Below are 72,089 nucleotides of genomic sequence, written 5' to 3'. Positions count from 1 at the left end.
GTGTCTTTACAAGATACAAACTGTTGTGAGGCTGTGTGCCCACAATGCATTTTTTAAGCATTTCCGCAGCAGCAAAAACGCTGTAGAAACACTTAAAAAACGCATGGTAGAAGGCCTGCCATGTCCCCCAATGATAATCCGCATGTGCTGTGCACACGCTGTGGAAATTTCGGCTGCGGATTATCATTCCGGAAAAAAACGCAGCACTACCAATTATTTTGCGGAAGTTTTCACCGCCATTGACTTGCATTAGAACGCATGTCATCCCCATCACTGCATCTGTACATGCGCATTCCATGCGTTTCAATGTGCGGATGGTACCCGGGTGTAGAGGAGAGGAGAGTCTCATCCACACCGACGTACCATTAAAAAAGCTGTAAAAAAAGAATAAAATAAAAAATAAATTTACACTTACCTTCTGGCGGCCAGCGGTGCGCTCCTCCTTGCTTCCCGGCACTTCGCGATGGAATGAAGGACCTGCGCTGACGTCAGAGTCATGTGACGAGTCACGCGACGCTGACGTCGACAGGTCCTTCAGTGTACCGCTGCCGGCAGCCGGACCGAGAGAAGCAAGACAGTGCGGGCCATCGGAGGGTAAGTATATATATATTTTTTTATTTTTTGACATTCTCTCGGGTCACACTATATAATTCCATGCTGTTTGCATGGATTTATATAGTGTGACCAAGTTGTCAAGCACTTTCCAAGTGATGCTAAAATCGCTTGGAAAGCACTTGTCAACCCGCATGCGGAAATGCACGTGAAGAACGCTTCACTTCCGCATGTCCCTGGCAGGAATACGCATGTACAATCCGCATGCGTTTTTTTTTGCCAGGGAGATGCAGAAACGCTCAGGAAAAAATCCTGAGCATTTCTGCATCGTGGACACATAGCCTGAAGCCAGAATAACACTATGTGAAATTTAAAGGTAACCTGTCAGGTCAGATAACTCTATTTACCTGCAGATATAGGGTTAATCTGCAAGTTAATAGCATTAGAAAAAATAGACAAAATAAACTTTATTTTTCCCAGGAGCCACTTTCAGTCATGCAGGCATGCCCGGAACAATTACAGTCACCACTCACAGCAGTGATGGCGGCAGCTGTAAGCACACCCCAGCACTTTGACTGACAGCCGGCTGTGCACTGATGCACAGCCGCTGTCAGTCAAGGGAGGAAAACAGCATGCACAAAAGTGACCTCACTATCTGGTATGTGACGCCTCGGACGGCCGCTGCTGTCTTTGTACTGGTGCACGGAGGTCCGAGTGCTGGTCTGGACCGACCGGAGGCGCGCGCCAATCTTTGTCAATTGTGAGGTTAATAATAAAATAAAAAAAAAGGTTTGTTATGCCAGTTGGGATGTTCAGCCTGGCATGGCCGGGCACTGATGAATGTCCCTGGGAGTTAGGCGGTGATGAACAGTACCAGATGATTAACCCTTTCCAACCAGGGCTGGCTCCCAGGGGAGATGGAGCAGGAATGGTGCAGCAGAGAATAATCAACACTAAACAGGGTAATAACCAATTTGTACCTTTTACTGAAGTAAGTTCCAGAAGATTCCATACAACTCACATACAGGGTTTTGGTCAGACCTGCATGGTGAGGGTTCAGTTTCTCTGCTGTGATGCCTTCCTGCTGCTAATCATATCTCTGGTAAAAGATTCCTTGGACCCCAGGGATCCAGGATAGATAGGTACTGGATCAGGGATCCCTTCCAGCAAGCAGGCAGCTTGAATCCTGTGGAAAACACTTACTTTTTCTTGCATCAGTGCTCCTGATTCTATGCGCTGCTGAGCTCCTGGGCAAAGCACTTTACTGCTGGTTATATGAAGACCGAGCAGTCTCTCAGTTTCACCACAAACTCTGGAAGTCTCTGTGGCTCTAGGGACTGATACCCTGCCTCATGCAGCTTACCCTTGAAGAGGGTCCTCTTCATCCGGACCTACATGTTGCTACTTCTCCTCGTATCTTCACTGCTCTACTCAAGCACCTCTTCCCCTCTGAGGGATAGTGCACTCTTCCTGGTTCAGGCAAAAGCACACAATCCTCCAGTAACAGATCAGGTACAATGTGTGGATGCAGTTTTCCCAGCAGAGAAACCAGCCGTCACCATAGCTGGCAATACATATAAAAGTATATCACACATGCAGGCATTTTGTGACACTACAGACACGGGTGCCACAGGTGCCTGGCTAGTCTCTGTCCCCCTATTCTCTCCTTACAACGCGCATAAACAGTACCCTCTCTTTTCAGCCCGTCACTTCTCATTAGAGCTGTGTCACTGTGTACTGTCACTCAGGGGTGGATTTAGAGTAGCCAGGGCCCCGGGCAGTTTAGAAGGCGTGGCCCCCCCCAGGTACCCGATGTATCATGTGACCTGTCACGCGATCCCCTTTGATAGATCATGTGATAGGTCATGTGAGTAATACACAGGTGATCTGGTGTACATCTGTAAATGGAAAAAGACAGGTATCACCGCGCTGTGAGCGCCTTGCACATTTTCCCTTGTGTACAGCACTATACATAATAGAGCGGGGAAGAGATTCATTTTCCCAAGGGGCCACATGAGAGACCGTGACTGTTGTGGAGACCAAACCAATAGACCAAAATTAATTCTGCTCAATATTAATATTCATGAGAGGTTGGAAGGATCCAGCTTCCGATCCTAGTATATTGGCAAAAAGTTAGAAATATTTGACAAAAGGATGAAGAAATGCATACCAACAATCTAAGATGTTAGGGGGGAAGTTTGGGGTCTCATCACCAGACACGTTTGAGCGCTACCTGCGCTCTTAGACTTGGTTTGAACAAATGAACAAAACATGTACAGGAGAAGTGGTACTGTGCAGTGTATATTGTAAGGCAGCGCTAGTCATCATACTGGGGGTTACTCGCTTCGCTGCGTCAATCAATGCACACGTGCAATGTCTTTACGTTTTTCTCACAAAGCTGCAGTTTATTACTTCATAAGCCACAGTTCACCGGGTCCAACTCCGTGGCACGCCGACACACATAAACACAATGTTCATGAGCCAAGTGGCACACAGGCCTACTTGCTCCAGGTTACAGCTTACGGCAAGGTAATAAAGTAGCAATGTTCATATCACAATGTCCATATAGCACAGGGTATTTACCTTTGCCGGGTTTAGCTGCTGCAGTCCATTACGCTTGCCACCACTGTGGCTTTGTGGCTTTCCAGGTAGGGGTCTCTAGCCGTCGTCCCCTCGTAGGCTACTGGTATGTCTTCCACACTTGACATCCAGCCTGCGCCTTTCAGGGTTCCTCAACAAGCCGGCTCTCCCTCAAAGGCCACTGGCATCCACACAGGACCCAGGCTCTGCCTTTCAGGTACCAGGCTTCACTCCAAAACCGCTGCCTTCCAAGGCCACTAGCATCCGCACAGGATCCAGTCTTTGCCTTTCAGGCTGCCAGGCTTCACTCGGCCTCACTAGGCCTCTCACAAACGGTGTCCCACACACACGGAGCACAGGCCTCACACCGAACACACCTGTCTCAAATTAAGCAGGGTTTATATATGCATCCCGTGCACACACACACATACACATGCTGACTGGACCTTAACTGTGTGCATCAGGACCTGTGTGATGTCACGGTCATGTGACCAGTCAGTTAAAGGGGAAGGTACATGGTCCGGTAAACACATCCTGGACCATTTACAGTAATGCTAGCAAGCTGCTGCATTACAATATATACAGGGCAGAAGAAGTGGTACTGTGCAGTGTATACATACAGGACAGGAGGAGTGGTACTGTGCAGTGTATATATACAGGACAGGAGAAGTGGTACTGTGCAGTGTATATATACAGGACAGGAGAAGTGGTACTGTGCAGTGTATATATAAAGAACATGAGGAGAAGTACTGTGCAGTGTACAGTACAGACCAAAAGTTTGGACACACCCTCTCATTTAAAGATTTTTCTGCATTTCCATGACTATGAAAATTGTACATTCACACTGAAGGCATCAAAACTATGAATTAACACATGTGGAATTATATACTTAACCAAAAAGTGTGAAACAACTGAAAATATGTCTTATATTCTAGGTTCTTCAAAGTAGCCACCTTTTGCTTTGATGACTGCTTTGCACACTCTTGGCATTCTCTTGATGAGCTTTAAGAGGTAGTTACCGGAAATGGTTTTCACTTCACAGGTGTGCCCTGTCAGGTTTATTAAGTGGGATTTCTTGCCTTATAAATGGGGTTGGGACCATCAGTTGTGTTGTGCAGAAGTCAGGTGGATACACAGCTGATAGTCCTACTGGAAAGACTGTTAGAATTTGTATTATGGCAAGAAAAAAGCAGCTAAGTAAAGAAAGACGAGTGGCCATCATTACTTTAAGAAATGAAGGTCAGTCAGTCCGAAAAATTGGACCACCCCAGGAAAGGAAGACCAAGAATCACCTCTGCTTCTGAGGATAAGTTTATCTGAGTCACCAGCCTCAGAAATCGCAGGTTAACAGGAGCTCAGATTAGAGACCAGGTCAATGCCACACAGAGTTCTAGCAGCAGACACATCTCTACAACAACTGTTAAGAGGAGACTTTGTGCAGCAGGCCTTCATGGTAAAATAGCTGCTAGGAAACCACTGCTAAGGACAGGCAACAAGCAGAAGAGACAAGTTTGGGCTAAGGAACACAAGGAATGGACATTAGACCAGTGGAAATCTGTGCTTTGGTCTGATGAGTCCAAATTTGAGATCTTTGGTTCCAACCACCGTGTCTTTGTGCGACGCAGTAAAGGTGAACGGATGGACTCTACATGCCTGGTTCCCAATGTGAAGCATGGAGGAGGAGGTGTGATGGTGTGGGGTGCTTTGCTGGTGACACTGTTGGGGATTTATTCAAAATTGAAGGCATACTGAACCGGCATGGCTACCACAGCATCTTGCAGCGGCATGCTATCCCATCCGGTTTGCGTTTAGTTGGACCATCATTTATTTTTCAACAGGTCAATGACCCCAAACACACCTCCAGGCTGTGTAAGGGCTATTTGACCAAGAAGGAGAGTGATGGGGTGCTATGCCAGATGACCTGGCCTCCACAGTCACCAGACCTGAACCCAATCGAGATGGTTTGGGGTGAGCTGGACCGCAGAGTGAAGGCAAAAGGGCCAACAAGTCCTAAGCATCTCTGGGTACTCCTTCAAGATTGTTGGTTAGACCATTTCCGGTGACTACCTCTTGAAGCTCATCAAGAGAATGCCAAGAGTGTGCAAAACAGTCATCAAAGCAAAAGGTGGCTACTTTGAAGAACCTAGAATATAAGACATATTTTCAGTCGTTTCACACTTTTTTGTTAAGTATATAATTCCACATGTGTTAATTCATAGTTTTGATGACTTCAGTGTGAATGTACAATTTTCATAGTCATGAAAATACAGAAAAATCTTTAAATGAGAGGGTGTGTCCAAACTTTTGGTCTGTACAGTATATAGCACAGGAGAAGTGGTACTGTGCAGTGTATATATATATAGGACCGAAGAAGTGGTACTGTGCAGTGTATATATATATATATATATATATATATATATATATATATATATATATAGGACAGGAGAAGTGGTACTCTGAGCAGAACCAAATCTTCAGCAGTTGACTCTATTAGTTAGCCCATGTGACTACATTTCAGTTCCATAACAGAGAAATGTTCTGTTGTGGATCCGAAACATTATCACATGGGCTAATAAGGAGTCCTCCACTTTTTTGACAATTAATTGGAGTGCTTATATATATATTTACATACATAAGAGCAGATGCTGAGAATTACCCCAAGTATACAGGACAGGAGAAGTATACACAGCTCCATAGTATATACTACAATAAATTATATACATATAAATATATACTGTACAAAAGAATATAGGGTGGAGCTGTGTGTATACTACATAGTATATAGTAAAAACCTGGGAGTCTGAACTGAAACGTAAATTGATGTGCATGCAAAATGTAAATGCATGTTCACATAAGGCCACTAGACAGAGAAAAACTATATACTACAGTATATACACAACATCATACTACATAAACATCTCTACACTATATATATACACACAACTCTTTGTATGTATATACTGTTGTATATACATTATATTAAGTGATACTGTGACTGCTGTGTATACACTGCAGTCTCACTATCACCTATATAATATGCAAATTATACTGTGTTTGCTGTGTATAATTGCAGCATCACCTATGTAACATATATACAGCAGTATCACATATATAATGTATACAAAGCAGTCACATTATCACCTATATATTGTATACAGACTGCTGTATATACATTATGTATGTGATAGTGCTACTGCCGTGAATACATTATATAGGTGATATTGCAATTAAACACAGCAATCACAGTATCACCTATGTAACATATATACAGCAGTATCAACTACGTAATATATATACAGCAATCACAGTATCACCAATATAATGTATATAGACTGCTGTACATACAATATATAGGTGATACTGCAACGGCTGTATATAATCACAGTATCTCATACATAATATATATAAAGCAGTATCATCTATATATTGAATATACAGCAACTGCTGTATATTCACATTAAAAAAGTTTCCATGTTGGGACTCACTCACCAGATCCCTGAGATGGAGGAGAATGAAGAGCTCCAGGTGTGCATTAGTGGATCCCTGGGATTGGTCAGGTGGGTAGAGTTTAATGCAAGGCCCGCCACAGCGCCGCAGACATGGCCCTCCACCGCCCGCCACAGCGCCGCAGACAGGGCCCTCCGCCGCCCGCTACAGCACCGCAGACAAGGCCCTCCGCCGCCTGCCACAGCGCCGCAGACAGGGCCCTCCGCCGCCCGCCACAGCGCCGCAGACAGGGCCCTCCGCCGCTCGCCACAGCGCCCCAGACAGGGCCCTCCACCGCCCGCCACAGCACCGCAGACAGGGCCCTCCGCTGCCCGCCACATCGCCGCAGACAGGGCCCTTCGCTGCCCTCCACATCACCGCAGACAGGGCCCTTCTTTGGTTCTCCCGCGCTCTGTGTCATGAAGGCTGGCGGCTGCCCATAGTGTGGTGCGTGATGTAGCAGCGGCTGCTATACAATGATGCCGCCGGCGGGGCACAGCAGCATGCAGGAGTACTGTGCCGGCCAGCGGCTGCGAAGACTGCAGACCCCTCAACAGCTGATCGGGGACCGGTGCAGGTGCAGCCCTCCTCTGGTCATGTTGACGCGATGTCGGTAGTAACAGGAGATCCGGGGCTGAGGTGTGACACCACTTGCACCAACAATGATGGCGCACAAAACATTATAGTGAGGGCAATCTGGTCATGGACCCCCCGTGGCCACGGGCCCCGTGCTGTAGCCCATATTGCCCTCATTATAATCCGCCTATGCTGTCACTGAACACTGACAAGATCCTACTGTGCAGATATATCGAAAATGACAACCTAAGCATGCTCAGTAGAGCAGGGGCTAGCCCAGCCGTGAAATGGACATCACTGATGACGATGACACTTTGTTTCAGGGTGGGGACACAGGTTGCGGCACTGACTGCAGCGTGTGACTCCTGATTATGTCTTGTTTGAGTATCCCAGCACGCAATGTGGATTCTCAAGTGGAACCTCATCAAAAAGGAAATAGGCAAAAAAATAACGAAAGCATGTATTGCACTCTTTCTACATTTTCATTAGCCCCTTTTTGCTGCTTAGTGATTGATGATTAATGTAAAACTAAAGGGGTTGTCCGCTACTCAGACAACCCCTTCTCAATCACTATAATTTTATCCCTCCCAGTAAAACAATAAGGCACCAGCCCCACTATCCGTATTTGTCAGTATTCGGTCAGTATTTTTCCTCAGTATTTGTAAGCCAAAACCAAGTGAGGAACAATCAGAGAAAAGGTATAATAGAAACAAGTCACTAATTCTGCATTTATCACCCACTCCTGGTTTTGGCTCCCACTCCTGAGAAAAAATACTGACTGAATACTGATAATGGGGTCGTGGCCCAATACTCCCCTCCAATGCCAGGGCCGTTCCAGGCGATCCCTGTGGCAATTCAGCAGCTGCTTCCCTCTCCCTTCCTTTGGACGTAACTGACATCCGAAGGAGGGGAGAGAGCAGCCGCAGCTCTTGCTTCCTATGGATGTCTGGATTTATCCAAAAGCGAGGAGAGTGAAGCCAGCAATGATTGGCCACAGGGATCGCGTGACGTAACAAAGTTAAGCAACCCCTGGAAGAGCCAGTGCTGACACCGCTGGAACTGCCCTCTGCCCCGGAGGTGAGTATAGGTGTTATTATTTTACAAGGGGGAACATAGGGATTTAGAAGGGGTTAAACATGTTATCAAGCTATGCAAATCAGTGGGTGACTAAATCAGGGCGCACTGATTTCCCTGGACTAATCCCCCTTCTTGAGTAAGCATAACCCTGTGGGTGTGGGTGACCTGATTTTTAAAAGTGACATTACCGCCAGCTCTTTGCAAACTTTGCAGCTGGCTGAGTCCGGCATCACTGCTTCCTCCCTGGCAGTGCGCCAATAAAGTAGGGCTACGTACACCCGACTTCATTGCACGTTCCCAGAGAAGTAGAAAAATGTCCACATGCGCAAAATTTACAAAGAGTCAATGGTGACGCTGGTTTAGGGGGCTAGGGTAGCAGTCAGGTTCCCTATAATGCGTATTGGGGGCTTTTGTGAGTAGGACTCTGTGGCACAGCTTCACAGACTGTTAGAAGGAACAGCACTGACCTCTTCACATCTTAACACTATCTTCAGTTTGTAAAAGCCATTTACATAGGCACAAGATTTAACCCTTTCACTACCTAGCTACAAACAGCTGAAGGAAGGCAACTAAACGGTTAAAAACACTATCTTGGGCAGACAGATTCTATAATCACAGGACAGTGATAAGAGGAGTGAGAGGGGAGCAGAAGATCAGAGAGACAGGAGCTGCCAGAGGACAACAGTTACACACTCAGAGAAGCTCTAATCATGGCCTGAATGTGGGGGGGCATGTAATCTGCAGAACTCACCTGAGCATGACTGTCACCATGCTGCACTACTGTCTATGTGTCAGCTTCTTTTGCTGGGCTGACTGAGTCACTAAATGAAGGAGCGGCCCACAGCTGGCACTGGCCCATCTGGCATTTGCCAGAAGTCCTCCCTATAGTATAACGCACCCCCCATAGTCCTCCATAATATACTGCACAGCCCTAAGTCCTCCCTATAGTATAACGCACAGCCCATAGTCCTCCATATAGTATAACGCACAGCCCATAGTCCTCCCTATAATATAATGCACCCCCTTAGTCCTCCATATAGTATAACGCACAGCCCATAGTGCTCCCTATAGTATAATGCACAGCCCATAGTCCTCCCTATAATATAATGTACCCCCTTAGTCCTCCATATAGTATAATGCATCCCATAGTCCTCAATATAGTATAGTGCACAGCCCATAGTCCTCCATATGGCATAATGCACAGTTCATAGTCCTCCATAAAGTATAATGCACCCCATAGTCCTCCATAATATACTGCACAGCCCTTAGTCCTTCCTATAGTATAACGCACAGCCTATAGTCCTCCCTATAATACAATGCACCCCCTTAGTCCTCCATATAGTACAGTGTATCCCATAGTCCTCCATATAGTACAGTGCACAGCCCATAGTCTTTGCTATAGAATAATGCACCCTCCATAGTCCTCCATATAGTATAATGCACCCCCATAGTCCTCCATATAGTATAATGCACTCCCCATAGTCCTCAATACAGTATAATGCACTCCCCATAATCCTCCATATAGTATAATGTGCTTCCCATATTATATCCATATTGTATAATGCACTCCGCATAGTCCTCCATAAAGTATAATGCACCCCATAGTCCTCCATAATATACTGCACAGCCCTTAGTCCTTCCTGTAGTATAACGCACAGCCCATAGTCCTCCCTATAATATAATGCACCCCCTTAGTCCTCCATATAGTACAGTGTATCCCATAGTCCTCCATATAGTACAGTGCACAGCCCATAGTCTTTGCTATAGTATAATGCACCCTCCATAGTCCTTCATATAGTATAATGCACCCCCATAGTCCTCCATATAGTATAATGCACTCCCCATAGTCCTCAATACAGTATAATGCACTCCGCATAATCCTCCATATAGTATAATGTGCTTCCCATATTATATCCATATTGTATAATGCACTCCGCAAAGTCCTCCATAAAGTATAATGCACCTCATAGTCCTCCATACAGTATAATGCATTACCCATAGTTCTCCATACAGTATATGCACTCCCCATGGTCCTCCATATAGTATAATGCACTCCACATAGTCCTCCATATAGTATAATGCACCTCCATAGTCCTCCATATAGTATAATGCACTCCCCATAGTCATCCACACAGTATAATACAATCCCCATAGTCCTCCACACAGTATAATGCACTCCCCATAGTCCTCCATATAGTATAATGCACCCCTATAGTCCTCCATATAGTATAATGCACTACCCATAGTCCTCCATATTGTATAATGCACTCCCCATAGTCCTCCATATAGTATAATGCACTCCCCATAGTCCTCCACATAGTATAATGCACTACCCATAGTCCTCCATATAGTATAATGCACTCCCCATAGTCCTCCATATAGTATAATGCACTCCCCATAGTCCTCCATATAGTATAATGCACTCCCCATAGTCCTCCATATAGTATAATGCACTCCCCATAGTCCTCCATATAGTATAATGCACTCCCCATAGTCCTCCAGATAGTATAATGCACTCCACAGTCCTCCATATAGTATAATGCACAGCCCATAGTCCTCCATATAGTATAATGCACTCCCCATAGTCCTCCATATAGTATAATGCACTCCCCACAGTCCTCCATATAGTATAATGCACTCCACATAGACCATACAGTATAATGCACTCCCCATAGTCCTCCATATAGTATAATGCACTCCCCATAGTCCTCCATATAGTATAATGCACTACCCATAGTCCTCCATAAAGTATAAGGCACAGCCCATAGTTATCCATAAAGTCTAATACTTCTGCGTGCGATGGGAGCTGCCATGCACACGCAACGTCAGCTGCTGGACTCTGATTGGCAGGCAGCGTATATTGCAATGCAGAGACCCGAGGACTTACATACAGTTGAAGTTTCTTCTGGCGTCGGAGGGCTCCTGCCGGGCCTGGTAGCAGCGGCGACCGCAGTCGTTGCGTTCCTGATTCTCAGTTTCGACTGGAAGTTCTCAGTTGTGAAGCTGCTCAGCACAGCTCTGTGAATGGCATAGTGGCCATGGCCTGGTACTGTACATCCACCACATGCGGTGTTTAATGGTTAGAGGGGGAATCTGCAATACCCAGCCAAGGCCACCATGACAGAGTTGGGCTGAGCAGCTCTGCATCTGAGCAGTTCCAGCCAGGGCCAGAGTCAGAACCTGGCGCACCCGGGCAAGTGCCGGGGCCATGAGCAGGCGGGGGACCCACTTGCGGTTGGCCACCCCGCCGGGCTATGGGCAGAGGAGAGCCCTTCTCCCCCGCTTGCTCAGGGCCCCGGCAGCCGGATACTTACCTCTCCTCGTGCCTCCGCAGATCCGCTGTCTTCCCGCTGTGCGCTCCCTGTGGCGTCTCAGGTCAGAGGGTGCGGTGACGTCTTTCCTCCGCGCCCTCGCCTGAGCCATCACAGGCAGCGCAGAGCAGGACAACACTGGCGACGCTGGATTCCAGACCTGAGCAGCGGCAGCAGGTGAGGAGGGGTGAGGTGAGTATTTGATTTTTTTTTTAATGTATGGAGGCATGGGGCATTATAAGGGAGGGAGGGGGGGGTGACATCCTGCATGGGGCATTATATGGGGGGGTGACATCCTGCATGGGGCATTATATGGGGGGTGACATCCTGCATGGGGCATTATATGAGAGGGTGACATTCTGCATGGGGCATTATATGGGGGGGAGTGACACCCTGCATGGGGCATTATATGGGGAGGTGACATCCTACATGGGGCATTATATGAGGGGTGACATCCCACATGGGGCATTATATGGGGGAGTGACATCCTGCATGGGGCATTATATGGGGGGTGACATCTTGCATGGGGCATTATATGGGGGTGACATCCTGCATGGGGCATTATATGGGGGGGTGACATCCTGCATGGGGCATTATAAGGGGGGAACAGCCTGCATGGGGCATTATAAGGGGGGAACAGCCTGCATAGGGCATTATGTGGGGGGAACAGCCTGCATGGAGCATTACATGGGGGCCAGTATCCTGTATGGAGCATTATAAGGGGACCAGTATCCTGTATGGAGCATTATATGGGGACCAGTATCCTGTACGGAGCGTTATATGGGGGCCAGTATCCTGTACGGAGCGTTTTATGGGGGCCAGTATTCTTTATGGAGCATTTTATGAGGGGCAGTATCCTGCATGGAGCATTTTATGGGGGCCAGTATACTGTGTGGATTGATTTGCCGGTTTCTGAGCTATTGTGAAATTTACAATAGATATCGCTCATGTAATGTAAGAAGTGAAATCTTTGGCCTTGTACTATATATCTATATTTCTCTGTGGTATCTGTGCATCATGAATCGTGCTTTGTGTTAAAGGGGCCCACTGAGACTCTTTCGCCCAGGGCCCACAAAAACCTGGAGCTGGTCCTGGTTCCAGCTGACACTGGGACCAGCTGATCAAGGGGTGTCGGTTGTGGCACCCCCATCCTAAGGATAGGACCTCAGCCTATAAGGATAGGACCTCAGCCTAAAAGTCCCAGACAACCCATTAATCTCCTCCATTGCTTCCGATCCTCCAATACAAATTCAGACCTGATACCCCAAATACCCACTCTAGTTGTGCCACTTACAATAAAAAAAGAATCAATTAGTGGCTTCCACTGGCCCCCTACAGATATTACTATCTCTTGTAAACAAGTGCTCAGCCATGTGTGTTTGTAGGCACAGGTGGCACAGCACATTCATATACCGCATGAGTGCTACCAGTCCCCACACGCGCCGCCCTGATCACTGACAGAACTATGTCATTCAGAGCTGCGCTCCTTGTCAGTCAACCCCTCTGCTACTACTACTATGCGCCGCAGGCTCCGCCCCTTCCTACACAGCGTGGTCACATGACGTCATGCCTGCTCTCAGCAGCTGCGTCCCATTCCAGTGTTTGTCTCCTGGGGGAATAGCGGCTGCAGCCGGCGGAGCAGAGACCGGAGGGAAGTGGGTGCGCTAGTTCTCACCCGGGCCGCGCACAGGTACCCTGCTCCGGGGAGGTCAGCAAGGCGTCCACGGGCCCCTAGATACATGTAGTACGGCCGTATGTATGGATTCTATATAGTACACAGGATGGCGAGGCGCTGCTGCTGTAAACATGGGGCGGGCTCTTCTCCGTGCACTGCAGACTCTTCTCGTGTGTGTATGTAGTGTATATATAATAAATGTATGTATGTATGTATGTATGTATGTGTGTGTGTGTATGTATGTAATATATATTATAGTAGTGTGTGTATAGTCTATATACATCATGTGTGACGTTAAGCTGCATGGGAGATGGATGGAAATCTTCCAGTGCTGTCTGGATGTGCAGTTGCTCCGGGCCGGTGACCCCGCTGGGTGGAGCCCATGTGATTCTGGATCCTTGGCTGACTCCATCCTTAATGGAGATCTGAATTACAAATCATTTATGCATTAAAAACCAGTTAGGTGACGAGCCTGGAATCTATAAAAGCCATCCACAAGCCGTCATTACCTCTGGATCAGTTACATCCCTTTATAGGACTCGTGACTTCTCTATGTGGAGTTTGTGACGTCTGATTTATCTTTGGATATTCTTTTTTTGGGAGGTTTGTTCTTAGTGCTTTTATTGTGCAATTTAAATAATTGTTTTGTGGAGCCGCTTTCTGAGCCTTCTATTTTATGGCTGACGGATCTGTGTGACGTGACATGTTTTATGGCAAGTTGTTTTTATCTGTGCTATTATGGTGGGCATGCAATTGAAATCGACCAAAGCACAGGGCCCGAGTAATCATTTGCGATTTTTGAACCAAAATGTGTGTTGTTTTTTTTTTTTTTTCCACTTGATAAAGATACCAGTACAGTGTTGAAACGCACTGTGAATTAAAAAAACAAAAAAACAAATTATCATCGTTGTTGAAGAATTAGAATATTCCAGCAGTGTAGAACACCGAACGTTTTTATCCACTAATGTGCTACTAATGTAAGTTCCCTGGTCCTAGGATCCGCTGTCTTCATCTGGTATCAGCACTGCTGCGGTCCCATGTCGCCATCTTGTCCCCCAACTTCTGGCTGACCGAAAGTCAGCGGTAACTGTCACAAGCTCTCAATATTAGTTTGAGAACCCCCGTTCTAGCTCTCACTTACATTGACTTGTGACTCAACTGTAAACTGGAGTGTTGCTTTAAAAAGCTGCAAAAATGCGCTAAATTGAAACTCCTCCAAAAACCTTTCTCCAACAGGTAACTAGAGTGCAATGTACCAAAAAAATGCAACATTTGGTTGAAGTCGCACTTCATGAATCTGTGTAAAACATCTGGATAAGTAAAGTTGTAGAAGAAAAATAACTTAGTGACACAACTTAGTGGGGCCGTGGCCTAAATCTCTATCAGTATTTGGTCAGTATTCGGTCAGTATTTTTCCTCAGGAGTGGGAGCCAAAACCAGCTGAAGAACAATCCGAGAAAAGGTAGAATAGAAACAAGTCACCAATTCTGCATTTATCACCCACTCCTGGTTTTGGCTGCCACTCCTGAGAAAAAATACTGATAGTGGGGCCGTGGCCTCAGAGGCAAATGAGAAAGCCACTTAACACTAAAAAGGAGCTAATTACTCCAGAAAAGTAGAGAGAGAGCAATGAAGAACTGAGGCCAATGTATTTTTTGGGGGAAGTGCAAAGACCAAAAATTAGCAATTTTGGCATTTTTTTTTCTCTTAAATCTATATTAAGCCACTATTTTTTTAAAATAATTTTTGTCTGAAGTTTACAGATGCGGGGATACCAAATATGCTTTTTGAATTGTGAACAGGAGGTGAATCAAACATTAATTTTTACAAATATATATATATATATATTTTAAATTGTCACTTTTTTAGTCTCCTAGGGAATGTGAACCTGTGATGGAACCTTCAGTATGGCAGTATATAGTAAAAACCACCATCCCCTATGAACGCCTGCCTGTGGCTTAGGGATTGACTGTGGCATTTTAGTGGTTGTTAGAGGCTTGTGCTGGCAGTATAAGACAGCCAGCACTTCACCTGCATGAAGCTAGCTCAGCTCCTGAACCCAGTTCATCCACAGGCACTCATTCCATGACACATTTATACTTTATAAAGAGGGAAGGGGTTAAATAAGTGTTAAAGCCCTTGAAAACACCACTGTAGCGTTTTTTTTTCCTTCTTTTACCACCGCAATGGTATCTGTTCCCTGCCCCTAGTAAAATACCAGCCACCATCTTCAGCTCTTCCTGCCGCCGTTCTAGTCCCATTCCGCCACCTTGTGATTGCAGCTCCTGACTGACCGGTCAGAAGTAACGGTCACAAGCTCTCAATGCAAGTCTATGAGCGCCTTGTTCTGGCCTCATAGACTTAAATTGAGAAGTGATTTCTAGTCCCCAGCAAACACTATAGTGATCCGGCAGCTCACAATTAGCAAAACAGAAAAAGATGGCTGCTAGTAAGTATTTTACTATGGGCAAGGAACATTCTTTAGTGATATCACTCCAGCAGTGAAATTATAATATAAAAAAACGCCGGACTGGTGCTTTAATATTAAAAGTAGGTTGTTACATTTTTTATCATTGGAATTGATTTTGAGCCAATTGTGTAGAAAAACTTCAATCACACCCAGCAGAAAATGTTTCTATGCCGTGTTTTTTTTTTTTTTTTTTGCCTGAAGTAAAAACGTCTGTCATGGAGACCATCAGAGGTGGATTATGGATTTGTGGTCCATCTTCACAGTGTAAAATTGATTTCAATATGAAAAAAATAAAATTTATTCTTGCATTGTATTCAATGAGCTAAATCAAAGGAACTTTCATGTCCTATGTACTATCTCAACTGCCCCCATTGCGTTGTTAGTGATGCAATGTGCATCACTAACACGCTTTTTTTCATTAAAATTGGCGCAAATATGTGTAAAATCCACTTTATATATTTAGATCTTACCTACTCGTTTAGTCATAGGGGTGTGATCCTCACATTTAGTCAGGGCTGGCACAGCCCATGCATTTGCATTCTGCTCCCGGCTTGCGCTGACGTAAGTATCCGGTACTTGCGCAGTATGTCATGGCCAGCCACGCTTGTAGCTCTGGGAGCCAGGGCTGTGGAGGTGGGATCGGTATAAAATGGACCGACTCCAACTCCTAAAATATATAATAAAATGGGTACAGTAGTTCAATGCAGTTTGTAGGGAATATTTTTTACCTAAGAATTTGGGAAAGTTATGAAATGTCCTATAAATGTCTGTCCTATTCCTGATCTAACATTATTTTTAATCACATCCAATGGTGAAATTATTATTAATCCAAGATGTATTGATTAAAACAACTTTAAAATTAACTTTGTTTGGGGGTGAAACCCCTTTAACGATAAACTTTATATACATTTATAATGTCAAATGCCCCATTAGTTTTTTTTTAATAATTTGCCATCAGTTCCTAAAGAACAAAACGAAACTGATGACAAATAGTAGGTGTGCTCACAGCTTTATGAATAGTAGTGTTGTGATTTTACATTGCATTGTTATATGATCACCATATGCTATTTAGGTCATGTTCAGATCGCTGTATAATGTATGCTTTATAGCAATCAGTATTACAGCAGCAAGATCCAGGCGCTACACAGTTCATCTGAACTTAAAAGGGTAACTATACATTCTAGTACCTTTTCACGATCAGCCATCTTGTTGTTAGAAGTAGCACTATTTTAGGTCATTATCTGACTTCTATCCTGTATTTTCCAACAGTTTCCCCTCTGTCTCTAAATTTAAATTGACTCTGAGCTGTTGGGTGTAGACTAGCTGCTATATTTCCCTTCAACTAAACACACAGAAACCATTGATTCCTGATCTTATTTCATTAGGTAGCACACGTGCACAAGCAGCAGGAATGGAGGAAACTACAATAGTACTGAGCAGTGTAACTGTATTTCCATCTCTTCCACAATTTATTATACATGATAGAATATTGCAACATATGTTTCTGTGGTTGTCTGGCTCTTCTTACTCCATAGACTTAAAGGGGTATTCCCATCTCCAAGATCCTATCCCAGTATGTAGTAGGTATAATAATATTATTATCCCACCAAGGACAACATCTGCAAGGAGTCTGTATGTTCTCAAATAATTTCAAAACTATAAAAAAAAACAAAAAACTATACTGGCAAACTTTTGGAGCACAGTCTGCTTCATCATGCAAGTTTACAAAGGAGTGACTGAGACAGTGCAGCATCTAAAACGGGTTACAAGACGTTTGTGCATGGGGTGATGCATCATTCTATGGACATATGTCCTGCTGTAACCTCTTCTAGATGTGCTCATCTCAGCCATTCAGTTGTAAACCTGCCTAATGTAGGAGCCTCTGTGCTTTGAAGATTTGCAATTGACTTTTATTGGCTAACCGAAAAAATATATCGCTTGTAGAATTATTTTTTTCTTGCATTAAAGTATTTACGTAATATATATTGTATTGTACATCCAAAGTTTATTGACAGTATGGAGCTGATTCCTTATAGATTACCATAGAACCTTAGTGCAGCAACATTATGGACGTCTGATTTTAGGCTACACAGAAATGTCACCACTCTTGTCCATGTACTGTCTGGTATTGCACAGCCTGATCCCGACGTGCCCATTTGTACTAGTAAACAAGGAGTTAGGCGAGTGTGTATATAACTTTTTTGTGTGTGGTGAAATCATTATGCTCTGGCACCCACCCAAAAACGTCCTAAGGTGTGATATCATACACCAACTTGTGCATCAGTTTAGTCTTAGTACCCTACAGAAATGAAGTAATTCCTATGTATTGTGAGACGGCTCTGTGTTGTATAATCTAACCTATATAGAGAACTCAGCTTGCAGCTATTTGGGGATATTTAAAAGGTACCTGTCATTAGGAATGTACCCGGGTGACACACTTTCAATGATACCTATTCAGTATCTGTGGCTCCTGTCTTAATCCTATTCAAATTAGCTTGGCAAGTGCATGGTTGGGCGTATCTGTGCACTTGCAGTCCTCTGCTTCCTCTTCGCTTCTCCCCTCTGACGCCGCCGTACTTTTTGATTGACAGTGGAGAAGAGACGTGATGTCGTGCATCAGAGCCTTTGTCTCCAGTGTCAATTAAGAAGCTGGAGCAGAGCTAACTGGGAGAACTGAAGAGGCGCCAAGGACCAGACGTGCATTAATGCACCCATCAGTCCACATGCAAGCCTAATTGGCATAGGTTTAACACATGAATTTCAGCACAACAGAGCCCCGGATAACAGCTGAATAAGTGATGAAGCTCAAAATATCTTTTATTCTGCTATACACAGGATAGGATGTTTTGACCTGTCGCAGGTCTTTTTTTCAAGCATGTGAAAGGTTGAAATGTCGCACCCTGTGTATGGCAGAAAAAAGATGTTTTGAGCTTCATCACATGGATTTTGGACCTTGCATACAGGAGAATGCCCTTATCTGCTCTTCTGTCTCTTGAAGAGTGTTGCAAGCTAATCCTATAGTTTAGCAGCTGAATAAGTGTCCTTAGATATGTGTCCTTGCCCTGTCTTGCAGTACCTCAGCTTTCCTAGGTACATTCTTGTTTTAAACATTTATTTGGTAGTCCATGGTACAGTCAGCATAAAGTCTTTTATAGTAAGGGCAATTTCCCAGATATGCAACCATTCTATGAATTCACATCCTCATTATGGAGAAACTCTGAGAAGGGGGGGGGGGGTGTTAAATGCGAGTTCATCACCTTAGACTTGTTTTGGAGACGGAGCGATGCAGGTCACTGTAATTGAGGGATAATATTACAATATAGCTTTCCACAACAGTAATTTAGCAATCCTAGGGCACATTCTGCCTGTTCTGAGATTTTCCACATTTTAATATATTGCATGTGATAATCCTGTAGATTACTGCTTCAGTGTCCCGTGGCTATTGAGACTTGTTGCCCCACATGCCAAGCAGTTGGTCTCTTCAGAAACAATTGTGCACCTATAAATGCATAAAATCAATATTAAAACCATCTATATAGAGCAGATAATGAAAAGCAGAAATTAAGACTTCAGCATTTACACACCAAACCATCCACTTTTGCTTAAAAAAACCCCCAATGTTACTAATATTACGATTTTGAGCTATAGAGGATTCCCTATATAGTTTTAAGAATCTTAAATGGTTCCAGATTCTAATCATAAAACGTCCATCTCTACTTCACATAGTCCATCAAGGATGAAGACCCCACTAAAACAAACTGCGTTGCCATCCATAAATATCAGAAGACAAGTGAATTGAGCAGGACGAACACGTCTAGTTGGAATGTGTCTGGAAGTATGTAAATCGCGGTCACGTGACCACCCTCTCTCGCTACCAACACCAGAGAATCCTGACAGTGTGTGGTGCGCACGCTGTAAAGATTCAAAAGTCTGCAGTCACATAGCGTGATTGCAGACTTTTAGCAAGAGTCTTGGCAACTGAACAATTCCAGAATAGTACAACCCCTGGCAAAAATTATGGAATCATCGGGTTCTGAGGATGTTCATTTAGTTGTTTAATGTTGTTGAAAAAAAGCAGATCACAGACATGGCACAAAACTAAAGTCATTTCAAATAGCATCTTTAGGGCTTTAAGAAACACTAAATGAAATCAAGATAAAAAATGTGGTACTCAGTAAGGGTAATTTTTTTTTCAGACCAAGTAGAGGGAAAAAATTATGGAATCACTCAATTCTGAGGAAAAAATTATGGAATCGCCCTGTAAATTTTCATTTCCAAAATTAACATCTTCATCAAATTAGATCTGCTCGTTAGTCTGCATCTAACAAGGCGTGATCACACCTTGGAGAGCTGTTGCACCAAGTGGACTGACGTAAATCATGGCTCATACAAGAGAGATGTCATTTGAAACAAAGGAGAGGATTATCAAACTCTTAAAAGAAGGTAAATCATCACGCAATGTTGCAAAAGATATTGGTGGTTCACAGTCAGCTGTGTCTAAAATCTGGACCAAATACAAACATGGGAAGGTTGTTAAAGGCAAACATACTGGTAGACCAAGGAAGACATCAAAGCGTCAAGACCGGAAACTTAAAGCAATATGTCTCCAAAACAGGAAGTGCACAACAAAACAAATGAGGAACGAATGGGAGGAAACTGGAGTCAATGTCTGTGACCGAACTGTAAGAAACCGCCTAAAGGAAATGGGATTTACATACAGAAAAGCTAAACCTAAGCCATTAACACCTAAACGGAAAAAAACAAGGTTACAATGGGCTAAGGAAAAGCAATCGTGGACTGTGGATGACTGGATGAAAGTCATATAGAGTGATGAATCGCGAATCTGCATTGGGCAAGATGATGATGCTGGAACTTTTGTTTGGTGCCGTTCCAATGAGATTTATAAAGATGACTGCATGAAGAGAACATGCAAATTTTCACAGTCATTGATGATAGGGGCTGCATGCCAGGTAAAGGCACTGGGGAGATGGCTGTCATTACATCTTCAATAAAGCCCAAGTTTACATTGATATTTTGGACTGTTTTCTTATCCCATCAATTGAAAGGATGTTTGGGGATGATGACATCATTTTTCAAGATGATAATGCATCCTGCCATAGAGCAAAAACTGTGAAAACATTCCTTGAAAGAAGGCACATAAGGTCAATGTCATGGCCTGCAAATAGTCCGGATCTCAATCCAATTGAAAATCTTTGGAAGTTGAAGAAAATGGTCCATGACAAGGCTCCAACCTGCAAAGCTGATCTGGCAACAGCAATCAGAAAGTTGGAGCCAGATTGATGAAGAGTACTGTTTCTCACTCATTAAGTTCATGCCTCAGAGACTGCAAGCTGTTATTACAGCCAGAAGTCGTGCAACAAAATACTAGTGATGTATTGGAGTATTCTTTTGTGTGATTTTTTTTTTTCATGATTCCATAATTTTTTCCTCAGAATTGAGTGATTCCATAATTTTTTCCCTCTGCTTGGTCTGAAAAAAATTACCCTTACGGAGTACCACATTTTTTTATCTTGATTTCTTTTAGTGTTTCTTAAAGCCCTAAAGTTGCCATTTGAAATGATTTTAGTTTTGTGCCATGTCTGTGATCTGCTTTTTTTCAACAACATTAAACAACTGAATGAACATCCTCCGAGCCCGGTGATTCCATAATTTTTGCCAGGAGTTGTATATCTAATTCAAAGTGGTATTTAAAACAGTCGTAGAGGTTTTATTCTCCTTTTTTTTTATTTCTCACCCCTCAGTGTCCTGGGTTTCAGTCCTTTACTTCTTGATGCAGCACTAGACAATGAACAACCTCCTCCATTAGCAGAGTTACGTAAGCCAGCTGCGATCACAAGGCTTCTCATTGTAGTTTGCCAGCAGTCATTTCCCCCTCTTTCTCTGGGACCTAAATGGTATCCTCCCTGGTTTTTCTGCCATGCTCTTGGAAGGTAGACTGAAGCATAATCAATAAAGGCCACAATCTACTGAATCTTGAAAACGAGTGCTCCCCTTCAATTTATTATGCTTACAAAACACACAATTAAAAACAGAATTTCAGGTTAAAGTGATCTTTACAAATGTGACAAGAGCCAGTTGTGGCGAAACCGGTCTGGTGGCGTACAAGGGTTTCAAAAAGCCAGATGGGGTGAAAGTCTATATTCATCCTGTAAGATCTGGATGATGTGAAATTTAGATAGGGGTTTTATGATTATGATCTGTAGTTTAAGATTTTTAATTTATACAAAGCATACTGTCTACAAGCTGTGATATTATGGATACAGGAATCATTACTGAAACCTGGATAGAGTCGGCCGTAAACTGGCAGTCAGTACCCATTTAAGAGCCATGTCACTTAGTCATATTTTCAGTAGACATTTTGGTCATATTAATGTGTGTTGCAATAACATCTGTCACATTTGAAAAGTGACTTGTAATATCTTCCAATATTGGTGGAACAGCCAAAACAGTGAGCAGGTGACCACAATACAGCCTGGCACTATATAGGGTCAAGTTGCCAGCAGAGCCACAGATTTGGCAAAAAATTGTGTGCACAATTCACTTTAGTCTTTATAGTCTAAAGATAGTTAAAATACTATAGTATGCTATTATACGGGGGTCTCTGTTTGAATTCGTTTTGACAATGGTGCTTGGGCGCTGTAAGGGCTCGTGCAGACATCCATATAACTCGGGTGAGTCGTTTATATGGATAGCACTCATCACCATGATATTCTATAGGCTGGGCACACGTCCAATTTTCTTCTTAATTTATTTTTGTTTCTTCCCCTCGGCCCAAGTCAATTCAATTCTATAGGTCAGTGGAAAAAAAACAGATCACACTTTTTTGTGATCATAGCAGTGCTGTATTAAAAGAATAAGTAGCAGAAGTGTATATAAAATATATAATATAAATTAATGAGGTTAGGAACCTAGTAAGAAATAGAAATAAATTACGATGATGAAAAAATGTTGCCACTCTTGAAATAGGCTACATTCCCACGATGAGCTTTTGGTGAGTTTTTTACGCTGCATGTTTTCGAAAAAATGGCAGTAACCTATTTTGCTTAATGGGTGCAGGAAATCTGAAACATCCAAAAACTATATAATCTGGCAGCAGCATGATGCAGGGACAGAGACCCTGAATCCAGCGATGTATCACTTAGTTTACTGGGTGCAGCAGTTATGATAGTCACAGTTTTCTCTGCTGCAGAGCTCAGTTGTTAACCCCACCCACTCCACAACTTTCTGTGCACGTTGTATAGTGACAGTGGTGGGGCATGGTTGGACTATGCTGCATGAGACAGCTTGCCCTCTAGTGATAATCTCCTTCTGATAAATCACTGATTGTATTGAAACAGCAAAACACATCCTAGTAAAGTTACAACACATTGTTGTAATCAGACTCTTCTACTAAATCGTGCTTCTCTCTGATTACATAGAAAAAACCTGCTGATTCCCTTTAATTCTGTACAGCTTAAGGTTTTTTTAGACTAGGTTCCATAGTCTTGTTAGTCTTTTCTGTGCGTGTGCGCATGTGGTTTAGCTGTGTTTTTGCTTTGGGGGTTGTGCACCCAACGTCTTTTTCAGGTGAGTCCGCTCTGAAACCACCCTGAAAAACCATCCAGATAACACTTAAAAGAATGGACACTTGCATTTCTATGTAAAAACGACTTGCTGATCATATGTTCAGACTTTGAGCGTCTTTTAACTGCTTCATGTTTGTAAAAGTGGCAAGCGGTTAAAGCTTTTTCTACTCTGAAGATGCTCTACTTTATTGTAGAAGTCAGTGGGTAGGCTAAAAGATGCACAGAAGACACCTGGGTGGTTTTCTAAGCGCTTTGTCAGCATATTTGCTTGAAAAAGTTCTAGCTGTTTTTTCATTGAATGGATTTTAAAAAGGTACAAAAAAACGCCAGCAGTAAGGCTATGTGCCCACGATGCAGAAATGCTCCGGATTTATATACTGTGACCCCCAAAGAATGGTTAAAAATAAAAAAAATAAATATATACATACCTTCCGATGGCCCCCGGAGTCTTGCTTCACCATCCCGGCTGCCGGCAGATCGCGGTACACTGAAGGACCTGCCGACGTCAGCGTCGCGTGACCCGTCACATGACTATGACGTCAGCGCAGGTCCTTCAGTCCATCGCGATCTGCCGCAATGAGACCAAGAGCGCACCGTGGGCCGCCAGAAGGTAAGTATATATTTATTTTTTATTTTATTCTTTTTTTTTTTTTACAGGTTCTATGGTACCCGGGTCCGGAGGAGAGTCTCCTCTCCTCTAGACCTGGATACCATCCGCACATTGAAACGCTTGGATTTCGCATCTACAGATGCAGTGATGCGGAATCCAGTGCAAGTCAATGGCGGCGAAAACGCAGCGCTTCCGCAAAATAATTGGTAGTGCTGCGTTTTTTTCCGCAATGATAATCCACAGCACATGCTTATTATCATTGGGGAACATGGCAGGCCTTCTACCAAGCGTTTTTTAAGCTTTTCTGCAGCGTTTTTGCCGCTGCAGAAACGCTTAAAAAACGCATCGTGGGCACACAGCCTTAATATTGAAAAAGTGCTTAAGGAACTACCAAAGTGCCATAAAACAAACATTCATTTTAAAATGCATGAAATGTGCGTGAATTCGGCCTCTCAAAACTCTAAATCTAAATCCCCCACTTCACTTCAAACAGCCTTATATTTCAAGTTACAGGAATGACTGGAGGAAATTGGCCTTTGCTCACATCACATTTTAGCAGTACATTTAATGTGTAATCTCGGATGTACGCAACGGACGAATGGATCAATCGTCATAGAAATTTGTTATGAAAAAAAAGCATTTCTTTAGCTTAAGTATTTCAGCTGGATAAATTTGTTTTGAAATGGCACAGTATGCATAATTTTGCAATTATAATTAATGTGCAATGAAGGGCTCAAACAATGTGCATAGAGCCTGCTAGAAATTTATTTTCTGAATTGTTGAACATAATGGATGCCTAACTAATAAATAATTTACATTTGCAGCCTAAGGCTATGTTCACACGTTGCGTTTTTATGCAAATTTTAAGCTGCGTTTTACAGTACCAGCAAAAACAGACATTTTAGAAATTTCATGCACACACCTACTGCTAAGAGATCAGGTTTTGGCTGCAGAAAAAAACGCAGCTATAAAGCAACGTGTGAACATAGCCTTAGGCTTTATCCACGCACCAGTATTTGTATGCCAAGGTGTCAATCTTCCAGTTATAGTTTTTCTCTAAGTTCTACTCCTGATTTTTGCATACAAACACTGGTGCAAAATACTAACATGTGAATAAGCCTCTAAAGGGAGTCTGTCACCCCCAAAATGCTAATAAACCGCTTATACAGATATGTAGGGGACTTAAACCATATAATCATTATGCATATAGCATACATTTTAGTTGTTTAGTGATCAGCAAAAAAATGTAATTTGTATACAAATGAAGGGAATTTGATGCACTCTTGTCATTGCACCCCCTTAATTTGCATACTAAGCACTTTGTCAATTCCTGATTTACAGCACTCAAGCAGCAGCTCCCAATCGGTACTGTGCTGAATACAAAAATCAGCTCACTTTTATCTAATGTGCATGGGAGCCTTTTGATTTTAAAGGGTATTCTCAAATTGGCTCTTGAGCAGCACACCGCTTTCCAGTCTTTCACTTCGCGGTTTCTGACAGGGCAGGCATTCCTCCTTGAGTAACAGTTGCAGTACTAATAGAGCTATTAAGGTCAGCGCGAGTTCTCCTATAACAAATTTAGCTATTAGTGGTTTGTTCGAAGTCTATACGGGTATCATTATATTTACACTCACACAGATAAATAGGGCATATGATAAGCAACTTGGTGAGAGCCATGGTTAGGAGAACTGCTCTGAAAGCTGCCACTGTTGTGGGCTGGTGATTTTACAAGATTTATAACAGCAGCTACCTGCTGTATAGAATCAACTGGTATGTTAGGAGTTAACTCCTAGAAACTACTGCGCACTCTTGGCTAGGCTCATGGAAACGTGCTGTCCATTATGTAAGATAAAAGCTCTCATTGCGGGAGAATAACAGAAGAAGCAAGTCAGTTGAAAACTCTTATTTTAATGACGTCTCACTAAAGCAATTTAAGATAAGAATACCCCTTTAAGCTAAAACAAGTAGTTGTTTTACTAGTTTTTCCCAATCCAAAGAGCTTGCTTGGCTAATTTATTAACTTTACTGTTATAAAAACAATAATCCTATTTTAGTTATAGTAGGTGGAGTAGTTCTAGGGAATAGGAGATGTTGCTGCGAACTTGACACCTGGAAGTATGAATACTGTTATGACGACAGATCTGCCCGTAGCTTTGTGACCTCTTAGCTGATGTGTTTTGAATGGGAAGGAAGTGGGGCTCAATTGAGGGAAACAACCGGTTTTGTCTTCACAATTTTGCCTACTTGTCAGTATGATACAATGCACAAAATAATTAACCATTGCAAACGTGATTTAAACAAATGATGAATGTAAGTATATACACCTGTATTATAACTTCTTTCAAAAACTAGAATGCAACTTTTTTTTTTTTTTCTTTTTAGGCTCTTAAGTTTCTTCTGTTGTGAATCGGCAGTATCATGGCCAGTGGTAAGTAATTGATGCGCATAGTATACTACACAATACATTTTTTTTTTTTTTTTTTTTTTTAAGTACAGCTGACACATTTATCACAGATTGCATGCATGTGTGTTTTTTTTTTCTAAAGCATCATTTTTAGAAGTAGTGAATTTTTATAAACTCAACAAAATTCACTTTTTTTCCAATGGTTATTTGGCAGGATTAAAGTATGTGTCCACTACTGGAGAACCTCCTCTAAAAGGAATATTTGCTGCTTTTTTAGTTAGTGTTGGCCCTTTATACTGCAAGCAGAACTTTAAATTAAGCTCTGTAAAAGATTGTTCCCATCAAAGAAAGTGGTGCGTGTTACGGCTGTGACATCTGCAGCCATTGCAAACAGTATAACGGCATTGAGCGGTCGGAGCGCTGGAACGGAGGGTGGGTATTTAGTTGTGTTAGCAATGCAGTTTCTTCAGTAGGTTTTCACATAACTTGGTCAATCCCTTTAGGGTACATGTGCAGAAAAATGTACTGACAAGTCTTGTGTTATTCTTCCCTTCTCATGTTATCTGAATTCTAAAAAACGTTTGAAGCTGCAGTGCATGCCAGATAATGTTCAAGTGACAAGGGGCAGATTCAGAGTCATGTACTTGTCAAAAAAAAAAAAAGGGGGTGGTTGGAAACATTGCCAAAGTCAATAAATAAAGGACCTGAAAACTAATAATTACTCCTCTGACAAACATCCATTTGTAACGACTTTTTTATATATATATATATATATATATATATATATATATATATATATATATATATATATATATATATATATATATATATATATATATATATATATAATTTTAGATCGATATTTGTGTGTACACGCACGCATGTATATTCCGAAACAGGAGAGCACCTTTTAACTTATTTTGTGCATTGAATCTGAATCCTCCAGCCTTTTAAATTAGTCAAAAATGCAGTTTTTATGCTTCCCTAGTAGTCTTGATGTGAATCTCCTAGGATTGTATAGAGACTGACTTAATATCCACACAGAAGACGCTGAAGCATTTGAAAAGTGAGTAGGGGACACATGATTATAAGAATGGCTGGGAATGGAGCCAATAATATGGCAATGTTACACGTTAAGTGAATTACTTGCAATACTTTTGTGGTATACAAATTAAGGCGAAGAAAAGAGAATTTTCTAGGTGCTTAAACTAAATAAGAAATCTGTTTTTGCACATATTTTGTACAAAATATTATATATACAACTAGAAAACAATATTTTTAGCTTTCAAATTTTATTTTGTAGTCCTCATTCTGTATGTGGAAACGCCATGCTTTATAGGGTGAGATAATGCTCCTTGCTCAAGGCCCCTTCAGTACACATTAGTATCTGTGCAGAGTAGCCGTCTGTTTTGCTGATATCATGAAGCTGCTGAACACTCAAAAGATGTATATTAATATATTTTTAAATCCACTTTTCCCTTTAGTGGGAGACTGATGACTGACAATTCTCAATTAAAGGGATTTTCAACAGCAGTGCGACTTATCGAATACTAAGTGTGTAATGTGAAAGCTGTTTCAGCCGTAGTAGCCTCTTCTATTATTTTCTTTTTATATTGCGCCATCATATTCCACAGCGCTTTACAGACATTATCATTGCTGTTTCCAGTGGGACTCACAATGTACATTCCCTATCAGTATGTCTTTGGAGTGTGGAAGGAAATCGAAGTACTCGGAGGAAACCCACACAGACATGGGGAGAACATACAAACTCCTTGCAGATGTTGTCCTTGGTGGGATTTGAACCCAGGACCCCAGCGCTGCAAAGCAACAGTGCTAACCACTGAGCCATTGTGCTGTCCGTGGCCGCAAGTATGCAAATCACACGCTCACGGTCACCTGATGACTGCTGGAAATGGCTAGCAGAGACTAATCCTAACAGTATGTACGTTACACACTGTTTGTATTTGACAAGCTGCAATGCTTGCAAAAAACTTGCCCTGGGGTGGAAAACCCCTTTACAGGGAATCTGTCAGTAGGGTCGACCCTCCTAAGCCGTCCATATGGACATGTAGGTCCCATGAAGCTGAATATGATACCTAGATATCTGCGATCTGATGTCTTATTAAAGGGAAATCCACATTTTTCTTATATGTAAATGAGCTGATCCAGGCTATGGTCCGTACACTGATTTGCATGAGAATCTGCCTCCGGGGCTTATTATAAATGAAAAGGGGAGTTTCCAGTGTCTTGTATAATGGCTGCTCTCCTGATCTCACTGCAGAGCTGTGTGTGATTATACCTGACACATCTGCAGGTTCATCTCCGCTTCAGCTTCCATCTCACAGGCAGACAAGGCTGCAATATTGTTGCAGTACAGCAGAGCTGAGAGAGCTGCGGCTGCTAACGTGTTTTGTTATAAGACCTAGTTCAGTTCTACTGTCCTGTGTTAGTTGCAAGTCTCACACTAGTAATGCATCCTTTCATTTATAGTAAGCCCTGGAGGCAGATTCTCACACAGATCAGTGTCTGGCCAATAGTCCTAAACATCTTGTTTTCATATGAGACAAGTGTGGATTTCTCTGGAATAAGACATCAGATCACAGATATCAAGTTATTCAGCTTCCAATGACCTACATGTCAGATGGCTTGGGAGGATTGATCCTACTTACTGTTTCCCTTTCACATAAAACTATCTTCAAGTTAGTGTTTGTATCATTGTAATGCTTGTTTTGTTGATCATGTGCTTTTGCACTCTCTGTAGCCTCATGCTCATGGCTTTATTACAGATCTGTTTTTATTTTGCTTATGTTCTACCTCCCTGTACTTCTGACTTTATATAAAGGCACGTAGAGGAAATACAATGGTAGTTACACTGTTTACTGCACATTACAATGTAAATCTGCTCTGTCAAGCGGCCGAAATAACAATTTTATAGTTTTGTACTTGTTAATACACCATCTATTTTGACTACTAGTTGCAGTTGTGATTGTCAAATGGTATTTTCTGCTCTAAGTTAATATTACGTGATATTTTACCCAAACTTGATTATAATCAAAAGTCATAAGGATCCTTATTTGATGAGGGTTAAATGCAGTCAGAAGATGAATGAGTCTAGATGCATATGATGTGTTTCTATACAGAAAGAGATTTAGCTGCCTATCTTGCATGTAACAGGCATATTTATAATAGGCTTTAGATGCTTACTTATAAGTTTAATTCTCTCTGAGCTGCCCTTGGAAATTTTACACCCTCTTTATTTTTTTATTTATTCTTCAGCCACCATTTGCATTTGTTTGTATGGTAAGTGTCTTAGCATGACATTTAAACACCTCAAATAAGGCAACCTCCCGCTCACCATAGCAGAGTGGTAACCATGATAAACAGCGGGTTACTAGGTGCGTGTGTGCCCCTAGTAACCCGCTGTTTATCATGGTTACCAGCCTGCTCCTGCTTCAGCAGGCTGGTAACCAGGAGCAGGACATCGTGGAAAGATTCTTTCCACGATGTCGCTGCTCCCCTGATCGTTGGTGAGCCTGCCTGTTTGACAGCTCACCAGCGACCACATAGCGACGCAGCAACGATCCCTGACAGGTCGTATTGTTGTCGGGATCGCTGCAGCGTCGCTAAGTGTGACGGGGCCTTAAGATTATCGTGCAGAGAATACACTCCTTAACTATAATTGTGCAGTATAACCTGTCACATTGTACATAGTCGAATCTGCAGGCACCATGGTATAGAGGAGGAGGAGCTGAGCAGAATGCTATATAGATTTGTTGGAAAAGATTCAGTATAACTTCTATTTTATTCATTGAAAGTCCTGGAGTTTGTATACATGAGTCCAGTGGGCGGTCCTACTCAGTGATTGACAGCTCTCTATACACAGTCATACAGGGAAGACTGTCAATCACTGAAGAGGACGACCCACTGGACTTATGCATGCAAATACCAGGGATTAAAATAGAATGCAAAATTAATTGATATTTCCTTCAAAAATGTACATCAGTCTAATAGGATCCCGATGGTCTCCTACATCCTACATGCATATCGGCTACTATTTTCAACAGGACAGGTTTCAGGTTTCCTCTAAGTGACTTGGTGTTTTAAGTTGCTTCCTTGCTATTAGAGAAAGTACTTCTATTTTTGTGGTCAACAAGTGAAGAGTGAATAGCTGACAGATAATCTGCACCTTTCATTGCTAGGTGAGGGAGCCAAGTATTTTTCTCCAGTGATTAAACATTTGTCGTCTGCTCTAGAGAATGTACCAGCTCAATGGTCTCACCTGACAATGGCTGGCTGTCAATGGACCTGAAAGCTGGCTCTCAGTGCTGGCACACAAACTGCTGTATCACGCTGGGCAGATGTGATTTGATAAGCCCCGGGGGATCTTTCTACCAGACAAAATGCAATTCATCAGAAGACACGTGCCAGCCATGAATGGCAGTGTTGTAGTGACCACCTCTGTGACAACTGTTGAGTGTCAAATCCAAATCCTCTTTTCAGTTCTGTGTCAGAGTAACAAAAGGCTATTCAGGCATGAGGACCCAACAATTTTTGTTACAAAATATAAAAAAGAATTGTCGACGTGTATACTAATATGGATTTAATTATTTAAAAGAGAATAACGCTGTAAATAAGTAACAGCTATGCAGGACAAATGCTGGCCTACAGGAAATTCTACATGCAGCTAGAGTATATATTTGCCTGTGTGAGCATCTGTACAGCGCATGTAGAGGACAGGATACTTACATGAAAACTGTACATGCATATTCTGCTCTGTGGGCATTTTTGCAGAATTTGTAAATCATAAGGCCCTGTTCGCACCAGATTTATGTAGTAAGTCTATGACTTTACCAGGAATTCCATTTGAATCCCTGAAAAACGAGATTCGGCTGTTTAACTGCCACAAGACATGCAGCTGCGTAGTTTTCGAGAACACCGAAGGTGCTCGAATAACACCTTATCTGAGCATGTTTGCGCATCACTAGTGGTAACTTCTTGTTCCTGCAAGTAGCCCTTTTATGCATTTGGATAATGACCAGACTTTAACAGTCTCAATGATGCCCGAATTGATCCAATTATTTTTCTGAAAAGTACAAGGGAACCTGCAAGGCATGTCATGCTGTATAAACCACAGGCAGCACTAATCGCATCTCGGGGTGCTTTCACATTGCGCTTAACTTCACATTCACGGGCCCCATTGGTGCTTGCGTCCGAACCCTCCTACAAAACTGGATTTGGACGTATGTGCCGACGGACCATAGACTGCAGGTGCATCTCGCTAAATTAGAATATCATCAAAAAGTTAATTTATTTCAGTTCTTCAATGCAAAAAGTGAAACTCATATATTATATAGTCATTACAAACAGAGTGATCTATTTCAAGTGTTTATTTCTGTTAATGTTGATGATTATGGCTTACAGCCAATGAAAACACAAAAGTCATTATCTCAGTAAATTAGAATACTTTATAACAACAGCTTGAAAAATGTTTTTAAAATCTGAAATGTTGACCTACTGAAATGCATGTTCAGTAAATGCACTCAATACTTGGTCGGGGCTCCTTTTGCATCAATTACTGCATCAATTCGGCGTGGCATGGAGGATCAGCCTGTGGCACTGCTGAAGTGTTATGGAAGCCCAGGTTGCTTTGATAGCAGCCTTTAGCTCGTCTGCATTGTTGGGTCTGGTGTCTCTCATCTTCCACTTGACAATACGGGGTTAAGGTCAGGCGAGTTTGCTGGCCAATCAAGCACAGTGATACTGTTATTTTTAAACCAGGTATTGGTACCTTTGGCAGTGTGGACAGGTGCCAAGTCCTGCTGGAGAATGAAATTTCTATCTCCAAAAATCTTGTCAGCAGAGGGAAGCATGAAGTACTCTAAAATTTCCTGGTAAATGGCTGCACTGACTTTGGTCTTGATAAAACACAGCAGATGACATGACTTCCCAAACCATCACTGATTGTGGAAACTTCACACTAGACCTCCAGCAGCTTGGATTGTGTGCCTCTCCACTTTTCCTCCAGACTCTGGGACCTTGATTTCCAAATGAAAATTGGAACTCTGGGACCTTGTGGAGTGTGTCAATGACTGCCTTCTGGACATCTGTCAAGTCAGCAGTCTTCCCCATGATTGTGGAGCCTACTGAAACAGACTAAGGGACCTTTTTTAACGCTTAGGTAGCTTTTGCAGATGTTTTTTTTTTTATTATTTTAATTTACTGAGATAATGAATTTTGTGTTTTCATTGGCTGTAAGCCATAATCTTCAACATAAACAGAAATAAACACGTGAAATAGATCACTCTGTTTGTAATGACTCTATATAATGAGTTTCACTTTTTGTATTGAAGAACTGAAATAAATTAACTTTTTGATATTCTAATTTAGTGAGATGCACCTGTATAATGGTGCCGGTAGAGCGAACATGCGCTCTGTTGTGCATCATTTTTGGGTGTGTACGCTTACTGGAGACTGACACACAGATGTAGTAGACTGCGTTTGGATATTCGCCTCCAGTAGGCGTAAACGCCCGAAAACTATGGACGGCAGAGCGCACATTCGGGCAGTTCCTTTGAGCTTATGATTCTCATTTGGTCTGACATGCACTGTGAGCTGTGAGGTCTTATATAGACAGGTGTGAGCCTTTCCATATCTAGTGCTATCAGTTCAATTAAACACAGCTGGAATGAAGGAGTAGAACCATCTCAAGGAGGATCACAAGGAAATGGACATCATGTGACTTAAATAAGAGTGTCTGAGCAAAGGGTCTGAATACTTATGACCATGTGATATTTCAGTTTTTCTTTTTTAATAAATTTGCAAAAATGTCTACATTTCTGTTTTTTTTTCAGTCAAGATGGGGTGCAGAGTGTACTTTAATGAGAAAAAAATGAACTTTTTAGAATTTACCAAATGGCTGCAATGAAACAAAGAGTGAAAAATTTAAAGGGGTCTGAATACTTTCCGTACCCACTGTATACCAACTTAAACCAAGCTCAAATTCTGTGTTTTTTCTTTCTATGAATAAAGCCGGGTGAACTGGTGTCAACACCTTCTCAAAATTCTAAAAATGGGCTCTAAATGAATTATGTATTGTTTTCTAAGTGTGTGTTTCCTGAAAAGAGGCGGCACATTGACTGGTAAAATGAAATGAGAAATCTAGAACCCTTTCCATTTTGGAGTTTAGTGGCATTGCCCATAACACCACTGCAACCTAGCATTGTACAGGTTGATTGTTTGTTCATGGATGGGAGCTCCTGATGTGACACTCCGCTTTTTTTTTTTTTTTTTTTTTTTTTTTACTGCCAGAAACAGTTTGGGAGACTGGTAATTTTTTTCTCACTTTCAGTGCTTTGAGGTCTTGTTTTGTAAGTGACACCAGCACAAAAAAAAAATCTTCAACGTTTTTGCTGGTGGAAACTTTAGTTGTTTTCAAGCCATGAGAAGATCAGGAGGAGTAAGTAACGCCTGGGGATGAAGGCGAAGAACTTGGCCAGTATGCCAGGAGAAGGGCTGTATGTGTTATCCAGTTATTAGCCTGACATTCAGCTGTATAACTTTACTGAAATCAGGAGAAAAGCATAGGTAGGTTTTGTGAGCGCTGCTTAAGGGTTTGTCTGTAACCACCTTCTTGGGTTACATCTGTTTTTTGTTTTATTCCTACTACTGTAATGTTTGTCACTGCTGCATACTTGAATATGTAGCTGTGCAGTATGGCACTCTTGGGTCGATCAAACACACATTGATTTTCATTAAGGATTTTGGAAGAAATGTAGCGACTGTAAATTACTTGCTTATGAATCATTCTATTTTGGTTAAAATATTACCTTCACATTGTCTATATCCGCATTGTCCTCCTGTGCCTCTACCTCCTGCCAAGAAACTGTCCAACGCTGTTATCTTTAGCTGTGGAATTTCCTCTGCGAGCTCAGCGTGCCGCTGGTGATAAGAATGCACAGTCTGAGTGATGTACTGGAAACAGGAGCCATTGTCCTTAGGAATTAGTGTCAACTGTGCGAGGTGAACTCTGCATATAATCTACCGGCAACTTCATATTTTCTGTGCCATCTTTAGTTTAATTCCAGTGGATTCTAGTTAGATGTTCGACACTTTACCAGAATTCGTGGCAGTAAGCTTCTTTACTGTTTAAAGGAACCTGTCATGTCCTAGCTACTATCTACACTGCCCCCATAGCATGGTTAGTGATGCAATGTGCATCACTAGCCAGCTTTTTTTTCATTAAAATTAGTGGTAGTATAATGATTTTATAACCTTTGATATACTTTGACCTTCCTGCTCGTTTTCAGTTATAGGGGTGTGTAGCTAGCATATTGCATCACTAACAATGCTATGGGGGCCATGTAGATAGTAGCTAGGACGTGACAGATTCCCTTTAAATGGAGTCTGTCATCAGTTTTTTTGCTACCTAATCTGAGCGCAGCATAATTTAGGGGCAGAGGCCCTATGTTGGATCAATTTATTTTGGTATGTGGCTCACAATCTAAATTCCCTATCAGTATGTCTTTGGAGTGTGGGAGGAAACTGGAGAACCCGGAGGAAACGCATGCAAACATGGGGAGAACATACAAACTCCTTGCAGATGTTGTCCTTGTCTGAGAGCAGCATAATGTAGGCAAAGAAACCCTGAACCCAACGATGTATCATGGAGTTTACTGGATGCAGCAGTTGTGATGCAGAGTTCTTAGCTTTCTGAGCTCTGCTTCATGCTAAATCTAACCCCGCCTAAACCAGACTCTATGTAAATACAGTCTATTGACAGTGAGCTGGTTATCCCAGGAGGAACGGTGTCAGACCAGTTTCCAGCTGGTCACACCAATGATAATGTCCTAGTGATAAAACCTTCATTGTACGTAAACAGCACACAGCTTGATAAGTGACACATCGTTGAAATCTGTGTTTTAACCCCTACCTCGTGCTGTTCTCAGATTACATGGCAAAAACCTGCTGACAGATTTCTTGTAATATTTATTTTAGTAATGTAAAAACTTATTTTGCGTGTGGGAGAGGGGGGTTAAGGGTTCTTTTTTACTATGTATTTCATATGAAATATACTTTGTTTTTTAGTGTTTCTGTCTGAAGATGAAGCAAACTCCGTTTTAAAGCGTTTCCCCAGAGCAAACAGTTTCTTGGAGGAGATAAAGCAAGGAAACATTGAGAGGGAATGCAGGGAGGAATTATGCAGCTATGAAGAAGCAAGAGAGGCATTTGAAAATGATGAGAGGACTGTAAGTACAGTATTGTTGAATTTGATTGTTCTTTGAGTGCTGAACTCAAAGCTCATGCAAATTGTGAATAATATACAGTACAGACCAAAAGTTTGGACACACCTTCTCATTTAAAGATTTTTCTGTATTTTCATGACTATGAAAATTGTACATTCACACTGAAGGCATCAAAACTATGAATTAACACATGTGGAATTATATACTTAACAAAAAAGTGTGAAACAACTGAAAATATGTCTTATATTCTAGGTTCTTCAAAGTAGCCAACTTTTACTTTGATGACTGCTTTGCACACTCTTGGCATTCTCTTGATGAGCTTCAAGAGGTAGTCACCGGAAATGGTTTTCACTTCACAGTTGTGCCCTGTCAGGTTTAATAAGTGGGATTTCTTGCCTTATAAATGGGGTTGGGACCATCAGTTGTGTTGTGCAGAAGTCTGGTGGATACACAGCTGATAGTCCTACTGAATGGACTTCTAAAATTTGTATTATGGCAAGAAAAAAGCAGCTAAGTAAAGAAAAACGAGTGGCCATCATTACTGTAAGAAATAAAGGTCAGTCAGTGCGAAAAATTGGGCAAACTTTGAAAGTGTCCCCAAGTGCAGTTGCAAAAACCATCAAGCGCTACAAAGAAACTGGGTCACATGAGGACCGCCACAGGAAATGAAGACCAAGAGTCACCTCTGCTTCTGAGGATAAGTTTATCCGAGTCACCAGCCGCAGAAATCGCAGGTTAACAGCAGCTCAGATTAGAGACCAGGTCAATACCACACAGAGTTCTAGCAGCAGACACATCTCTACAACAACTGTTAAGAGGAGACTTTGTGCAGCTGGCCTTCATGGTAAAATAGCTGCTAGGAAACCACTGCTAAGGACAGGCAACAAGCAGAAGAGACTTGTTTTGGCTAAAGAACACAAGGAATGGACATTAGACCAGTGGAAATCTGTACTTTGGTCTGATGAGTCCAAATTTGAGATCTTTGGTTTTAACCACCGTGTCTTTGTGCAACGCAGAAAAGGTGAACGGATGGACTCTACATGCCTGGTTCCCACCGTGAAGCATGGAGGAGGAGGTGTGATGGTGTGGGGGTGCTTTGCTGGTGACACTGTTGGGGATTTATTCAAAATTGAAGGCATACTGAACCAGCATGGCTACCACAGCATCTTTCAGCAGCATGCAATTCCATCAGGTTTGCGTTTAGTTGGACCATCATTTATTTTTCAACAGGACAATGACCCCAAACACACCTCCAGGCTGTGTAAGGGCTATTTGACCAAGAAGGAGAGTGATGGGGTGCTACGCCAGATGACCTGGCCTCCACAGTCACCAGACCTGAACCCAATCGAGATGGTTTGGGGTGAGCTGGACCGCAGAGTGAAGGCAAAAGGGCCAACAAGTGCTTAGCATCTCTGGGAACTCCTTCAAGATTGTTGGAAGACCATTTCCGGTGACTACCTCTTGAAGCTCATCAAGAGAATGCCAAGAGTGTGCAAAGCAGTCATCAAAGCAAAAGGTCGCTACTTTGAAGAACCTAGAATATGACATATTTTCAGTTGTTTCACACTTTTTTGTTAAGTATATAATTCCACATGTGTTAATTCATAGTTTTGATGCCTTCAGTGTGAATGTACAATTTTCATAGTCATGAAAATACAGAAAAATCTTTAAATGAGGTGTGTCCAAACTTTTGGTCTGTACTGTATATTGCAAAATTGTTGCGACTTTTGGTGTGTTCACTTTTCACTCCAGTTTCGCCCAGCTCTGCCAAAATAGGTAGGACGTTGAAGTGACTCCACAGCTCCTCTAATTCATGAGTGGCGGCATTCCTTAAAGAAGTTGTCCACAACTTTTTATTATGCCCCCAATGTATCCTCCCGGAGCCCATAAGTGTGTTTGTAATTACCTTCTGTTGCAGGTTCTGCCTGTGAGCGGCTTTATCGCGGGCCGCTCACAGGCATCACGTGCCCCGCCACTGATGTCACGTCAAGTGAGGCGTGACATCAGTGACGCGGTGGCTGCTGGGTTGTGGACGGTTTCCCGATGAATGAGGAGAGGGAGAGTGTGCAGTGGATGCTGGGTGTGACGTGCGGGGTAACTTCGCCTCCACTGGTGGAACAAAGAGGGACCCCTCGGCTCACGTGATGCCTGTGAGCAGCCAGCGATAGCGCCGCTCACAGGCATTATCTGCAACACGAGGTATTTACAAAAACACTTATGGGCCTTGGGGTATATTGGGAGGTGGATATTGGGGAGGGGATAATTAGTGGACAACCCCTTTAATACACAAGTCTTACTTTAGTTCCTGACTGGAGTAAGATTTGTGGCCAGATGCACGCCACTTGTCAGACTCTCCTGACAAGAGTGCCTCCTAATGAATCAGGAGTGCCTGACTCTCAACATACCGCCTCATAGAATAATAGAATATTAGTCATCGTGTCTGACCCCCTGCTCAATGGAGGATTCACTAAACCAACTCAGACAGATGTCTGTCCAGCCTATGTTTGAAGACTTCCATTGAAGGAGAACTCACTACCTATGGTGTCAACCTGTTACACTCATTGATCACACTCACTGTCAAAAAGCTTTTTCTAATCTGTATCTTCTCCCTTTCAGTTTCATTCCATTGCTTCTCGTGTTTCCATGTGTAAATAAGAATAAGAATGATCCCTCTACACTGTGACATCCCTTCATATATTTGTAGACGGCTATTAACTCTCCTCTTAGCCTTATCTTTTGCAAGCTAAATATTCCCAGATCCTTTAACCGTTCTTTGTAGGACATAGTTTGCAGTTCGCTCACCATCCTGGTAGCTCTTCTCTGAACTTGCTCTAGTTTTTCAATGTCTTTTTTAAAATGTGGTGCCCAGATGAGGTTTGACCAAGGAGGAGTAGATGTGGATAATTACTTCACGTAATCTAGACTCTATGCTTCTCTTAATACATCCCTGAATTGTTTTTGCCTTTTTTTCTGCTGCATCACACTGTTGACTCATGTGCAGTCTGTGATATATTAGTATACCCAAGTCTTTTTCACACGTGCTGTTGCTTAGCCCTATTGCTTCCATTCTGTAGATGTCATCCTTGTTTTTCTTGCCTAGATGTAGAATCTTGCTATTCTCCCTGTTAAATACCATTCTATTAGTTGCTGTCCATTGTTCAAGCTTATCTAGATCCTTCAGAATCCTTTCTTCTCTAGTGTTAGCTATCCCTCCTAGCCTTCCATCATCTGCAAATTTGATTAGTTTAATTAATTTACCCTCAGTTCCCTTATCTAGATCCTTTATAAAAATGTTGAAAAACAGAGGCCAGGGCAGCTGTGTGCTAACCCCCTTGAAACACTCTTTCAATTGGATGTGCAAGTGTTTATTACCACTCTGAGTATGATCACTGAGCCAGTTATGAATCCACCTTCATCAAGAATGTTGTGAACGTCACCAGTCTTGATGAATCCAGGCCTTTAAGTGTGGCATAGTCACGATCGTACATTACTGGATTGTTTTTGCAACACCATGTACAGCATAAAAACAAAAACCGTGTTAAAATGGTTTTGTTTTTATTCCCATTTCAATGCACTTTCATTTTTTTTTTCCACTAAATGAATGGTGTCGTTCAAAACTACAACTTTTCTTGCAAACGCAAACCATCATATGGTTTTTGACTGAAAAATAAAGTTATGGCTCTTGAAAAACTGGGAGCAAAAAGTGAAGGCACAAAAAATCTCCAAGGAGGAAAATGAGGTTATACATTAATAAAGGGAACACAAAGCTTCGATGGTCAATGAGCTTCTCTTTTTACAACAGCTCCACCTTGTGGTTATTACATAGCATACACTTTTTTTCTATTAGTTATACTTTAGCAGTGTTTAAAGGGTTATTTAAAGTTCCTAATGGGTAAAATTACTCCTTATTAAAAATACTCTCCATTCTCAATAACGGAGGAGTTGATCATTTTATCGTGCACAGCTTGTTGTCTAAGTTACTGACCACACATTTGACATTTCCCAGAACATTGCATGTGAATGAGTGCAAAACTAGCATTTCTATTTTTATCTAACCTAGTTTTTCCACACTGGGAGCTTCAAATTAATCTGAAAGAAGTCCAATGGGGCTTTAAAAGTTAGCCATAATGATAAACTATGTTCAGGACACAATCTTGTATGACCTTACACAATGTATTAATATAGGGATTTTAAAAGGTTGTGCAGTATGTGCACTGGCAGAATGTTGAAAGGCTCCAGGCAATCAATGGCTGCTGGTTGTCTGCATTGGTCCTTTGATGTAGCAATATCATGTCACTGTGTGGAGAGACAGTGTCGACATCAGAGGAGTGGTGCCGGTCTGGTGAATAAGATTATTAATGTTTGTGCTTATGTATGTATATTTTTTAGCAAATTCTTTTCTTTCTTTTCCCTTTTTAGAAAGAATTTTGGAAAGAATATACCAGTGACCACGAGAACTCTAACACAGACAGCAGCTGGTATCCCTTTTACCTTGCCTTCCCGTTGGTCACAGTATTATTTGTGGTCCTTTTGGTGCTCTTATTGGTATGGAGGTGTGTATTCAAAAAGAAGGCGCGTCGTCGGACTGCCTACGCCCCCAGAGGAGTGAGAGAGAACAATACGGAGGCAGGACCTGATCATGACATGGGAAGCCAGCAGCGTTCCAATGTACTCTGTACTATCGAAGATGCGTTTAATAGAGCTGGGCACCCGCCTGGGGTCTTAGATTATGATGTACGTTCAGATACGTTGTCAGCTGGATTTTCAAGCTGTGAGCTTCCCCCCTCTTATGAGGAAGCCACTGGCGAGAGGGGCATCAGAGTGATTGAGCCGCAACAGAACTCAACGGAGCCTCCTCCACAATATGAAGAAATAGCCACATGTGCCTCTGTCGTCACGATACCTCGTGAGGTTGCCAATGTCAAGTAATATTGACGTTTATTAGCACACATAACTTTTTCTATGTTTTTTTTTTTTAATTGTAGATGAAGAATTTATAAGCAAAGTTTTATAAGCACAGTATTATTTGCCTTTGTACAAAATTTGACTTTCGTGACTTTTTTTTTTAAGTGGACATGAGTATGAAGAGACGTATCATAAAAAAAATGGACTGTTAACACTTTTTAGAATTTCAATTGCAGGATCCTAATTGTCTACATAGGTAGCGGAATATTCCTTTGGCGTGTATTCTGCGTCGATTGAATTAAGATGCCTGTAATCTGTATAATTTGTCATGCTCTATTGCATTTTCTTTTGCAATATTTCTGTCCCTTGTGGGTGATACTAGTATTGCAAATTAACCACTATTAACCTCTTAGTGCATTTTTATGATTTTTGAATATAGTGTGAATTTGTTTTCATTTTTTACATTTGTGCCTAACTTTGGTATATTATTTGAAAGTGCAATATATTTTTAAGAAATGCCTCAGGTCACACTCTTGTCTGCAAGCAACAAAGTTTGTTCTATTTGTGACATAATGTTTTGACTGTTATCAGATTTGGCCGCATAGAGTGAATTCTTTTAAAGAATGAGGTAAGCCAAGTTCATATAGAAAGACTGGATCTTCTTTTTTAAGTTAGTTTTTGCTTTGTTAGGAAGAAAATTAATTCTAAGATTATTTTAACTTACAATAAAATATATCTTCTGAAAATATTCTGCTCCTTTGTTAAATATCTGTACTTGACAATAATTTTATATATCTATGGAAGTAGTTGAAAGTAGATTTCATAGCTATCACAGTTTTCTGAATGGCTATTTGAGCGAATTATTTTTTATCCCTGAATTCGGACCAATCCAAAGTGATTCTCTTATCACTGAGTAATTTACATGACTTTGTTAAAGGGTTGGCCCAACAGAACAATAAACAAACTTGTTGGATTACTGGGCAAATACAGTTATATGAAAAAGTTTGGGCACCCCTATTAATCTTAAGCTTAATGTTTTATAAAAATTGGTGTTTTTGCAACAGCTATTTCAGTTTGAGATATGTAATAACTGTTGGACACAGTAATGTTTCTGCCTTGAAATGAGGTTTATTGTACTAACAGAAAATGTGCAATCTGCATTCAAACTAAATTTGACAGGTACATAAGTATGGGCACCTCACCAGAAAAGTGACATTAATATTTAGTAGATCCTCCTTTTGCAAAAATAACAGCCTCTAGTCGCTTCCTGTAGCTTTTAATGATTTCCTGGATCCTGGATGAAGGCATTTTTGACCATTCCTCTTTACAAAACAATTCCAGTTCAGTTAAGTTTGATGGTCGCCGAGCATGGACAGCCCTCTTCAAATGATCCCACAGATGTTCAATGATATTCAGGTCTGGGGACTGGGATGGCCATGCCAGAACATTGTTATTGTTCCTCTGCATGAATGCCTGAGTAGATTTGGAGCGGTGTTTTGAATCATTGTCTTGTTGAAAGATCCATCCCCTGCGTAACTTCAACTTTGTCACTGATTCTTGAACATTATTGTCAAGAATCTGCTGATACTGAGTGGAATCCATGCGTCCCTCAACTTTAACAAGATTCCCGGTGCCGGCATTGGCCACACAGCCCCAAAGCATGATGGAACCTCCACCAAATTTTACTGTGGGTAGCAAGTGTTTTTCTTGGAATGCTGTGTTTTTTTGCCGCCATGCATAACGCCTTTTTGTATGACCAAATAACTCAATCATGGTTTCATCAGTCCACAGGACCTTCTTCCAAAAAGAAATAGGCTTCTCCAAATGTGCTTTTGCATACCTCAGCCGACTGTTTGTGGCGTGCTTGCAGAAACGGCTTCTTTCGCATCACTCTCCCATACAGCTTCTCCTTGTGCAAAGTGCGTTGTATAGTTGACCGATGCACAGTGACACCATCTGCAGCAAGTTGATCCTGCAGCTCTCTGGAGGTGGTCTGAGGATTGTCCTTGACTGATCTCACCATTCTTCTTCTCTGCCTTTCTGATGTTTTTCTTGGCCTGCCACTTCTGGCCTTAACAAGAACTGTCCCTGTGTTCTTCCATTTCCTTACTATGTTCCTCACAGTGGAAACTGACAGGTTAAATCTCTGAGACAGCTTTTTGTATCCTTCCCCTGAACAACTATGTTGAATAATCTTTGTTTTCAGATCATTTGACAGTTGTTTTGAGGAGCCCATGATGCCACTCTACAGAGGAAATTCAAACAGGAGAACAACTTGCAAGTGGCCACTTTAAATAGCTTTTCTCATGATTGCATACACCTGGCTATGAAGTTCAAAGCTCAATGAGGTTACAAAACCAAAAAAAGTGCTTTAGTAAGTCAGTAAAAAGTAGGTAGGAGTATTTAAAACAAGAAAATGATAAGGGTGCCCATACTTATGCACCTATCAAATTGTGTTTGAATGCAGATTGCACATTTTCTGTTAGTACAATAAACCTCATTTCAAGGCAGAAACATTACTGTGTCCAACAGTTATTACAGATATCAAACTGAAATAGCTGTTGCAAAAACACCAATTTTTATAAAACATTAAGCTTAAGATTAATAGGGGTGCCCAAACTTTTTCATATAACTGTATGATAGGTAAGACCTTTTAATCCATAAATTCTTCATCCAATAAACTGCACCCACCTTATTGGGGATTCATACCTGCCTCTAGTTTATCAATATCATTAAATTATAAAAGGTAAAGGAAATGGCACCAAGGGTTCTTCTATAACAGACCTGGGCAAAGTCTGGCACACATACCACATCCGACCCTCTGGCTGTTCCAGTCTGGTTTGCGGACAGAGACAGCAAAAGGGCTGGAAAGACAGGCCCACCGGCCGCACCATGCACTTGCCCACCGCCTGCATCCTGATATTGGTGGAGGATGGAGCCACTAGCTCCTTCTTCCACCAGTCAGTGTGTGCGACTGAGACAGCAGACTGTCATTACTGTGCGTCTGCTGTGTGGAGGGTCAGTGTGCTGGGGGAACAGGAGCAAGGTACTTTTTTTTTTTTTTTTTTTGTGCCTTTATGTAGTGGGCTATGTGTGGGGTTCATACTGTAAATAGAGGGAATGTGTGGGGGCTCATACTACACATGGTGCTCATACTGTATATAGGGGGTGTATAAAAAATGAAAAGGTTCATCCAGCTCACTATACGTAGTAGAATTCCTCAGGACTTGCAGGGATTGTGAGCCTGTGTTGGCAACAGGGTGGATCAACGGCAGGAAAGAGACATTATCCAACACAAAATCCATGGAAATAATTACCGTAACAAATAGAAATTTATTTAAACACGATTAAAAAGAGTACATGTTAAAAAGATGCTCTAAACCGCATGCTACTGACGCGTTTCGAACTGTGTGTTCTTGAATAAGAACATGTTTAAATAAATTTCTAGTTTTTAATTATTTCCCTGGATTTTGTGCTGGATAATCTTTACTGCTGTGTGTAGGGAGTGCTATGTGTGGACTCATACACTATATATAATGGCTGTGGGGTCTCGTATGTAGGGGGTCATACGGGATGTAGAGGAGCTTGCACTGTATATGGGGAGGGCTCAATTGGTATATAGGGGGTGTCTGCATTCTTAACCCGCTATAGGCTATCACCCCCGGCTCAGCGCGGGCTCTGGAGCGGAGTCCGCACTGAACCGGGCACATGTCAGCTGATTCTTACAGCTGACATGTGTCCGCAACAGCCATGGTGGAATCGCGATTCACCCACGGCTGTTAACCAGTTAAATGCCGCTGTCAATCTCTGACAGCGGCATTTAACTTGCACTTCCAGGAAGCGCGTCCTAGGCCTCGCCCATCGGTGACCCCGTCACATGATCGCGGGTCACCGATGGGTTGCCATGACAACCCGGGTTCTGCAGCAGACCCCTGTCATTGTCATGTCTCGCTTGCTATGAGTGCCACCCAGTGGCAAGTGAGCATTTCTACTGCATACAGGCGATCTGCTCATCGCTTGTATGCAGTAGAAGCAATCAGAAAACTGTTGCTTCTAGTCTCCTATGGAGACTATAGAAGCAAGCAGAAAGTGTAAAAAAAAAAAAAAAAAAAAGTTTAAAAAAATATAAGTTTAAATCACCCCCCTTTCGCCCCATTCAAAATTAAAAACAAAACACACACACACATATTTGGTATCGCTGCGTTCAGAATCGCCCGATTTATCAAAATAAAAAAAATGTATCCGATCTGTAAATGGCGTAACGAGAAAAAAATTTAAAACGCCAGAACTACGTATTTTTGGTCGTCACAACATTGGAATAAAATGCAATAACGGGCGATCAAAACATCACACCTGCCCCAAAATGGTATCCATAAAAACGTCAGCTCAACGCGCAAAAAAATAAGCCCTCACTCGGCCCCAGATCCTGAAAAATGGAGATGCTATGGGTCTTGGAAAATGGCGCCTTTTTTTTTTTTAATAGCAAACTTTTGGATTTCTTTTCACCACTTAAATAAAAAAGAACCTATACATGTTTTGGTGTCTACAAACTTGTAATGACCTGGAGAATAATAATGGCAGGTCAGTTTTAGCATTCAGTGAATGTGGTAAAAAAAAATCCTCAAAGTGGAATTGCATTTTTTTTTTTCCATTTCACCACACTTGGAACTTTTTTTTCAGTACACAATATGGTAAAACCAGTGATGGCGTTTAAAAGTACAACTTGTCCCGCAAAAAAATAAGCCCTCACATGGCCATATTAACCAAAAAAATAAAAAGGCTATGGCTCTGGGAAGAAGGGGAGCAAAAAATGAAAACGCAAAAACCCAATGGGTTAAAGGGGATTTTCCACGAACAAAAGTTGATTTTAATATATCTTGGAATAGTAATAATTTCCACAATTGGATGTGTTTACATAAAATGTTCCTGTGCTGAGATAATCATATAAATGTGCCCCTGCTGTGTATTGTGTAATGGCTGTGTCTTACCGTACAGGAACATGATCTGATCATATCACATCTCCTGGGCAGGGTAAAGTGTCCAAAATGGGGTGAGTTGTCGGGGGTTTCCACTGTTTAGGCACATCAGGGGCTCTCCAAATGCGACATGGCGTCCGTTCTCGATTCCAGACTATTTTGCGTTCAAAAAGTCACGCAGTGCTCCTTCCCTTCTGAACCCCTCTGTGCACCTAAACACTGGTTTTCCCCCACATATGGGGTATCTGCTTAGTCAGGAGAAATTGCACAACACATTTCATGGTGCGATTTCTCCTGTTACCCTTATGAAAATGCAAAATTGGGGGCTGAAAAAAACATTTTTGTGGGAAAATTTAAAAATTTTATTTTTACAACTCAATGTTCTAAACTCCTGTGAAGCACCTAGGGGGGGGGGGGTTTGAAGGTGCTCACCACACATCTAGATAAGTTCCCTGAGGGTCTAGTTTCCAAAATGATGTCACTTGTGGGGGGTTTCCACTGTTTAGGCACATCAGGGGCTCTCCAAACGCAACATTGTGTCCGCTAATTATTCAAGCAAATTTTACATTCAGTCAAATGGCGCTCCTTCCCTTCCTAACCCTGCTGTGCGCACAAACAGTGGTTTTCCACCACATATGGGATATTGACGTGCTCAGGAGAAAATGCACAACAAATTTTGGGATCCATTTTTTTCATCTTACCCTTGCAAAAATAAAAAAAATTGGGTCTAAAGTAACATTTTTGTGAAAAGTTAATTGTTCATTTTTTTTCTTCCACATTCCAAAAATTCCTGTGAAGCACGTGAAGGGATTATAAACTTATTGAATGCGGTTTTGAGCACCTTGAGGGGTGCAGCTTTTAGAATGGTGTCACTTTTGGGTATTTTCTGTCATAAAGGCCTCTCAAGGTCAATTCAAATGTGATGTGGTCCCTAAAAAAAAAAAAAAAAAAAAAAAAAAAAAAATTTTTTGTACATTTTGTTGGAAAAATTTGAAATTGCTGGTCAACTTTTAACCCTTATAACTTCCTAACAAAAAAAAATTTGGTTCCAAAATTGTGCTGATGTAAAGTAGACATGTGGGAAATGTTATTTATTAACTATTTTATGTGACATAGCTCTCTGATTTAAGGGCATGAAAGTTCAAAGTTTGAAAATAGCTAAATTTTTCAAAATTTTTTCACAAATAAACATAAGTCATATCGAAGAATTTTTCCACTATCCTGAAGTACAATATGTCACGAAAAATACAGTCTCAGAATCAGTGGGATCCATTGAAGCGTTCCAGAGTTAGTACCTCATAAAGTGACAGTGGTCAGAATCGTAAAAATTGGCCTGGTCATTAATGTGCAAACCAACTTCGGGAGTAAAGGGGTTAATTCTTCTCAATATTAAGTGAGACTCTCCTCCAGACCCGGGTACTGTACAAAAAAAAAAAAAAGAATTAAAATAAAAAATAACCTTATACTCACCTTTTGATGGCCCCCGCTCTGCTCCCGGCGTCGCTGCTTGCTCCGTGGCGGGTACCGGTAATGTAAAAGGACCTTCCATGACGTCAGCGGTCATGTGACAGGTCATGCGACCGCTAATGTCATGGAAGGTCCTTTTACATTACCGGTACCCGCCACTGAGCCAGCAGTGACGCCGGGAACAGAGCGGGGGCCATCAGAAGGTGAGTATAAGGTTATTTTTTACGTTCTAATTTTTTTTTTTTTAACAATATGTTGGTCACACAATATAAATCCATGCCGGTTGCATGGATTTATATTGTGTGACCAACTTTCAAGCACTTTTCCAAGTGATGCTAAAATCGCCTGCAAAAGCGCTTGACAAAAGCATGCGAAATCGCATGCTAAAAACGCTTGGCAAACGCTTGTCCCTGGCAGAAAAAATGCATGTAAAATGCGCATGCGTTTTTTCTGCCAAGGAGATGCAGAAACGCTCAGGAAAAAACCGGAGCATTTCTGCATCGTGGGCACACAGCCTAATAGTAAGGAAATCCTGAAAACATGTTCTGTTGGTGCGTCTTGAGGACTGGAGTTGGGGAACACTGTTATAAGGTCCTTGACCTCCATAAGTCACAAACTTCTTCATAAGATTTTGAGCTTTTGAAGCTGTGATGCCAAGGTCTTTGGAGATCTAAAAATTGTTAAGCTATCACTCCCTATACACAGGAATGTTTGGATGGGCTGAACTTTCCTGTATTCTCTGAGAAAAGCTGCCAGAATCTTCTGGAAGGGGCTTATCTAACTGCCACACAAAAGGATCGAGTGATTATATCCCCCTTGACATAATTGGTCGGGAGCTCCCCATATACATGAATTATACAAATGGTGTGACTACTGGTGCGGCATGCAAGATTGCTCGGAACTGATAAGTTATCATGGCAGCTGAGGGACTGTTGAAGGCCCCTGGAACTGCCATCTTACTATTTCCGTGAAGTTCGGCCAAAAGTGGCGCTTCATGCCAGAACCACGATTTTGCTATATACTGAGGTATTGTAGTATATAGTATGAACTTTTGATCAGATTGAAATATCCTCAAGGGACTTAAAAAATGAAAGTAAAAAAGTTCTTAAAAATGAGAATTTTATTAAGGAGAGCCATCATTGAGTGGGTCTCATAAGTATTGTTCTACCTGTTTTTCCCTTTACTGAGCATCCCAGTAACTCCCCTTGTTCTGTCTAATTATTGGTTTGTACTTCCTTGGGGGGAAAAGTCCAGTAAATTGTGAATTCTTGATCAATTATTTATTAGTAGTACTACTCCCTTTTTTGGTTTATGTATGTCACATTATTTGTTTATACACACCGTTTTTTATATATATATATATATATATATATATATATATATATATATATATATATATATATATATATATATATATATATATATATATATATATATATATCAATTGTGTTTACAGAAAAAAAACCTTATATAAAATTGCAAATTGCCTCTTCAGAGAAAAAGAGGACTTGCACTCTATAGCGCCACCTATTGGAATCTTTAATATTTTATACCCTTCTATCTTACGGTCTGTGAGCTATTTTGCAGCAGTTATAATATCTTTATAATTTTCCATAACCTTTTATGGTAAAATGAATGGTGTCATTCAAAACTTACGATCCGTAGCAGTCTGCGGCCCCGACGCTGCTGAATAGTTGCGCGGCTTCCGCCTTGATATGCAAATGAGCGGCGCGTGTTTTTGTTTTTTTTCCCCCACATGCGGTCTTTCCTCATAGATGTTAATCTATGGGGAAAGTCCACATGTGGACCCGCAAGAGAAATTGACATGCTGCGGGTCTGCAAGACTCGTCGCATGTCAGTTTCCGCGGGTGATCTGCAGGTGCACAAAGACGCATAGTGGACATGGGATTTCTAGAAATCTTATCCGCTATGCTGTAACAGCTGGCCTCTGCAGGTTTGATGCTGCATAAACCCACAGCGTCAAACCCGCAGCAGCTCCTGATCGTGGGCACATACCCTAAGGCTATTAATTTCCGCAGCATGTGCACAGCACATGCGGATTATCATTGGGGAACATGGCAGACCTTCTACCAAGCGTTTTTTAAGAGTTTCTGCAGCATTTTTGCCGCTGTGGAAACGCTTAAAAAACGCATCGTGGGCACACAGCCTTATACTCATCCCACAAAAAAACAAGCCTTCATACAATTATAGATTGAAATAGGTGAGTCCAGTTTAATCACAGGTTAGAAAAGCTTACTCTGACACACTCCTATGTCCAGTGTAGAAAACCTGATCTAACCAAGAAAGAGAATTTTGTTGTTCTCAGTTGTCAAAGACTTAAGAAATATTTTGATTCTAAAGTCAAAGTTTACACACATACTTTTAATTTCATTTACATTTTATACTTATGTACTTTTTACAATATTTGTTTCCACTCTAGCCTTTTTCTAAGTGCTAATATTTATTTTCAAGTTTAATAATATTTACACGGATTCTTTAATTGTAAAATGTTATTTATGGATCAAGTCAAGCCGCTATCGTCTAGTATCAGTTGTGTTTGTAAGATACTTAATAAAGCGGTCTTTGTTAAGACATTTAAACATGCACACTCTCAGGCTCTGACTCTGTTCTAGAAGATAAAGGGCTGTTGTATTGCCGATGGCACATACCACTGTACATAAAATAGTCTATATATATATATATATATATATATATAATATATATATTTAAAAAGAATTTTATTTTCAGCCTCCTCCGCATCCTATTTTTATTTTTACATCAAATTTACCCTTTAAAAGAGAATGCAACTGGACACAAAAATAATGTAGGCTGTGATTTTCTGTATTGTTTAGACACACCTTCCAATTATCCCAGATCCTGCTGGACAGTCCCAAATTTGGGGTGCTGTCCTGAGAGGTCTGGAGTATGTCCAGACTTCACTTCAACTGCATCAACCTTAGTTGAACACGATGGTGGAGCTAGGAGGCGACATTTCCCTGCTTTATCATTCTGTTTAGGGAGAGCCTCATAAGAGAAGCGAGCAGGGATACGACACGTTTGTGTGTGGGGCAGGGGGGACTATGGAAGTGGCTTGGTGTAAAATAGGAATTTATGTCCACTACTTTACTGCCCTTTGACGTTCATTAGCCTATAATAGTGTGTACAATGTATATGCTCACTTATGCTCTCCTAAGAGAGAGAGGAAGGAAGATTGTAGATTTTCTCGTAAAAACATAGAAATCCTTTTATTGAATTTTCATTTAAAATTCAATGTATAAATCAAGGCGGACAAGGCAGTATCATGTTGTTTCGTCCGCAAGCTGGTCTGAGTCGCAACGTGGGACACAAACAGGAAATTTAAAAATAAAAACATAAGCCACTCCCCATTTGATGACTTAGATGCCCAAATATACAAGGATTCAATAAACTATAACAATAATAATGTTAGTAATGCTGAAAGAACCATAATCAATAGATATATAATAATTTAGAAACTTTTACCATTTGTAGTGCGAGTATTGTAAAAGCCAAACTGTTGCTTCTGTTGAGTATAATTTTTCCCAAGTTACCATCCCGCCTAGGTTTATTAACCCCTTTTGAACCTGAAAAAGGAAAAAAACTATGGCATAAACCGTGTGTACGCTGCCACAATTAATGAACACATTTTGCATATAATCCAATTATTTGCGGTAAAGCTTTTCTTCCTTGATTTATACATGGAATTTTTTAAAGGGGTTGTCAATTACCGTACTCTGACAACCCCTTTTGAATACCTATGTTTCCCCTCTAGTTGCTGCTCTATCACTTCCTCTGTATGTATGTGATATGTCCGAAGGCAGGAAGAGTGAAGCCAGCGCGATCCCTGGGAGACCCAGTGCCAACACCGCTGGATCGACACTGGAGGTGAGTATAAGTGTTATTTTACAAGGAGGAAACATGGAGATTCAGAAGGGGCTGTTCGAACAGTGGACAACCCCTTTAATGAAGTTTCAATAAAGGATTTGTTTTTACGAGAAAATCCACCCGTGCCCTTTTTTTTTTCTCTTACCATGGTTTAGGCTATGTTCACAGTTCCATTCTAACATTCCATTTGTTCCAGGAACAGACGAATGTAACTAATATCCAAAACGCATATGTTACATAACTGATGCAACTGGAAGAAGAGGGACTGGATAGATTATGGGGTCTGGTTTTATAATTGAAGAAAAAGCGCATCACCTTTTTTTTTTTTCTGTTGTAAGAACGGACACATAACGGACCCCACAATGATTGAGTTCCCTTTAAATCCTTTATGCAATGGATGCGTTTTGGATGTTAGTTCTGTTTTTGTTTTTAAGAGTAAACTAATGAAATTCATGAACATAGCCTTATTTTGTTGCTAGAACATTATGTGCCTCCTAAATGGGATGCGATTGATCCATTCAGTGCGCTCCTGCAGTCTGGTATACTGCTAAAAATTATCTTTATACTCCACTTTCCCTGTATGGCAGCCAACCCGGAGTTCTCCGATAGTTGTATGCGTACCAACTTCTGCACCTGCTATGTGCTCGCTAACCTTGCCCCTCTGCCTTTGATTAATTAGACTGGGTTAGTAAGCTCACAACAGATGCTGACTTTGGTCTGTAAGCATCACCGGAGTGCTCAGCACTGATTGCCACACAGCGAGAGCGATGTATAACTTTTAGCGCTGTTACTAATTGCAGGAGTACACAGAACGGGTGGTTAGGTACATAACGTGCTGGCAGAAGTTTAATTACAGGAAAACTGATGACAGATTTCCATTAACAACAGGATCTAGATTGATCAGGTCTTTTGTATGTTAGAGGTCAGTGAGAACATGATAGGCCTCCTGTTTTAAAGAGATTCCTTCTTGTGTTATCCCCAACCTTTTTAACAGGTTGTGAAAAAGACTACCGTATATACTCGCATATAAGCCGAGGCACCTAATTTTACCACAACAAACTGGGAAAAGTTTGTGACTCGAGTACAAGCCTAGGGTGGGAAATGCAGCAGCTAGTGGTAAATTTCCCTATCCTGGTATGCATGGCCCCCTCATCCCCAATCCTGGTATGCACGGCCCCCTATCCTGGTATACATGGCCTCCCATCACTGCACACATTCAAAAAAATAAACCCTTCTACTCACCTTCCTTACCTCTGCTTCAGCGCTGCCTCCTGTCTGCCAGCAGCGCATGATGTCACTGCCATGCGCCCTCAGACGCTGAGGTGAGCTGCGGGGATATTAACTCCTCTCCACGCCAGGACTATGCACGTGGAGAAGAGTGAATAGTCATTCTCCTTAATAGCGCACACTGTCAGTCGCAGCCACCAGATTCCTGCTGCTGCTTAGTGTTCCTGTGTGCCCGCTATTAAAGAGAATGAATATTCACTCCTCTCCACACCCATGGGAGTGGAGAGGAGTGAATATTCATACTCTCTAATAGCGGGCACAGAGGATCGCTGAGCCATTGCAGGAGCCAGCGGCTGCGACTGACAGTGTGCGCTATTAAGGACAATGAATATTCACTCCTCTCCAATCCCATGGGCGGTAGAGAGGAGTGAATATTCATTCTCTTTAGTAGCGGGCACACAGGATAGCTGCAGCAGCCGGCTACCACTACTGCCTGTGCCCCACTCTTCCACCACTGCTCCCCCACCACCCTCCACAGCCAGAATGTAAGTATATACTCGAGTATAAGCCGAGGGGGGGGGGGGGGGGGGCTTTTTCAGCAGAAAAAATGTGCTGAAAAAGTCGTCTTATACATGAGTATATACGGTAACTATTTTCTTCGCTGATCTTGATGACAGGGCAAGGTGCAGACAAACGTTCCTGATTCATGAAGAGGCTGATGTCTCTTCAATGCATCTGAAGTGTCTGATGAGTGCACCACTCCAGAAATCTTACTCCAGTCCCGGACAGCAGTAAGATTTTTGACATGAACTGCGTAGCTCGTCATCAATTTGGCGAGTTTTGCCGTCACGCCCCTGTCTGGCATGAAAATGCCAAAAGTTGCACAATTATGGCGCAGCTCCGAGTTGTGCTAAAATTTTGCCACTTTTCAAAGCAATTTACACCAGAATTCTGGTGAAATTGATGTGATGAATCAGGTCTTATTTTTTTTTTCCCTCCATACAGAAGTTTAGTTCTACCAGTTATGTACAGATAATGACAAGCACTGACTATGCGCAGAGGGCATTTTCTCTCCCGTCACTCTGATCTGGATGCAACTTTTAAAGTCATTTGTTGCTCTGTATCAGGAAAAAAAGGGCAGGAATGTTAAAAAGCAATTAGCACATCAGTTTGGGGCTACAATCATTTTAATGTGGGATAAACTCTCCTTTGGACATGCTGCCTGCAGCCTGGTTATTTTAGTGATGCACTTACGCCATCACTGGTGGTTAACGAGATAATTGAGTGTTGGCAGAATGTGTCTGTATACAGTATAATGACATTAATGATGGCAACTTTTCTATTAAAATGGCTATGTATCTCTAAATCTGGATTTTTAATTGGACAGAATTCCACAATGGTGAGTAATGAGTGTGTAGATTGTGTACGAGTGGGTACCTCTACTGCGTTTTACAAATCCCTGCTGTGCATTCCTAGGGATTTATCCAGCTACGGGACATGGATCAACATCAGCCTGTCCTGTCCGTCACAGCCTTTGTGAGCGCTAATAGTAGTATTGCAGTGTATAGAACTTTCAAGTCCTCTAAAGGTCCTGATTTATCAAAATCTAAAATTATTTAACTCATACTATAAATACATTTTTAAAAATGCCAAAATTGCTACTTTTTTTTTGTCGCTGCAACTCCTATCAAAAACCCAATGAAACTTAATCCAAACATAGTTACTCCAAAATGGTATCAATAAAAACAAGCTCTCACACAGCTCCATTGATTAAGAGAAAAAAAGTTTTGTTTTTCTGAAATTTCTTTTACAACCCAAAAAAAAAAATTCTACAAACTTGGTATCAATATAATCAATTACACGGAGTTGGAGAATTATGCTGCCTATTAATTATTACTGTACTATGAAAGCTGGGAAAAAAGAAACCTCAAAAATTGTGTTTGCCAAAGTGCGGTTTGTTTGTTTTCTTTTGCTTCTTTTCCATGCACTTTGAATTTTTCCCTGTTTTTTCCATACATTATATGGTGAAATTAAGGGATACTAACTTACCTTGCAAAATACAAGCCCTTTCATCATGTTATTTTGACGAAAAGATTAAAAAAAAAAAGTTATTGACTTTGGTAGTAAGGGGTTAAGGTCACTGGAATCTGATGTCACTTAAACGATTAGATTATTTATGGGCACACCCCTTTGACAGAGGCAACACCCAATTGTTAATTTATTCATAAAAGGGTAAATATGAGGAGCACCACACAGTTATATGAAAAGATGTTCAAGAATTATTACAGTGAGAATACTAATATCTACGGTACTTGGATACGCAAGGAGAGCTGATAGATCCTCCTTAAACGGATTTTCCATTAATTATTTTCTTCAGCCTATCAGCTTGTGCTGTATTAGTGTTATTTACCCCCCCCCTCCCCCCCAAAAAAAAGACAAACCAAATAGGATAGAGGATAACGTCCTGAACGCTGGGGGTCCCGTCCAACATCTGTCACTTCCATTGGTGCTACAGAGCCATGTTCTCGAATCGCTGTGGGTTCCAGAGGTTGGACCACTAGTCTGTTGTCCCTTATTTTGGGAATAAACCTTTAACCTAGCAAAAAGGCTTAAGAAACGCATTTGGAGAAAACCCCTATAAACTGATTTTCTAATATCTTGATAAGGTGGTAATCTGCAGGCTGACCAGTGTGCATTGCTCCTTCTTCCTCAGGTGACATTTTATAATTAATTTCCCATGTAGAGGAGTTATTAGATACTTTCTTCCGCTTGTATAGTGATTGAGCAGGGTGCCGTTTTTAGATTTTCTGGGACACAGAATAGGAAAGGCTATTCGGTATAGTGTATGGAATGGGTACAAAACACATTAAGTTGTCAAGATGTAAATTATACTTGGAGAGATTTATCAGACAGCAGCACATTATAGATTCTGTGTAACATTTCATATGACAAGTCTCATTCTTCATATATGTGATAGATGGAAATCAAAGCAACTAATGCAGAAAAAGCTGATAAGCACATGAAAATGTCACATGGATGACACACGGAATTCATCCATGTGTCATCAGTGTAGGGCATTTTGCGGCCCGTGCAGCGGGTAAAAAACGGACATGTCAATGTGTTTTGCCCACGGAAACACACTGACATGTGCATGCACCCATTCATTTGAATTATTATTTATTTATATAGCGCCATTGATTCCATGGTGCTGTACATAAGAAGGGGTTACATACCAAATACAGATATCACTTGATATCACTTACAGTAAACAAACTAACAATGATAAACTGGTACAGAGGGAAGAGGACCCTGCCGTTGCCGGATTACATTCTACAGGAATGGAGAAGGAGACAGTAGGTTGGGAGGTTGCAGTAGATCCGGTGTTGTTGAGGTGGCAGCAAGCAAGGTCATGGCAGGCCGTAAGCTTGTTTGATGAGATGGGTTTTCATGTTCCGTCTGAAAGATCCAAATGTGGAGGCTAATCGAATGTGTTGAGGCACAGAATTCCATAGGATGGGGGATATTCGGGAGGAATCTTGGAGGCGATTGGGTGAGAAACTAATAAGTGTGGAGAAGAGAAGGAGGTTTTGGGAGTACCGGAGATTACGTACGGGAATGTATCAAGAGATTAGTTCAGAGATGTATGCAGGAGAAAGGTTATGGATGGCTTTGTAGGTCAGTGTTAGTAGTTTGAACTGGATACACTGAGCAATTGGGAGTCGGGGAGGGATTTGCAAAGGGGGGTAGCAGAGCAGTAGCGAGGCGAGAGATGAACTAGTCGCGCAGCAAAGTTAAGATTGGACTGGAGAGGTGCGAGAGTGTTAGCAAGTAGGCCACAGAGGAGGGTGTTACAGTAGTCGAGTTTGGTAGATTGAGGGTTGAGGAAAGGACGGATTCTGGAAATATTTTTGAGCTGGAGGTGGCGAGAGTTTGGATGTGGGGTTTGAAGGACAGGGCAGAGGTCACTCCGAGGTTGCAGATTGCTGGTACAGGGGAAAGTGTGATGTCATTTGTGATAAAAAAAAAAAAAATCAGGTGGGGAAGATATGCGAGATGGGGGAAAGATAATGGGTTCATTGAGCTTGAGGGAGCGAGAGGAGAAGGAGGATATGACTGATAGACATGCTGGGATTCCGGACAGCAGAGAGGTGACATCTGGGCCAGAGAGGTAGATCTGGGTGTCATCAGCGTACAAATGGTATTAAAGCCATGGAATTTTATGAGCTGTCCCAGGCCAAGGGTATAGATTGAGAAAAGTATGGGTCCTAGGACAGAGGCTTGAGGGACTCCAAAAGAGAGGGGTCGGGATGAGGAGGTAGTTGTTGGAATGGGAGACGCTAAATGTGCGATTAGAAAGGTATGAGGAGATCCAAGATAGAGCAAGGTATTTGACGCCTAAGAAAGAGAGGATCTGTAGTAGGAGACAGTAGTCAACTGTCTCGAAGGCAGAGGACAGGTCAAGAAGAATGGGTCTACGTGAGAAAACTGTCACCACATGTACCTGAGACTCTGACATGTGAAAAAGCCCTTAGAGGAGTTTTTTTTAAAGCTGGGAAATTTTCATAACCTGGCCTTTCCTAACGATGATAGTGAACAAGCCATAACCCTAACAGGCTAATTAGAGTCTGAAACCTTGGTCCAAGGGTGCCCAAATTTTAAAATGTAAAAATGACTCATACATTATATAATATTTTTTTTTGTGCTGAAATACAAAAGAAATGTGATCTTTAACTTTAGCACTTTTAGAGATCATTTTATCTTCAACTTGCTTAACTGTTCACAATAACAGTAATTTTGACCAGGGCTGCCCCAACTTTTACATGCCACTGTCCCATTGTGACATTCAGGAGTAATGCTGTTGCTTTAAAAGCATTCAGCAACTATTAGAAGTAACACAAGCACAAGAGACAGGAAGTGTTGTGCTCTAGAAGCATCAAGCAACTAGAGGGGTTAACGCAGGCACAGGAGAAGGGGAGTGGTTTAGCAGAGCCCCAGGGGGATGGAGGGGAAGTTGTTCGAGGAGAAAGGTGGCTTATGATCTGCATCTCATAGAAGGGAAGGGAACAGAATTCAGGTCAAGAGGGAAGCTAAACAAAGGTCAGTTAGACTCCCTGAGCTAACAGTGTGGAGTATTATTGGCCAGGAAGATAAGGATTGGAAGGAAGCTGTCATAGAGATCATCTCCCTCATCATACCCTTCCCCCCCCTCCATCTCCATGCAGGCTAAAGAATGCTGTGTACTATTGAGTCCTTGTGAAGGAAAATCCTGTGGTTGTGTATGCATTAAAACTGTGCTGTACTGTGCTGCCGGATAACAGACTGTGTACTGCTGTGCTGCAAAGGAGACTGTACTGTTATTACTGGAGCCTGTTGCTCAAAGAGACATTTGCATTGGACTCGCCGTGCCTCATTAAATGTTACTGTTCTACCTTTTATGAAGACCCTTGTCAGATGTGTCTGGTCAGCAACTGAATCTATCGTGTGCCTGAGAGAAGCTGAAGCCTATGGTCTCCCTGAGTAACGTTTCCCCCCAGATTCCAACGAATTTATGTAACCGGTCTCGCTCCTATCTGAACTTAGGCAGCGTGCGTGTAACACCATTATTACATAGTATCATATCTTGTTATATATAGCACCATCCCTTACATAGCGTATCCTCATTATTTTTGGTATTCACATCTCCCTCTCTCTATTAGGCCTCTTTCACACGTCAGTGTGTCCAGTACGCGTGGTGACAATTTCCAAACGTACTGGAGACAATGACACACGTAGACCCATTCAAATAAATGGGTCTGTGGACATGTCAGTGTGCTTCCACAGACCATGTGTCCATGGGCAAAACACATTGACATCTCATTTTTATTCGCTCTGCACAGGCCGCAAAACATCCCACACTGATGACATCCGTGTGTCATCAATGTGACATGTACCGGCGCTTGATAATCAGCGGTACAGTTAGCGCTGTTCCCCCAAGCACCGGGTTCTGAACGCTGCCCTCATCATTGTTCCCTGCTTGCGCTGTGTTCAGCACCATCAAGGGACAATGTTGAGAGTAGTAGTCTGCTTCCACAGTGTCCAACTGTAAAAATAAGAATAAAATAAAAAAAATCTTTATACTCACCTGTCGTAAGTGTCCCCCACTGTAATCCATGCGACCACTCATGCCGAGGAGCTGGGGAGAATGACGCGCTGCAGCGAGCGGTGCCCTGTCACTCACTGAGTTCAGTGGAGGTCTGGGGCCCGCTTGCTGCAGCGCGTCATTCACCTCAGCTCCTCTGCTGAGCGGTCGCATGGATTACAGTGGGGGACACTTACGACAGGTGAGTATAAGGATTTTTTTATTTTATTCTTATTTTTACAGTTGGACACGGTGGGAGCAGACAAGTTTGCTGGCCAATCAAGCACAGTGATACTGTTGTTTTTAAAACAGGTATTGGTACTTTTGCCAGTGTGGACAGGTGCCAAGTCCTGTTGGAGAATGAATTTTCCATCTCCAAAAAGCTTGTCGGCAGAGGGAAGCATGAAGTGCTCTAAAATTTCCTGGTAGATGGCTGCGCTGACTTTGGTCTTGATAAAACACAGCGGACCTACACCAGCAGATGACATGGCTCCCTAAACCATCACTGATTGTGGAAACTTCACACTAGACCTCAAGCAGCTTGGATTGTGTGCCTCTCCACTCTTCCAGATTCTGGGACCTTGATTTCCAAATGAAAATTGGAACTCTGGGACCTTGTGGAGTGTGTCAATGACTGCCTTCTGGACATCTGTCAAGTTAGCAGTCTTCCCCATGATTGTGGAGCCTACTGAAACAGACTAAGGGACCTTTTTAAACACTTAGGAAGCCTTTGCAGGTGTTTTAATTATTTTAATTTACTGAGCTAATGACTTTAGTGTTTTCATTGGCTGTAAGCCATAATCATCAACATTAACAGAAATAAACACTTGAAATAGATCACTCTGTTTATAATGATTTTATATAATACACTGCTCAAAAAAATAAAGGGAACACTTAAACAACAGAATATAACTCCCAAGTAAATCAAACTTCTGTGAAATCAAACTGTCCACTTAGGAAGCAACACTGATTGACAATCAATTTCACGTGCTGTTGTGCAAATGGAAGACATAATAGATGGAAATTATTGGCAATTATCAAGACACCCTCAATAAAGGAGTGGTTCTGCAGGTGGGGACCACAGACCACATCTCAGTACCAATACTTTCTGGCTGATGTTTTGGTCACTTTTGAATGTTGGTTGTGCTTTCGCACTCGTGGTAGCATGAGACGGACTCTACAACCCACAGAGGTTGCTCAGGTAGTGCAGCTCATCCAGGATGGCACATCAATGCGAGCTGTGGCAAGAAGGTTTGCTGTGTCTGTCAGCGTAGCGTCAAGAGGTTGGAGGCGCTACCAGGAGACAGGCCAATACACCAGGAGACGTGGAGGGGGCCATAGGAGGGCAACAACCCAGCAGCAGGACCGCTACCTCCGACTTTGTGCAAGGAGGAACAGGAGGAGCTCTGCCAGAGCCCTGCAAAATGACCTCCAGCAGGCCACAAATGTGCATGTGTCTTCACAACGGTTAGAAACTGACTCCATGAGGGTAGTATGAGGGCCCAACGTCCACAGATGGGGGTTGTGCTCACAATCCAACACCGTGCAGGACGCTTGGCATTTGCCACAGAAGTCCAGGATTGGCTAAGTCGCCACTGGTGCCCTGTGCTCTTCACAGATGAAAGCAGGTTCACACTGAGCACATGTGACAGACGTGACAGAGTCTGGAGACGCCTTGGAGAGCGATCTGCTGCCTGCAACATACAGTCTGTCCAGGAGTTAGCAGATGCTTTAGTCCGGGAGGAGATCCCACAGGAAACAATCCGCAACCTCATCAGGAGCATGCCCAGGCATTGTAGGGAGGTCATACATGCGCGTGGAGGCCACACACAATACTGAGCCTCATTTTTACTTGTTTTAAGGACATTGCATCAAAGTTGGATCAGCCTGTAGTGTGTTTTTCCACTTTAATTTTGGGGGTGACTCCAAATCCAGGCCTCCATTGGTTAATAAATTTGATTTCCATTGATGATTTTTGTGTGAATTTGATGTCAGCACATTCAACTTTGTACAGAACAAAGTATTCAATGAGAATATTTCATTCATTCAGATCTAGGATGTGTTATTTGAGTGTTCCCTTTATTTTTTGAGCAGTGTATAATCTTGGTTGCCATAAAAGCAGGAGGACCCAAGCTGTGTCCGCCCTTGATCCTAATCTCCATATGATAAAGAAGATGCAGTTAAATAACAAAACCTTGCTATGGTAGGTAAATTGTCCAACATACAATGGCGAAATGTTACATAGCAACAAACAAAGCTAAAGAGCAAGTGCCACATGCAAAAATCATGGGATAAATAAAGAAAAATGTATATACTCCTAGCACAATAGCAAAGGTTCATGCATCATTAAGAGTGCATGATAAAGAGCAGATATCAAGGTCCATGTGCCACTGACTGAAAAATCTCAACATATCCAAACACATATGAAGAGACCAGGGGCGGGAGTGGGAAGCTGCTGTGGACCTGCCTCTTGGTCTAGTCATCCTAATCGCATCATCCCCAGCTGACGTTTAAAAGTATGTTTTCTCTCAAATCCCACTATCACCCTCCGTTACTCTCCCTTCTTTTGAGGTGCACTATGTGCACATCTACTCCCCCTCCAACCTCCAACTGACTGTCATTTACCACCTCCCAGGGCCAGCCACCACTTTCTTCAACCATTTCACCACCTGGCTGCTTCACTTCCTTTACACTGACATCCCCACTATCATCATGGGTGACTTCAACATCCTCATCGACACTTCCCACTCATCTGTCTCTAAGCTCCTATCCCTCACTTCCTCCTTCGGCCTTACTCAATGGTCTGCTTCAGCCACTCACAAAGATGGCCATACTCTGGACCTCATCTTCACCTGCCTCTGTACCCTATCTAACCTCTCTAACTCACCTCATCCTCTTTCTGACCACAGCCTACTTACATTCTCTGCCCTCTCCTCTCCAGGTCCACAACCCCCACTTCACAAACTTGTCTCAGAAATCTCAAACACTTTGACCTACACTCACTCTTACAGGCATAAATTCTTTACATGACGCAGATGTTGCTGCTGCTTTATATAACACCACAACAGCTGCAGATCTCGATTCGGTCGCCCCTCTGACGGGGTTGCTGAGAGGAGATTGAAAAGATCCCACTCCAACGAGCACTTCATCGCATTCAAACAATCCCTCATTATTTTCAAGTCCACACTCACAGCAGCAAAACAAACATACTTCTCATCTCGCATATCCTCTCTGTCTCACAACCCCAAACAGCTATTCAACACTTTCAATTCTCTCTTCTGTCCCCCAGTGCTTCCTCCCTCTCCTCTCATCTGAGCTGAAGAGTTTGCCTCACTTTTCAAGCCGAAGATTGATACCATCAGACAAGGCTTTTGCCTAAAGTCCCCACAGCCCCTCCTCATATCTACTCAACCTTCCTCCTCCAAAACCAACTTCTCCACCATTACAGAAAATCAAGTTTCCTTTTTACTCTCCAAATCACACCTCACCACCTGCGAACTTGACCCAATCCCATCTCACCTCATCCCTAACCTTACCACAGTGTTCATCCCAACCCTAACCCACCTCTTCAGTCTGTCACTAACAACTGGCCTCTTCCCCTCTTGTTTCAAACATGCCTCAATCACACCCATCCTCAAAAAGTGCTCCCTTGACCCATCCTCTCTGACTAGCTATCGCCCCATATCACTTCTCCCCTAATGCCTTAAAACTACTGGAATAACATGTCCAGCTTGAACTGTCGTCCCACCTCTCCTCGTGCTCCCTCTTAGACCGCTTTCAATCTGGCTTCCGACCGCATCACTCCACTGAAACTGCCCTGACTAAAGTCACAAACGACCTACTAACCGCCAAATCCAAGCAACACTATTACGTCCTCCTACTCCTGGACCTGTCATTTGCCTTCGACACAGTGGACCATTCCCTCTTACTACAGACTCTCTCATCTCTTGGAATCACGGACTTGGCCCTACCTTGGATCTCTTCATACCTAACAGACCGGACATTCAGCGTCTCCCACTCACACACCACCTCCTCATCTCGCCCCCTATCTATCGGTGTCCCCCAAGGTTTAGTTCTAGGACCCCTGCTCTTCTCCATCTACACCTTTGGCCTCGGACAGCTCATAGACTCTCACGGCTTTCAGTGTCACCTCTATGCTGATGACACACAGATCTGCCTCTCTGGACCCGATATCAACTCCTTACTAACCAGAATCCCACAATGTCTGTCCGCTATTTCATCCTTCTCTACTAGATTTCTATAACTTAATATGGATAAAACTGAATTCATCATCTTTCCCCCACCTCACTCAACACACCCATCTGACCTATCCATCAAAGTTAATGGCTGCCCACTCTCCCAGTCCCACAAGATTGCTGTCTCGGGGTAACCCTGGACTCTGACCTCTCCTTCAAACCCCATATCCAAACCCTTTCCACTTCCTGCCGACTCCAACTTAAAAACATCTCCCGGATCCGCATATTCCTCAGCAAAGACTCTGCAAAAACACTAGTGAACGCCCTCATCATCTCCCGCCTCGACTACTGCAACCTCCTGCTCTGTGGCCTCCCTTCTAACACTCTCGCATGCCTCCAATCTATCCTAAACTCTGCTGCCCCACTAATCCACCTGTCCCCCCGCTATTCCCTGGCCTCACCCCTCTGCCAATCCCCTCACTGGCTCCCCATTGCCCAGAGACTCAAGTTCAAGTCCCTAACCCTGGCATACAAAGCATCCACAACCTGTCTCCCCCATACATCTGTGACCTAGTCTCCTGGTACTCACCTACACACAACCTCCGATCTTCACAGGATCTCCTTCTCTACTCCCCTCTTATCTCCTCTTCTCACAATTGCAAACAAGATTTCTCCCGTGCATCCACCCTACTCTGGAACTCTCTACCCCAACATATCAGACTCTCGCCTACCGTGGAAACCTTCAAAAGGAACCTGAAGACCTATCTCTTCCGACAAGCCTACAACCTGCAGTAACCCTCGCTCCACCATACCACCACACGACCAACTCTACCCTCACCTACTGTATCCTCGCCCATGCCTTGTAGATTGTGAGCCCTCGCGGGCAGGGTCCTCTCTCCTCCTCTACTAGTCGCTGACTCATTTTGTTCAAGATTATTGTAAGTGTTTCTGCTATGTATACCCCTTTTGCACATGTAAAGCGCCATGGAATAAATGGCGCTATAATACTAAATAATAATAATAATAAAAATGCTGCAGAGTTTCAAAGTGAAATATACACAGCTCCAATAATGGAGCCAGTCTCAGATCCATGTTGTCCATAGTTTGAGCAGTATGAATCCGCTAAAAGGTTCACTTTAAAGAAAATGTGCCATCAGGAAATGACCTATCAGCTATTTTTGTAAAATGCATTTTATATATTTTTTTTTATAGTTTTTCATATTACCTTTAATAAAAAAAATAAAAATAATATTTTTCAAACTGACCACTAAGCTTAATATTAGCCTCATACTTCTTGTTCTGTTCAATAGGTCAAAGACCCAGTTGAAAGCACAAATTCATTGGCTCAACCACTCCAGTACCTTTTAGATTTCACATCTGGGTAAAAAATAATTCCCATTCATCTCTCCAGCATATCTGATTATATATAAAATACTGGAGGTTTATCTGTGTTCTTTCAAAATGTAGTAATATTATGGACTGAGCCGCAGCGGTAACAGAGCTCTTTGCTAGCTGCCTTCCACTCTGGCCAGTAGAGGATAGGTTCTGTGTAAGTGATCCATGGCGTTTATTTGCTCTGATGGAGCATATGAAAAGGGAGGGTCAAGATGAACCAGCTACTAAATGGTAACGTTCATTTTCTGTAACTTGATTTGTTCACGTAACACAGCATAAAAAAGTGTACCAGACAAGTGAAAAATAAGTAAACATCTGTATCAGTGTGAATAAGAGTGATGTTAATCATATTAACTATTTTATAAATGTAATAGGCTAAAAAGTAACCAGGAAAACATTCTGTAAAAACGTATGCTGCGTTCTCCCGAGCCTTATGGAGAGATGTATAATGATTTCCTATCTTGATCATACATGGTGGAAGCGAGATCTGTCAGCCTGAACCTCCTCGTGATGCTTTTACATCAAGCATTCAGTGTAATCCTTTAAGCTGAACCTCATAACCTCCCTGCAGTTTATAATTCCGGGAAGGGTCACACTTGTCTTTACACGGCCGTTGGGAATTACAAAGACTGAACAGATATTTATAAATCCTGTTTCAGAAAATCATTATAAGATTTGCTAGGCTTTATTATAATTTAAGAAATGGGAGTTAAAAAGGAAATGAAAGGGCATCTGGAATCAGAATCAGGACTGTATGTTTTCTACTTTACTATATGGTGTGTGACTAACGGAATAACACATTATAGAAACAAATAGTCGGGATTTATACACAATGCTTTTTTTAGCGGTTGGGGTATTTAGTGATGGTGACATGGAAATCTGTATTCCAAGCAAAAGATCCGTCTTCACAGATGATTTGAATAAAAGGATCATTTATTTAGAATAAAAGTTACAATTAAAAGAGAGAGATAAAGGTAAGAAATAAAAGGCGTATATGGGACCACTATGAATATGATAGAGTGATCTACATTACCCTGTTACAGAAGCGTGCAGTATTTAAATAAAAATTCTGGCTTACAGCCATGAAGTTTCCACCAATGCATGTTCAGACTGAATAATTAAAGTAAAACATTAATATTAGTTCCCAAGGATAATCCTGGGGCAGGAGACCTGAAGACGCCTGGTTTCTATGAGTACATTTTACCCATGGAACAATGTGTTACAAATCATTCTAACTGTCTGCTCAGCCTTGATTTCTTTTATAGAAACAAAAGACTATTTTATAAAGCTGGTTCATATCACAAAGAATATAACATGTTGGCAAATTATGGATTATATTAGCTGTACTGATTACTTTCTTTATCAACGACAACAATATTTGTCTGACCGCTGGCAGAACTACAGAAAGCCCAGGAAAAATGTGATGGCCCTCATTATAAGTCCTCAGGAACCTTGTGTGGATAGCCCTGTGGAAAGTGTTATGGCTGAGGAGAGAAAAGAGAACCCCACAACGTGCTATTTTTTTCTGTAAAATAACGGGCAACATGATGTAAATCAGGCAGATCCCTTTGTAAGTCAATGGGGTACATCTTATCCAGCTTGTGATGGATCCGTCCCTGTAATGAATTCCATTATTGTGCTCTTAAAGGGGTTGTCCGGTCTAAATGATAATGATGATAGTTTTTATTTATATAGTGGCAACATATTCTGCAGCGCTTTACAATTCAGAGGTTCATGTACAACTGTCATAAGTAACAGTTAAAGATAATACCATAATTAAAGCAAAAATAATGACGACCCTGCTCGTAAGAGCTTACAATCTACAATGAGGTGGGGGTGACACAAAGTACAGGGGCTTATTTAAAATGATGGTCTAGCCATCTTGAGGGAATGGGGTATAAATAAAGGCTGCATAAGCTCGTCACCAGCCAATATTTGAAGTGCTTTTGGGTGCGGTGGAGTTTGATGGAGAATTATGTTCAGAGAACTAGTAAATGGGCTATATATAAAGGAACTTTGATTAGGGAACGTGATAGGCCACCCTAAACAGATGTGTTTTTAGGGAGCGCCTAAAACTGTGTAGGTTGTGGTTCGTCCTAATTTAGGGTAGAGCATTCCAGAGAATAGGTGCAACTCGGGAGAAATCTTGGACCTAGTAATGGGAGGTACGGGTTAGTGCGAATGTTAGTAGAAAAAACGCTTAAGGAGCCGATAAACAGAAATGAGGGAGGAGATCAGCGTCGGACTGGTGTGCCTTGGGCCCACCAGAGAAAATCATTCCTGGGGCCCATTATGTAGCTACATGGAAATAATATAAAAGCCCACTAAATGTGAGGTAAAATGTCCTAATATTGTGGTGTAACATAAAAACACAATGGTTCACATTTATCAAAAATGGCATAATTTAAGCCAAATCTTGTGTACTCACTTCAACTCCATTATTCCATATTTATCAAATTTCGTCCCTAATAATAAATTTGGTGCAAACTATTTAAGCACAACATTTTAAGCAAGGTAGCACACTTCACAATGTTAAAAAAAAGCTGACGTCCAGTGTGTCAGATGTTGCATAGTTATATAATTTTATACAAATTGCAACTTTATATGCATGTGAAAAGGGTTCTAATATAAAAGCATTTGTTCCATGCCTTTTTTTAAGACAGTTTGTGCCGATAAGGGCACTCCATGCACCTACATAAAATCAATTAAAAATATTAATCTCTTGGCCCAGATGAACATACAGTACCAGTAGGTCCACAGCAGGGTCGGCATGTGTGGAGTTGGCTCAGGAGTGGAGCCCACAAGCAACATATGACAACTGCGTTATACAGAGGGTATGTGCCTGTATGGTTACCATGCAGCTGTGCGCCCCCATCATGATACTCCTGTGAAAACCAGCATTAGGCTGGATTCATATGAGATCATTATTTCCACTATATACTGCAATACTGTTACTGTTAAAACATACAAAACAAGCAGGGGCTTAATGATCGTGGTCATAGAGGGTGCAACCGTGACCAGACCCTCTGACGCACATTTTGCTGAAATGTATTGTGACGCAGAGACCCGCCGGCTCCCTGCACTGCAATACACGCAGACGGCCAATCAGAGGCTGGCAACAGATGTCGGCTTGTCAATGATGTGTTGCACATGGCAGTGTTGTCGTGCGCTGCCCTTGGCAGCCTCATAAGTCAGCTCCCGGCTGGGGGAACATTATACCAGGATGGCAGACATTATATCAGGATGGTGGACATTATACCAAGATGGAGGACATTATATCAGTATGGGGACATTATATCAGGATGGAGGACATTATATCAGGATGGGGGACATTATACCAAGATGGAAGACATTACAGTGGGTGCTGAAAGCATTCAGACCCCTTTACATTTTTCACTCTTTGTTTCATTGCAGCCATTTGGTAAATTCTAAAAAGTTAATTTTTTTTCTCATTAAAGTACACTCTGCACCCCATCTTGACTAAAAAAAAACAGAAATGTAGAAATTTTTGCAAATTTATTAAAAAAGAAAAACTGAAATATCGCATAGTCATTAAGTATTCAGACCCTTTGCTCAGACACTCATATTTAAGTCACATGCTGTCCATTTCCTTGTGATCCTCCTTGAGATGGTTCTACTCCTTCATTGGAGTCCAGCTGTGTTTAATTAAACTGATAGGACTTGATTTGGAAAGGCACACACCTGTCTATATAAGACCTCACAGCTCACAGTGCATGTCAGACCAAATGAGAATCATGAGCTCAAAGGAACTGCCCAAGTAGCTCAGAGACAGAATTGTGGCAAGGCACAGATCTGGCCAAGGTTATAAAAGAATTTCTGCATTACTCAAGGTTCCTAAGAGCACACTGGCCTCCATAATCCTTAAATGGAAGAAGTTTGTGACCACTAGAAGTCTTCCTAGACCTGGCCATCCAGCCAAACTGAGCAATCGTGGGAGAAGATCCTTGGTGAGAGAGGTAAAGAAGAACCCCGAGATCACTGTGGCTGAGCTCCAGAGATGCAGTAGGGAGATGGGAGAAAGTTCCACAAAGTCTACTATCACTGCAGCCCTCCACCAGTCGGGCCTTTATGGCAGAGTGGCCCGACGGAAGCCTCTCCTCAGTGCAAGACATATGAAAGCCCACATACAGTTTGCTCAAAAACACATGAAGGACTCCCAGATTATGAGAAATAAGATTCTCTGGTCTGATGAGATGAAGATAAAACTTTTTGCTGATAATTCTAAATGGTATGTGTGGAGAAAACCAGGCACTGCTTATCACCTGCCCACTACAATCCCACTACAACAGTGAAACATAGCAGTGGCAGCATCATGCTATGGGGATGTTTTTCAGCTGCAGGGACAGGACGACTGGTTGCAATTAAAGGAAACATGAATGCGGTCAAGTACAGAGATATCCTAGATGAAAACCTCTTCCAGAGTGCTCTGGACCTCAGACTTGGCTGAAGGTTCACCTTCCAACAAGACAATGACCCTAAGCACACAGCTAAAATAACAAAGGAGTGGCTTCAGAACTACTCTGTGACCATTCTTGACTGGCCCAGCCAAAGCCCTGACCTAAACCCAATTGAGCATCTCTGGAGAGACCTGAAAATGACTGTCCACCAACATTTACCATCCAATCTGATGGAACTGGAGAGGATCTGCAAGGAAGAATGGCAGAGGATCCCCAAATCCAGGTGTGAAAAATCTTGTTGCATCATTCCCAAGAAGACCCATGGCTGTACTATCTCAAAAGGGTGCTTCTACTCAATACTGAGCAAAGGGTCTGAATACTTATGAAAATGTGATATTCCAATTTTTCTTTTTTAATAAATTTGCAAAAATTTCTACATTTCTGTTTTTTTTCAGTCAAGATGGGGTGCAGAGTGTACTTTAATGATAAAAAAAATGAACTTTTTAGAATTTACCAAATGGCTTCAATGAAACAAAGAGTGAAAAATTTAAAGGGGTCTGAATACTTTCTGTACCCACTGTATATCAGGATAATGGACATTATATCAGGATGGCGGACAATATATCAGGATGGCGGACATTATACCAGGATGGGGGACATTATACCAGGATGGGGGACATTATACCAGGATGGGGGACATTATATCAGGATGGAGGACAATATATCAGGATGGCGGACATTATACCAAGATGGAGAGCATTATATCAGGATGGTGGACATTATACCAGGATGGGGAAATTATATCAGGATGGCGGACATTATATCAGGATGACAGACATTATATCAGGATGGCGGACATTATACCAGGATGGGGGACATTATACCAGGATGGGGGACATTATACCAGGATGGGGGGCATTATATCAGGATGGAGGACAATATATCAGGATGGCGGACATTATACCAAGATGGAGAGCATTATATCAGGATGGTGGACATTATACCAGGATGGGGAAATTATATCAGGATGGCGGACATTATATCAGGATGACAGACATTATATCAGGATGGCGGACATTATACCAGGATGGCGGACATTATATCAGGATGGGGACATTATATCAGGATGGAGGACATTATATCAGGATGGTGGACATTATACCAGGAATGCAGACATTTTAGCAGGATGGGGACATTATATCAGGATGGGTGACATTATATCAGGATGGTGGACATTATACCAGGAATGCGGACATTTTAGCAGGATGGGGACATTATATCAGTATGGGTGACATTATATCAGGCTGGGGACAGTATATTAGGATGGGGACAATATACCAGAATTGGGGATAATATATAATATACCAGGATGGGTGACATTACACAAGGATGGCAGACATTATACCAGAAGGGGGACATGGTTATAGCATGGGGCCCAGGATGGGGGACATTATACCAAAATGGGGACATTATATCAGTCAGGGGTGATACAGGGGGGACTCAGTCAGAGGTGATACAGGGGAGGTACCATCAGGGGTGATACAGGGGAGGCTCAGTCAGAGGTGATACAGGGGAGGCTCAGTCAGGGGTGATACAGGGAAGGCTCACTCAGGGTGATACGGGGAGGCTCCATCAGAGGTGATACAGGGGAGGCTCAGTCAGGGGTGATGCAGGGGAGGCTCAGTCAGAGGTGATACAGGGGAGGCTCAGTCAGGGGTGATACAGGGAAGGCTCACTCAGGGTGATACGGGGAGGCTCCATCAGAGGTGATACAGGGGAGGCTCAGTCAGGGGTGATGCAGGGGAGGCTCAGTCAGGGGTGATACAGGGGAGGCTCACTCAGGGATGATACAGGGAAGGTTCAGTCAGGGGTGATACATAGGAGGCTCAGTCAGAGGTGATACAGGAGAGGCTCAGTCAGTCCAGTCAGGGGTGAAACAAAAAAATTAGGGAAATCCTCCCTTAGTGACTGAACCCTCTCACCCTCTATTACCAATGAGTAAAGCCCCCCATTGACACTCACTGTTGGTGTTGACGGGCGCTCACTTAGTTATGGGTGATAATCCTCCTCAGCTACATACATCTAACCTTTGGTGAGTGATGTAGCAGGCAGCCATCCATCTCCCTGTGTTTCTTACTGTCAGCCTGTGACACTGTGGGGGAGGAGCACTGTTACTCAGCACAGCATGGCTCATTACCTCAGCTCTGCTGTCAGCGTGGGGAAGAGGCCACAAAAAAAATTAACACTAGTTGGCTACGCTGCTGCCAATCACTGTTAGACTTACCAACAGCAGCACCGCTCTCCCTGGTTGTTCCAGGTGCGGTATTGCAGTGACAAGGATCCAGCATTATTGATCAGCATTCTGTCAGTACCAGAACTGAGCTGCTGTCTGCACTGCAGCAGAAGAGATTCAGTGACCTGTGCTCTCTGCCGGGATGTCTAATGCAGGGAGGAGCGGTGAATAGTAATCAGTAGCACTAACACGTGTGAGCTGCCGTGCTTGCAGCATGTCATGTGCTAGTGCCACTGAGTACTGCTGACTGCTCCTCCCAGCATTAGACATCCCGGGAGACCAGTGCACGGGTCACTGAATCTCTTCAGCTGCAGACTGCAGCTCACTTCTCGTACTGACCAGAACACTGATCAATCCTGCTGGATCCTGATCACTGCGATACCGCACCTGGAGCAACCATGGAGAGTGGTGCTGCTATTGGTGAATCTCTCTCTTCTGCAGCTCATGTGTACTGAACATGTTCCGATCAGCCGGCATTTTATCACCGCTGTGCCTGTAGCTGTGGTCTGTAGACATCTGACAGTGCCAGCATGTAGGCACACCTCTCGGTGGTAGAAAAATAAATAGTTTTGGTTGATTGCTTTGTCCCTTCATTGTCTGCACCTTTGCATCCAAATAACCTGCTCACAAAATCAAAGTATATCATTGGGTTGGAAGGGGTTAAACAGGCAGATTTGATGACATCACAAAGCACTTAAACATCATAGACATCATGTGACATTACAATTGGTATAGAATGTACAAAGTGCATCACCTGAGCCATCTTGTTTCATTAGAGGCTGACAGCTTGAAGGAAACAAGTCCAGGTAGGGAACTCTTCACTTATGACCTCACTCATACATTGTATAGATGGGGGGTTAGTAGTGGGATTCAGAACTGCATCATTAACCTAAAAATCTCAGTAAAATGCGCTGGATCATGTGTCCCGTGCTGTGATTGTTATAATAATTCTGTGATTTAAAAAAAATGTTATTAACCTGATTCCAAGGAAAATCTGCCCATTTGGGTGCTTTAGTAAGCCAGTTTGAGCCCGGCCTAACGGGTTACCAATCTGGACAACGCCTTCCCTAAATGAGGACTTGCTGGCGATCAACTGATCATTAGTGTTGAGCGATACCTTCCGATATCGGGAAATATCGGATCGGATTGGATCGGACCGATACCCAAAAAGTATCGGATATCGCCAATTCCGATACCAGAAACCAATGCAAGTCAATGGGACAGAAATATCGGAATGAAAATAAACCCTTTCTTTCCTTGTTGGTTAATGCTACATGAAGGAAAACAACTAAGAATAATGTAGAATGTATTGGGGGAGGTGGGGGAGACAATAAAGGCATAGAGGTTTAGCCCAATCAAATGGAATAGCAGGAATTAATATTTTTTTTAAGACGTTCTGAGTTACGGAAATATTGACTATGTTAAGTATTTTTATATTTTGTCAGATATTTATGTTTCACTACTTCCATGCTCTTCACCTTCTTTTTTACTTCTCCCTCACTTTCTCCTTCATCATCCTCAGCATCAGCATCTTTTTCATCCACTTCTTCTTCACCTTCTTCATCTTCTGCTTCACCTTCTTCGTATTATTCTTTTTTTTTACATTCTTCATATTCTTCTTA

The 72,089-nt window shown here is 42.2% G+C and overlaps 1 protein-coding gene across 3 annotated transcripts; it reads left to right on the top strand.

The window, feature by feature from the left end:
* The first annotated feature begins 13,112 nt into the window (after positions 1-13,112).
* On the top strand, positions 13,113-41,178 carry PRRG1 (proline rich and Gla domain 1). Of its 3 annotated transcripts, none has more exons than XM_073670519.1 (4): positions 13,113-13,290; positions 26,306-26,351; positions 35,412-35,572; positions 39,989-41,178. In XM_073670519.1, exons 2-4 carry the CDS (start codon positions 26,342-26,344, stop codon positions 40,496-40,498), a joined length of 681 nt encoding a protein of 226 aa, XP_073526620.1. In that variant the 5' UTR covers positions 13,113-13,290; positions 26,306-26,341; the 3' UTR covers positions 40,499-41,178. The 3 variants fall into 3 exon arrangements, with proteins under 3 accessions (XP_073526620.1, XP_073526616.1, XP_073526619.1); XM_073670515.1 differs by having other exon boundaries at positions 13,113-13,272; positions 39,989-41,177; XM_073670518.1 differs by lacking the exon at positions 13,113-13,290 and adding an exon at positions 16,800-16,894.
* Positions 41,179-72,089: the final 30,911 nt, after the last annotated feature.

The sequence above is a fragment of the Phyllobates terribilis genome, unplaced genomic scaffold (genome assembly GCF_046119375.1).
Source record: "Phyllobates terribilis strain yellow unplaced genomic scaffold, ASM4611937v1 Scaffold_2__4_contigs__length_985480577, whole genome shotgun sequence".
Classification (NCBI taxonomy): Eukaryota; Metazoa; Chordata; class Amphibia; order Anura; family Dendrobatidae; genus Phyllobates; species Phyllobates terribilis.
Note: the sequence above shows the minus strand (reverse complement) of the source record. Positions and strands in the feature narration are given on the sequence as shown.

Bases quoted from the DNA above. Each gene is read 5' to 3' on its own strand.
- PRRG1 (XM_073670519.1), top strand. The intron at 35,573-39,988 runs GTAAGTACAGTA...TTCCCTTTTTAG, and splicing joins TTGAAAATGATGAGAGGACT to AAAGAATTTTGGAAAGAATA.